This window comes from Lygodium microphyllum, chromosome 2 (genome assembly GCF_053477565.2).
Source record: "Lygodium microphyllum isolate KBCC chromosome 2, Lygodium_microphyllum_v1.1.10, whole genome shotgun sequence".
Taxonomy (NCBI): Eukaryota; Viridiplantae; Streptophyta; class Polypodiopsida; order Schizaeales; family Lygodiaceae; genus Lygodium; species Lygodium microphyllum.
Genome location: NC_141136.1, coordinates 169,294,278 through 169,366,366, shown reverse-complemented (window position 1 = coordinate 169,366,366; position 72,089 = coordinate 169,294,278). Strand labels below are relative to the sequence as shown.

General features: G+C 41.2%; 2 protein-coding genes across 2 annotated transcripts; one reads left to right on the top strand and one right to left on the bottom strand.

Moving 5' to 3' along the window:
* The first annotated feature begins 17,370 nt into the window (after positions 1 to 17,370).
* On the top strand, positions 17,371 to 57,847 carry LOC148040598 (E2F-associated phosphoprotein). The gene is made up of 3 exons (XM_087701224.1): positions 17,371 to 17,541; positions 17,627 to 17,798; positions 57,316 to 57,847. Exons 1-3 carry the CDS (start codon positions 17,484 to 17,486, stop codon positions 57,560 to 57,562), a joined length of 477 nt encoding a protein of 158 aa, XP_087557350.1. The 5' UTR covers positions 17,371 to 17,483; the 3' UTR covers positions 57,563 to 57,847.
* LOC148040599 (uncharacterized) lies at positions 22,047 to 22,628 on the bottom strand. Its single transcript, XM_087690095.1, has one exon. It carries the CDS (start codon positions 22,626 to 22,628, stop codon positions 22,047 to 22,049), a length of 582 nt encoding a protein of 193 aa, XP_087546221.1.
* Positions 57,848 to 72,089: the final 14,242 nt, after the last annotated feature.

The window sequence follows — 72,089 nt, the reverse complement described above, 5'->3', positions numbered from 1 at the left end:
TAGGGCCCCATTATCCCAAAACTAACTAAATGAGAAGGAAATTTCACATGGGGGGTGATCAACAAGTAGCCTTTGACTTTATGGAGTGTATGAGCTAGACCCTAGTACTCAAAGTGCTAGACTTCACCAAGCCCTTCAAGATCTCAACATATGCATTTGATTATGGCATCGAGGGAATGTTGATGTAGGATGGTCAACTTGCCTATGAATCCAAGAAATTCACATGCACAGAAACTAGGTGAAGTACTCATGAGAAAGAGATGCTAGTAGTGATGCATTGCCCTAGAAAATGGAAACACTATGTACAAGACAAGCACACAATCATCTTCATGGATAATATCTCTCTAAAATACTTCCAGTTCCAATCTAAGTTGTTTGCCAAACAAGCCGAATGGCTAGATTTCCTAGCAAAATTAGACGAGAAAATCAAACATAAGCCAAGATCTACAAACAAGATAGCATATACCCTAAGTCAAAAAGTAAATTTGAAGGCAATGAGTGTAGCCAATAGCAACTTTCTTGACTTAGTAAAAGGGGCCCTAGAACATGACAAAGAGATGCACAACCTAATAAAAGAAGTGAAAGCTGAGAAAACTCCATCTGGCATGTATACACTAGAAAAAGGGATCCTTTTTGCAGGAAGAAAAAGACTGTACATCTCCAATAGTATAGAGCTAAAGAAGGGAATCTTACATGAGGTGTATGATGGGAAACTAGGGAGACACAAAGGTCAAAGCAAGACCCTAAGGCCTTAAGGAAATAGTTATTTTGGCCAAACATGAAGGGGGAGGTTGTAGACTATGTCAAAACACACGATATTGCAAAAGCTTTTTGTACCAAGCTAGTTGGCTTACTTTAATCAATACTGATGCTAAGCCTCCCATAGGATGTCACTAGCATGGATTTCATTGTAGAACTCCTAGAATCCCATGGCTATACCATCATCTTTATAGTGGTGGACTATTTTTCCAAGCAAGCCACCATTGACTACTAAGGAGGTTACCTGCCTCTTCTTCACTCATGTCTTTAAGTTACATGGACTTCCCTTAGCCATTATATCAAATTGGGATGGTTGCGTCATGAGTGACATATGGAAGGAACTCTTCAAAACTCTGGAAATATGACCTAGATTCTCCTTATTCTTCCACCTAGAGATAGATGGGCAAATAGAACAAGTCAATCAATGAATTGAAGTCTACCTTAGAAGTTATGCTTGAATGGAACTAGAAAGATTGGGCCTCATACCTTAATGTGCTCAAGTTCCACTACAATAGCCCAATCTATTTAGCAACACATCATATCCCCTTGAGTTAGCCACATGAAAAGAAGTCATCACACCATTGGCCTTAACCTCAACCAAAGCAAAAGATCAAGATGCAGAAGACTTCTTATGGAAATGGAGAGAGAGAAATGTAACAACCAAGCACAGTTTAGGAAAGAGCAAAATCGCCATGATTGAACAAGCCAATAAGAAGTGCAAAGTAGTTATATTCAATGAGGGGGACATGGCCCTTATCAGCTCCAAGCACATGTCCTTACCAAAGAATATGAGCTCCAAGTCCAACCATCGGTACTATGGACCATACAGCATCATCCAAGTTCTAAATGAGGTCACATATAAGTTGGACTTGCTAGAGAGCATTTGTGTACACAATCCCTTTCATGCCTGCCTTCTTCTGCACAAGTTCTACCTAAATACCCAATGGGGGTGACACATCCCACTACTTCACTTCAATGGCCTCTTCGAAGTAGAAGCGATTCTTCAGCACACCAAAGTATCTCACCAAGTGGAAAGGGTGTCCTCTCAACAAAGCCACTTGGATTTCGAAAGCAAAGGCTCATGAACCTAACAAAGAGACCTTCACTACTTGGATCAAGGAGAACACCACCAATACTTTAAATGTACTTTGAGCCATTACTTAGATCATCATAGGACTTAGTAGCCTCCACTCCTCAAATGCAACCAAGTCAAGGGTGGAAGAGAACAAAACAATAAAAGCAAAGAGCCTAGTGGGCAGACATTGGCCTACTTGACAGGAAAAGTTGTTCTAATGCCCCCAAGTCATAGTGGGATAAACATTGACCAACTTGATAGAAAAGGTAGTGTTAAGACCCTTCTAATGAGTCTAGTCCTAGACAAATAGACATTGACCAACTTGCTAGAATGAGCTATGTTAAGACCTTCGAATGAGTCAATTAACATCACCCTTAGATTGTTGAGGATAGCAATCCATTGTATGGGGGTGAGTATAAGGGCTTTATAGGTATACCATGGCATTAGTGACTCTGAGCCCTGCTTGAATTCCACTCTACATGTGATTTCCTATACCCAATGGCGAACCCTCACATGTATGGCATTACAAGAGTGTAGATCTAGAATGTATCTACATTGTACTATTTCTTTCATTGAATAATATGAGAGTATACCTAGCTCTCACATATCATGTTACTTTACTATGTTGCATTGAGTGAGCAATTGAGTGCAAGTGCATTACACCCCTCCCCTCACCCTCTCCTATAAGGGCTTTGTATGTATACCATGGTGTTGATGCTAGAAATACCTATACAGGGAGTAGTAGGCACTTAAGCCATGCTTGTGTTGTGCTTCTACATGTGATTCCCTAGGCTCAGTGGGGTGAACCCTCACATGAGTAGTATCACGAGGGTGTAGTCATGAGATGTACCTCAATGTTGTATTTATCAATACCATGAATATAAAGATTCCTTATTGATATATCTTGTGTGACTTTTCACTATACCATTTTTTTGCCTCATGATAGGTTATGACTTGAAGTCTCATGAAGGTTTGTTACACTTAGTATCATAGTAGCTCTAGCATGGAGCAAACTAGCTTGAGAGGGGAGCAGGCTCACTAACGTGGAGGAGATCCTACCATAACATGTCATGCAATGCGACATGATGATCCCAACACAACCCAATAGAATGTGACATGATGCGACACAATACAACATGATACTCCCCCAATCGTGATACCTACTAAAAGTTGAAAAAAAACTTGCTATACTAAGAAAGTTGAGAAGGAGTAATGGCATGATGATAGGGAGGCATGGTATATAATTCAAAAGCGACTTGGAGAGAGCTAAAGCTATGGAATGGAACTTTCTTTGAAGAGGAGGATGAGCTATGTCACTAGCTTAAAATCACATAGAAGAAGGAGCTATGACTCAAATTGATCGAGTAGACAAAGAAGACCATCAAAGCACTAGAGAAGAGCCACAAAGAAACATATGTGCTATGCAATCTTGAAGAGAAGGGTGAAGAGCTTGATGAAGACTTAGAGGAGATCAACTACTAGTTGATCATGGTACGAGAGAGAGCTAGGTTGTGGCAAGTGAAGATGGCCCAAGACCTTGACCCAAAGCTACAATGAGAAATCATGCTGACCTGAGACTGGGAGACTACCTCTAGATTTGAAGAAGCCAAAGAGTGGGCTGAACCATACTTGAAGAAAATCAGAGCCAAAAGGGTCAAAGCTAAAGAATGTAGTGAAGCTAGCCATAGAAGAACAAAAGAGCCAAGAAAAGAAGAAATGGGTGATAGAAAAAGAAGAGTTTTGGTTAGATGAAACTGAAGAAGAAGAAAAGGGGGAGGATGAGCTCAATCCAATCTTGGTACACCTGATGCCAGGAGGCATATTTCACGGTGGATTCCGTAAACTTAAATGACCGGGGCTCATACACAAAGTGGTTCTTTGTGTGAGAAGTTGATGGGGACGCCTGTCCTTTTCGGGCGTTTCATTAATTTAGTGTGTACATGGGTGGTTCCATAGCGGGTGATTCCGCAAAATGCATATTAAATTAATAAACGTTTATGAGTTTAGAGTGCGCACTCGTAATAAATTAAGGTTAGGATTGATTTCTAACCAGTTGATTTATTTATGTAGCTAAAGACTGCTAGGTATTCACTTTTATCGGTTTAATTGTATTATTTTACTAACGATTGTGAATGCTTCAGTTGATGTGTAGAGATAGCAGCAGTGGCGGAGGAAAGCATTGGAGGATAGCGAGTATTCGATTTATTACTTATATTTTGATGGGCGCATACCTTAGGCATGGCGTCTATATTTTGTCACGCCTATTTATTAATGCGTTGTATTATTTTGTATGCGCATGGGCGCACGATTATATTATTTGTACTTGGGTATTGTATTGGGCATGCCAGACTCTTTGGGCACCACCCGTTAGCTTTATTCCTATTTTGTGCTAAAGCAAACTCAAAAGCTAAAAGCTTGCTATTTTGTAATTTGGGCTATTATTTGAGCTTGAAGAGGATTCATACATAAAATACATGCTTTTTGGAGCGCTCGCACAAGGCATGGGGGGAGATTGCACCCAATTGGTCTCTTGTTCATGTCGTTCATGCTTTTTACATTGAATTTTGTGCAAAAAGTAGAGTTCTATTGTTCTTGGGGACCTTCCGGCATTCACTACGTGAGCGTACAGCATCCGATCTGCGCATCAGTGGTATCAGAGTGAAGCTAAGATCAAGAGCTTACAATCGCTACCCATCTTGTGCGAAGGCGGAGCTCTTGGAACGATCGAGCTCTACGGTCAATCTTGTCGCGAACGATCGATACAGGTGGATTCCTAGCGATCAAGAACCTCTGTTTCCATCATCAGATCGCGAAGGACCAGCTTGTAGAGGCAGAGGACCACTCCTACATCCTCTTCTTCAAGTCGTGGAGTTGCAGAGATAAGTTTCAATCTTGATATCTTCAAAGCTTTAAAATTTAAAGCTTAGAAAGATTAAGAGAAGCTTTCAGCTTCAAAAATCTCATCGCGAGGTGTCTGAATATGTCCGAAAATTTTGCCGCCTGAAGAAAAACGCCCCCCCCCCCCCCCACGATTCGTCGTTTTTGACTGATTAAGCCTAAAGCTTAATCACCTAAGCTCCAATCACATTAGTCCTCTCAATTCTGCAAGTCACACACAACCAATCAAATTCTGAAAGTCTATCAAGTTGATGTTCTATAAGTTACATAAAGCAACCAAGTTCTGCAAGTCTACAAACTCTGTAAGTCACATAAATCTGCAACTCTGCAAGTCAGACAAGTCACCTGGAGTCAAAACTGACTTTTGTTCAAAACTCATAGAAGGACTGTTCCTGCGCAGAAACTCCGAACTACAAAGTTGTTCATTGGAAGGTACTCTACGCATACGCAGGTTTGCTGAAGCATTTTCAGCACACGCAGAAGAATAAAATGCAGATTTTTCAAAGATTACAAATCTCGCAATAGTCGAAGACGAAGATTGTGAAAGCCACACCCAAAAATATATAAGCCTTGTATTCCCGATCTTGAGCTACGCTCATCCTGCTAACTTGATTTTGAGAGTGAGAGGTCTTTTGAGTTTTGCAGGATGACGGAACCACATATGGATGATTTAATGGCTGAAGGCGACCTACCTGAACCTACGATGGAGCAAAAGATGGACTTAATTATGATGCAATTGGATGAAGAATGACGAGCTAGGCAAGCATTGCAAGTTCAATTGGCTAATTTACAAAGATCGACTACTGACAAAAAGGAACCTCAATCTGAAGATCTTATCCAATGTACCATCGACGTGACTCTCGAAGCTCAATCCATCCGCAAGGAATCAAAGATAAGTAAAAGAAATTTCAAATTCCATACTTTCAATGGCACTCGAGAGGGAAAAACTGTTCTTGCATTCATTAGTCAGTTTGATGACTACTTTCATGAGGAAACCTATGCAGAAAAAGATAAAATCAAGTGTGTCACTAATCATTTAGTGGATAGAGCATCTCTTTGGTGGACTGTGGTTCGCAAAAGTATAGATTATCCCACTACCTGGGAGAATTTCAAGAAGAAGTTTATGCAGAATTTCCTTCCTCCACAATTTCATGAAAAAGCCATAAAGCAATGGGACCTTCTTCAGCAACGAGATCGTGAGCCTATTCCTCAGTACACTGAACGCTTTTGGAATGCATTACTCCAGTTACGCATGCTTGAAGACGTACCTGAAGCGACACACAAGTGCAAGTATATGTCTGGACTACTTGGGCATTACTACGCTGAAGTTAATATGTTCAAAACCTGCAACTCTTGAAGACGCAATTTCATTAGCTCACGACACTGAAGACAAGCTGCGAGGAAGAGATAGACGTCCACAGCAATTCCAAGCCAATGGTAACTATGGATCTAAGCAATTCAACTCAAATTTTAGAAGATTTAATCAAGGTCATTTCTCTTCATCATCGTTCCGTAAAAATTGGGCAAAACCACCTGCTTTACCATCCAATGCCAATCAAAACCCTAAGCCTATTCCACAGCCAAATCCTAATGTCCCTAGACTTCCTGCCATTACAAACAATGTAACCAAAGCCAAACCTATAGTATGTTATAAATGCCACCAGCCTAGACATCTAGCAGCAAATTGCCATTCGAAGAAGCCATCTGTCCATATCAACTACCTTGGAGCAATGGAAGATGAAGAACATGAAGATATGCCTGATTTCACGAAAGATGAGGACGACATTACTACTCCTTCGGATACTTTACTAGGTATGCCAACTCCACATTCTTTATTGACTATGAAATGTTTAGTGCATGGAAAGGAAAAGATTATTTTGCATGATGATGGTAGTACTCATGATTTTATTTCTGCAAAGCTAGTAAAAGAATTGAAGTTACAGACTGTACCTACGCATTATCGCATTAAAGCAACATTCTTAGGCACTAGGTATAATGGTACACAGGAAGTGTATGACTTAGAAATTCAAATTGGTCAATACACTGAAAGAAGAAATTTTCTAGTTGTACCACTACAGTCCAGTGACATTATTTTAGGTATGCCTTGGCGTCATCAGCATAACCCTGATATAGATTATTCCACACATTCAATTAATATTCAATTTCAAGGAAAACATATTACATTGTATGGTATGCATGCATCTAATGCTTTTCCACTGCTTTCGCATACTCAAGCTAAATGTGCATTATGCAAAAGTAGTAAATCTTATCTCATTTGGGTGAATGAATTGCAATTTAAAGAAAATCATATGCACCCTAGGCATAAAGAATTTCTTGCACATTTTAAAGACTGTTTTGCCGAAAATCTACCACCTGGTTTACCTCCTTCACGTCCAGAAGACCATAAAATAGATTTGATTCCTGGTACCCAACCACCTTGTAAAGCACCATATAGGCATAACCAGATAGAGCAAAAAGAAATTCAAAGTCAAGTTGAGGAATTACTAAATAGAGGATTGATTAGACCTAGTAGTTCTCCATTTGGTGCACCTGTTCTGTTAGTAAAGAAAAAGAATAATACCTATCGTATGTGCATTGACTATTGAGCTTTAAATAAGATCACAGTAAAGAATAGGTATCCAATTCCTAGAGTCAATGACCTTATGGATAAACTGCAAGGATCTGCTATATTTAGTAAAATAGACCTTAAATCTGGTTATCATCAGGTGAGACTAGATACGTCAGACATATTCAAGACTGCATTTAGGACACAATTTGGTCATTATGAATTTTTAGTGATGCCTTTCGGATTGACTAATGCACCTGCTACATTTAGTAGAATGATGAACCGTATATTTTTGAAATATCAGTATTGTGTTATTGTCTTCTTTGATGATATTTTGGTGTTTAGTCAAAATGAGAAAGAATCCACTTTGTGTATGAGCCATGGTCATCAAAGTTTACGGAATCCACCGTAAAACCTCACGGAATCCACCGTGGCACGGAATCCACTGTGAAATATGCCTCATTTCCAACATGAAGGAGCCGGCTACTACTATCCCAACCACTGTCATGAAGACTATTACCATAAAGGCTACCTTGAAGATCAACGCCTCTACAATAAATATCCTCCTAAAGAAGGTGGATACTACTATCTCAAAGATTTTTGCATCAACTATCACCTGGAAGGAGATTACCTCTACACCAACTACCCCTATCCCGAAGAATGCCAACTTGAAGGTAGTCAAGAAGAAGTAGAAAAGATAGAGTATTATGTGAAGGGAGAAGGATGGAGAATAGATGTGAGTTCAAAGGTAGAAAATATTATGATGGAATTAGGATATAAGAAAGAAGATGAAGACATGTGGACATGTCAGAAAGATGAGTCCTTGTATCCATAGGTTACAACCCAGTTGGGAGAAGAACCAATTTTAGAAGAAATAAAGTTCGAGAAGGGGGAGGATGAGCTCGATCCTAGTCTTGGAACACCTCCACCGATTGAGATCGAGGGTTAGGCTAGGTTGTCACCCTTCGAAGATGATGATGAGGAAGTAGATGAGGAGCTAAACTTAGAAGATGAAAATGGAAGGGTGAATGCACCTTGGGTAAGGCATCTGCTGCATGGAACCAATACTCCAACATTAGAAGAGGAGTTAGGAAAAGAAATAGAGAAAAAGAAAGAGTTAGAGAAAAAAGAAGATGAAAAGGGAGAGGATGAGCTTAGCCTAGATCTTGGAATACCTCTATCCCAACAATTCGAAGAAGAAGAAGAAGAGAAGGGTGATCATCCTAAATCTTGGAAAACCTCGACCTTGAGAACCCCAGCAACCAACCAATCCCACAAAATTCAATGACGATAGGTTAGAAAGAGAGTTGAAGTAGAGAATCATAAAATTATGGGAAGAGATAGAATAAGATGATAGGAAAGAAGAAGAAAGACTTTTTAGATGGAGCCATAGAGAAGATCAAAGAAAAGATGAGACAAGAAAAGAGATAGAAGAACAAGTGGAGTTAGCTAGGAAGAAGCTAGAAGGGAAAGAAAAGATAGAGCAAAATAAGAAGAAGCATGTAAAAGAAAATCGGAAGAAGAAAGTTAGAAAGAAGAATGAGCAAGTAGAAAGAGAGAGAGGAGCTAAGCTAGAAGAATGAGTATGAAGAGCTAGAAAGCCAAAGGAAGAGGATAGGCTAAAACAAGAAGAGCAAGAAAAGATAGACCTAGGCATCAAGGCCAACAAAGAAAAGATAGAAGATGAGTTAGACTCGGGTAAGAAAGAGAAGGAATAAGAAGAACCAAAGATAGATCTAGGTGACAAAGGCCGAAAAGAAGATGGAAAGGTAGATAAAGAAGAGAATGAGCATGATAGAAGAAGTAAGGTGAAACAAAACACCAAGAAATGGAGGTAGGCTGCTAAAGCCAAGATGAGAGATAAGAATAAGGAAGCCTCCAAAACCCCCCAAGCTAAACTTGTAGCTAAGGATGAAGCAAACACAGCTTTCTATCCAAGGCTACATTCCATCCCAGCCAAATTAGATCAAAGTAGGAACCAGGTACACTTTAGCAATTGAGTCATTGGCTATGCCTTTGAGCCCGAAGAGGCAAACCCTTATGAGCCTAGATAGAATGAGTTAGAGGACGAAGCCTCAAGAGGGAGAGCATATGGGAGTGCTTGCAATATGGTTCTCGACCAAGGCAACTCAATGCCATGGAAGGGAACCTTGTTAATTGAACCTTAGAGAACTCTCCAACTCACTCTTAAGGTGAATGTCTTTGGACTATAGAACTCATTGGGACCATATTCAATGCTAGTAAAGATTGAGATCTTGGTATTCGATCTACACAAGCAATACAAGGAGTTATCATCTCGATCCTATGGATTCATGATATGCCGAGCACTCCAAACATGGGTGTCACCCAAAGAACTTCAATGATACCTCAACTTTTGCAACCCCGAAAGTGTGATGACTTAGTCCATACCCCCAAAGAGCTTCAACTCGAGATAAGGATAAAAAGAGCCAAAGAGGTATCATGCACCAAGACTATGCCTTCTGTGGGAAAAGACAAGCTAAACCAACTAGTTTGTTTATGTTCAAGGCAAACAAGAAAGATATGGCAAAGAGTCCCAAGGAGAACATTCCAAGTACTTGACTTAAAGATGAGGACTGAGTGACTTGGCAAACAAACTAAGAGATCCAAGTCCATAAGGCCCAAGGCAATGGTGAGACAAAGGGAGAAATTGTGTAAGGAGCAACCCAATGGATTGCCTCCCTTGAGGAGTTGCACAACATGGAAGCCTTAGCCCTAACAATGCGACAACTTGGGATCGCGCCTGCAAAGCTTGGCATGCAAAGCCATAAGCACCAAGCCAAATAAAGTTAGGACTATAAAATGCAAACCTAAAATTGGCTAAAGTGATACGTACCTAATGTGCCACTACATGCAATGTGATCACATGTATGGATTAAATGGGACATGCAGCATGAGTGCCAAGTCTTAAAACTATACATGCAATGTAAGTATAAGGACACATTAGATTACTTATTATGAACTAATTTGAGAAGGTGAGTTAAGTATGGGGTAAAGTGGTATCTCCTCTGGCACGAGCTAGTGGTCTGGTATTATGAGATAAAATTCATCCTAGAGAGTAGCGATTATGCCCAAGTTGCAATATGCCAGAGATGGGGACATCAATCAGCCACATTATGCTTCGCTATGAAACCTTCAAAGACCTCTTGGTCAAATTTATTGGCAACCTCATTCACTACTCTTGTGAGTTGCTAGGCCCCCATGGGACCAATGAGGAAGTAATGATATGATGCCAAGAGGCATATTCCATGGTGGATTCCATGAGGTTTTTCTATGGATTCGGTAAAACTATATTTATTTGTCGAGGCTTGTACACAAGGTGGATTCCTTGTGCGAGAAGTTGACGGGGACGCCTATCCTTTTTGGGTGTCAAATTAAATTAATGTGCACGTGGGTGATTCCACATCGGGTGATTCTGCAAAATACATATCAAATTAATGGACATTTATGAGTTTAGAGTGCACTTGAATTAAATTAAGGTTAGGAGTGAATACCTAGCAATCTTCAGCTACAAAATAATTAAATAGGTTGGAACTTTGTCATAACCTTAATTTAATTCGAGTGCACTCTAAACTCATAAACGTCCATTAATTTGATATGTATTTTGCGGAGTCACCTGCTGTGAAATCACCCATGTGCACATTAAATTAATCTGATGCCCGAAAAGGACAAGCATCCTCGTCAACTTCTCACATAAGGAATCCACCTTGTGTACGAGCCCTGGCAAATAAATATGGTTTTACGAAATCCACTGAAAAACCTCATGGAATCCATTAACCTCACAGAATCCACCGTGGAATATGCCTCCTGGCATCATGATAGCCCTCCTTGGTGGGAAGGTTCACGGGGAAAGATTGCCCAACTGGGAAGCCTCGAAACTACACTTGAGGGATGTAATGACTAGAGATGTTCGAGTGGTTGCATTCCTTGATGAAGCTATTTTGCGATATTCGTGAGACCTACATAGCTCATAATTTTTTATCCCCCAAACCACCCCTAAGACATGACCACCATGTTCCAATTAGCTAAGGCCTTGTGATATCACACATTTGTTAACTTCATCACCAAATGAGGTACCCTTAGCCACAGGTCTAGTAGGTAACTTGCGAGGATGACACCATCTATGAGCCGGAACCTAAGTTGGGTATGGCACTCCCTTTGTGGGAACCTATTCGGAGGGGATTTTTAGTGGGTTAAACTCCCACAGTACCTAGTTTCCCATCAGGGTGACCTAGTCCTCCTTGGTGTGCTCCTTTGTTCAGGACATGGGTTTTTCGAGGATCTACCCAAAGGGAGGTGATTCTCTCTCTTCCCTAAGGAAATTGCAAAAGGTGCACTAGGGTGGCCTATAGTGCACGTAATAAGCAAGTGCCAAAAGGTTTTGATCCCTTTGACCTCTACCTATGCGGTTAGATTATGAGCAATGGACATATACGAGTTCCTTCATTGTAATCTGCACCCGACCTGAATTTTTTTTAAAAAAATTCAATTCCTCAAATGTAATTGAGTCGAGGGTGGACTAGAATGAAAACTGAAAAAACACCGAGTCTAGATGGGCAATCTACATGATTTGATTATTTAATGAAATTCCAATGATTAGTTGATTTATTATGGGTAGTTGCATTTGTTTAGTTAATTATTTTTCTAACATGATTTTTTGAATTTTTGACAACTGATGTGTAGAGCCAGATAAATTGGATATACACTACAAGCACAATTTATTCCAAAGACTTCTTCATTAAATTATTTAAATAGATGTACCCCATTTATTCTAAGATGTGCGTACATCCTCTTTGTAAATATTTGTTGATACTTAAGATGTTTAAAAGATATTTTAAAAATATTTTATGGCTCTCAACAGTTGTGAGTTGTGCAACTGATTGTAACCATCTATTTAGTTAACTCAAACTCTTTTGCAAAAAGAGTGATTATAAAGGGCCTATCTTTGGGCAAAGCAAGATTCATTAAATTATTATAAATACGGCATGGAGAAAACATCTACTCCATGTTCGGGGAGAAATTACACCCAATAGTCACTCAATTTTTCTTTACTATACTTTAAGTCTATTCTGAGTTTTATGAGTCATGCTTTCAATTTTTATAAGAAAAGAAACTAAGGGAGAGCTTCTTCGATTCACTACGTGCAAGTCTCACATTTGATTTGTGCAATAGTGGTATCATAGCTCAACTTACATCTAGGGCTTCCAATTGCATTATCATCTTGCAGGAAGGCAAGCTCTCTGGAGAAATTGGGCTCTACCATCCACGTCTTAGCTCAAACCATCTTCATTGCTATATTCTAGGGCTTTAAAACCCTAAACCCCTCTACCTCTACTCAGAAATTTTGCAATTCAATCCAAGATTGAAAAATTCAATCCCCCTACCATGACACCATTATTCTAATAGTCTGTGATGAAAGAAAGGTTTATAAAGCTTAATTAGGCTTGATCGTTAATCTTTGATTTAAGCTTTAAGAAGCAAGCTTCTATTTGAATTTTGTGGGGGATATCATTTTTTGGCCAATGGCAACAAATCATTGCTATCTTATTGTCTTAAAAATCAAGTTTTTAAAAAAAGGCTATAAGCCTTGATTAATCTTGGTTTACTTATTTAACTTTAGCTTTCCTTACTTCATGTCACTTGTTGCTAACTTCTCGGATCATCCCAAATCACTATTGACTTCCAGTTTTTAAGAGAGGATTCCTGCATAGTCAGGGGTTGCGAAACTTCATTAAAATACCATAAAAATTTTTCTTTCTTGCCTATTCTATCTTATCATTTTGCCAAGAAGCCACTCTTTATTTTAGTGCTTATATGTCAAAGTCTTATTACCATGAATGAAGCATCTCTTCAAGGTGTCTTTATTATTCATATATCTTCATCAAGCCATCTGCAATCATCATGTCTCGTAAAGGACTGTCTAACAACACTATAATTTTTTATTCCTCATCATTGCTTCCTAAAATAACCATGGAGCAACGCATGGATTTATTAGCCATGCAGCTAGAAGAAGAGTGCCAACATCGAGCCCAATTTGAGCAAGAGTTGCGATCTCTCAAGCGTCCGTCATCCCAAATTTCCTCTACCATGACGATGCTATGGTCCACATCATCAATGCGACAAAAAAGGGAGTCAAAAAATTGCAACTTAAAATTGTTTCGCCCACTTATAAAATTAAGGCTGCATTTTTAGAGCAACGATATAATAGAACCAAAGAAGTACATGGATTAGAAATTTGCATAAGACCTTATAAATACAAATAAAATTTTCTAGTAGCACCATTACAATCTGCCAATATAATTTTAGGTATGCCTTGGTGGCATCAATGTAATCCTAATATTGATTATGACATGCATTTGATGCATATTCAACTGGAAGGTAAAATTCATTTTCTTGAAGGACTAACTGACACTGAGTTATACCCATTAATTAGTCGTACTCAAGCAAAGTATGCCATTAAAAAATAATCTAAGCTTTTCTCGTAGTACTTAATAAAGTTGAAGCTATTAAGCCTTAGAGTTAAATATAAGATAACACAATTTTATTAATAAATTTTTTGATTGTTTTTCTTCTGATTTGCCCCTTCAACTTCCTCCATTACAACATGAGGATTATCAAATTGACCTTCTACCTGGTAATAAGTCTCCTTATCAAGCCACCATAATAAAGAACAAAAATAAATCCAAGAACAAGTTGAAAAAATATTAAATAAAAAATTAATATGTCCTAGCAATTCACATTTTTGAGCTCCCATTCTTTTAGTAAATGAAAAAAAATCAAACATATTGTATATGCATAGACTACAGAGCTCTAAATAAAATTACTATTCAAAATCGATATCCAATTCCTCATGTAGATGATTTGTTAGACACATTGCAAGGTACTACCGTGTTCAACAAGATTGACCTTAAGTCTAGATATTATTAAGTACGCATGGCTACCCTTGACATTTATAAAATTGCTTTTAGGACCCAATTTGGCCATTACAAATTTCTAGTAATGCCCTTTGGTCTTACTAATACACCTGCTAGTTTCAGATTTCTAAATTTTTAGCATTGTGTTATTGTCTTTTTCGAGGATAACCTTGTATTTAGTAAAACTGAAAGAGAACATGAACATCATTTATCTTTAGTCTTTAGTTTACTGAAGCAATATCATCTTTTTGCTAGCCCAAAAAAGAGTACTTTCTTTCAATATTTAGGACATATTGTGTATAGTATATATGACAAAGAACTTTTGGTAGTAGTACATGCATTACGAATATGGAAACATTATTTTTTGGGCTTAGAATTTATGATTAAGATAGATCAACAAAGTATCAAATACCTTCTTTCTTAACCACAAATTTTTGATAGCCATATTCAATGGGCATCTTTCATTCAATCTTTACATCCTTTAATCTAGTATTAGCCTAGTAAAGAAAATGTTGTAGCCGATGCATTAAGTCATTGACCGTCTATAAATAACTACATCTTCATCAGATGTTATGAAGATAACTTATTTGTATGACTCTGATTTTCATGATGCTTCATTGAATTTGTCTCAAAACCAATGGATTCCTATTAATAAATTTTCTATCTTATATGGATTCTTATTAATAAAACATTTGTGTATTACTCAATCCTTCATCATTTTGTTCTCCAAGAAGTTCACAATCCACCTTATATAGGTCATTGTGGCATTATTTCTACTCTGCATAATTTACAAGAAGATTTTTATTGTCCTCGTATGAATCAAGATGTTTCTATCTTTGTTTTTCAATGTCTTATTTATCAACAAATTAAAAGATATCATGGTAAGCACTATGGTTTGTTAATGCCTTTACCTATTCATAATTCACTTTGTGAACAAATCTCAATGGATTTTATTACTCATTTGCCACTGACTTCTTCGCAAAATAATATGCTTTGGACTATTATTGATAGATTTACTAAGTAAGCATATTTATTCCATGCAAGAAGACTCTAATTGCTTTACAAGTTGCTAATATTTTTCTTTAGCATACAACAACAAAGCACATTTTGAAATTATCTATAGTTGCAAAATGCTAACACCAACATTTCATTTGAGTCGAAAATTGCCTTATTTGATGCTGACGATTGGATTCATATTCATTCCACTATTTTTGAATAAGTTAAACAATTGATTGCTAAGGCCCAACAATCCTATGTTAAGCAAGCTAATAAAAAACGTCAGGCTGTGTGTTTTAAAAAAAGTGATTATTTTTTGTTGTGAATTGAGAAACATAGATTGCATAGTGTTGAGAAGAATCCTAAGATTAAACTTGCACCTAGATTTTATTCTTCATTGTATCAATGCTAATGCTTTTAAATTATGATTGCTCTCTCATTGCAAATTTCATAATACCTTTCATATTAGCCTTCTTCGTCCCTTCAAAGATTTATTACTTGTCCATCCCATATATAATTCTCCACCATTGCTTGACGATGATCATGAACTTTTAATTTTCGAATCTATTATTAATACTGATTATATGACCACTCGCACTGGCAATATTTATCCTCGCTATCTTGTAAAATTTCAAAATCATTCTATTGAGAAAGCTCAATGAATGACTACACGTGCTTTGTGTGGTTCTCCACATTTATTGACTCCACATCCAGCCAATAGCAATTGAGGACAATTACTATCCCACCTTGGGGGTATGTTGTCATGTGGCACTTACATGAGGAGATAAGTACCTTCAATGGTTCTCCCTTGTGTACACATTGATGAGAGGAGTACCATGAATGGTTATCTATTAGCGCAGGGCACGCTCCTAAGAGCGAATTGTTTTTCATATTGGATGGAAGGTTGATAGGGATGCCTATCCTTTTCAGGCGTGAGACTTATAGGTGTGAACATGGGTGAAGCTATATGTGGGTGATGCCACAATATTCATATCTGAAGTGGTAATGTCTACATGATTTGATTATTTAATAAAATTCTAATGAGTAGTTGATTTATTATGGTTAGTTGCATTTATTCAGTTAATTATTTTTCTAGCATGATTTTTTGAATTTTTAACAGTTGATGTGTAGAGCAAGATGAATTGGATATACGCGGCAAGTGCAATTTATTCAAAACGCTTTTTCATTAAATTATTTAAATAGACGTACTATCATTTATTCTAAGGCATGTGTACATCCTCTTTGTAAATATTTATTGATACTTGAGATTTTTAGAAGATAATTGAAGATATTTTAGAAATATTTTATGGCTCTCAACAATTGCAAGTTGTGCAACTGATTGTAATCGTCTATTCAATTAACTCAAACTCTTTTGCAAAAAGAGTGATTGTAAAAGGCCTAGCAAAGCAATATTTATTTTTTAATTATAAGTATGGCATGGAAGAGATGTCCACTCCATGTTCGAGGAAAAATTGCACCCAATAGTGTCACTTAATTTTGCTTTACTATACTTTAAGTCTATTTTGAGTTTTATGAGTTGTGCTTTCAATTTTTATAAGAAAAAAGACAAAGGGAGAGCTTCTTCTATGTTCGCTACGCGCAAGTCTCACATAATCTAATCTGTGTAGTAATAACAGTAGCTTGATAGAAAAAGTTGTGTTAAGACCCCCAAGTCGTAGTGAGGCAGACATTGACTGACTTGATAGAAAAGGCTATCTTAAGACCTTGCCAATGAGTTAAGTTCAAGACCCAAAAACACTAACCAACTTGATAGAATGAGCTGTATTAAGCCCCTGGAATGAGTCAAGAAAACCACCCTTAGATTGTTGAGAATGGCAATCCATTATGTGGGGGTGAGTGTAAGGGCTTTGTAGGTATAGTATAATGATTGTTGGTTGCAAGAAACACCTATATATGGAGTAGTCGTCACTCAAACTCTGATTTCCTAGGCTCATTGGTGAACCCTTGCAAGTCGCATGTGTGGCATCACGAGGGTGTAGTTTTGAGATATGTCTCAATGTTATATCTTTCGATATTATAAATACAAAGATTTTTTATTGATATATTTTGTGTGACTTTTCATTATGCCATTTTTCGGCCTCATGACATGTTATGACTTGAAGTATCGTGAAGGTTCCTTATACCCTGTCCCCTGAGCCCTCCCCGCGCACACAAGTTAAAGAAATAAAAGACGCACGGGTGTTAAAAGAGAGAAACTCTGGCGGGGTCTTCCAAATCAGAACCCAGAAGTGAATGTATGAGAAGGATGGCCAAAGAGGTTCCTGGGTCATCGCGTGCTCTCATCGATGTGTTGGGTCTCTCTCTCTCTCTCTCTCTCTCATATACATTGAACTGTGCTGTGTGTCTTGGATTGACGAATGCGGGTAAGGATTTTTGCAGAGTCTTCTAGCGAGGATGAGGATCAGTTGGACGAGACACCGCCTGAGTTCTATGACCCCACCATGGACGAGCGAGACCAAGCCTGGGCGGACAAGAAGAGGAAAGGCAGGACTTCCGATGCTGTTCTCAGCTGCCCTGCCTGCTTCACTACTCTGTGCATCGATTGCCAAAGGTCATCCCCTCTAACCCTACTTCGAGTAATGTTCGAATTTGTTTTATAAAGACAATGTTGTGGATAATCGAAAGGTCAGCATCAAAGCCTGCATATATGCCAGGATTTCCAATTAAAATATTCCTATTCTAGCCATGAGATAATAGGCGATATGAGGCACTAATGGGGATTTCCTTATCTTAACATCTAGAAGTTACATTGCAAACTGGGTATGTGAGCACTGGCCAGCAGTACGTTTCATACTTATCCCAATCCAAATACTGTGAAGTGATCTAAGTGTCAAAAGTATACAGATTATGAGGTTGATACAAAAAAGTAAAGGCGCGAGCGAGTTGTGAAGGACGGGGAACAGATGATTTGTACAATCCGGCTAGGTTATCTTGTGTGGAGCTGGTCTTGGAATATACCTGTTTCATGCCAGCAATGAACATCCGATTCTGGATATTCGTGGATTTGAATCTGAATACTTGCATCATCCACAGCTACCTTGGAATGTGTTTGATTAATTGCACCTTGGAAGATGTGAGGATACACTAAAATTTGCAGAGAAATTACACAAAGTGTACGGATACAACTAACACACAATGAACTGAGATGAAAATGAAAATAAAGAAGAAGATGATAGAACAATCAATGCTGAAATGAATAACGAATGAATAAGGGAGAGATTCAAGGATAGAGTTGAGCGGAGGCACTGTTTCTCATGGGAGCATGTTAAGCGAGAGTGTTGTCGGCCGAGAACGGATAACAAATGTAGCAATCTACCAATGTCTATGTAGAAGGATGTTTTAGGGCTGAAGGAGAGTTACAGACAGAAAACTGCAGTAGTTCATTGGTTATGGAGGCTGTCTGGGTGGCCCTTGCAGCATGAGACACTCCACAACCAGCAGGATAGCAGCATAAACTACAGCATGCAGAAGCTGGGAGAGTTGGAAACAGGCTGGAGCAGTCTGGGCAGGAACACCAGTTGGTTGACCGTGAAATCGTAAACACAGCAGTATGCAGTGAACAGTAGCACCTCTAGGAGATGGGCAGCTGCCTCCAGCAGTTGGGTGGGAGCCTTGAAGGGAAGGTCACAGTGTAGATGATCGAGATGATGATAGAAGAGAGCTGGCATTGAAAGGAGTGTGGGATGAAGGGATGAAAGTGGCAATGCACCAAAGTCCCTTTTTATAGAACTTTCTGAACCAGTTGTCATATCACTGTTCTTGAGTCTCATATTAATTGGTTGAATTCTTTGTGGGATTGTCTTAAGAGCCAGTCTGAATAGAAGCTGGAGTAGAAAACACAGGTTGGTTGACAGTGGAACAGCAAACACAGCAGTATGCAGTGTATGGTAGCACCTCTAGGCGATGGGCAGCAGCCTTCAGCAGTAGGGCAGAAGTCTTGAGTAGCAGGGCAACAGCCTGGATGGGAAGGTGATGATGTAGATAATTAAGATGATGATGGAGGAGGGCTGGCATTCAATGTAGAAGTGTGGGATGAAGGGATGAAAGGACAGTGTGTACCAAGTCCCCTTTTATAGAAGTTTCTGGGCCAGTTGTTCTGTTGAATGTTCTTGAGTCTTGTACTAATTGATTTAGTTATTTTTGGGGTTGTTTTAAGAGCTAGTATGGACAGTAGCTAGAGAAGAAAACACAGGCTGGTTGACAGTGGACCAGCAAACACAGCTGTATGCTTTGTACAATAGCACCTCTAGGAGATGGGTTAGCTGCCTTAAGCAGCTGGGTGGCAGCCTGTAGCAGTAGGTGTAGGAGCTTGGAAGGGAGGTGATGGTGTAGATAATCAAGAAGATGACGGAGGAGAGTTGGCATTGAAAGTAGAATGTGGGATGAAGGGATGAAAGCGGCAATGCACATTGGGTCTCCTTTTATAGATTTTTAGAAAAAAGAAAGTCCTTTTATAGAAATTTCTAAGCCGATTGCCCCATTCAATATTCTTGAATCTCGTACTAATTGATTTAATTCTTTTTAGGATTGTTTAAGAGCCAAAAAATTGTGGTTAATCAAGTGGCAACTTCTTGTGCCTTAACACCGCTTCTTAGGCCCAAGAAGGGGGATCGAAGAGAGTGAAAAGAAGGCTCTAGTTTTGTCGAAGTGGTTCCACCCAAGAGAGACCAAGGCATTGGGCTAACATTGTCATGCAAAGCCATTCTAGACCTACTAGGTGTAACCGGCCTGTTCACTGGGAAGAGCGGTAGTGTACAACCAAAATATATAAATACTTTCACCCAATTCAAAGTCGCCCACTTTACCTGAACTTAAAGACACAGAATCAAGAAGACATACAGGAAGCTAGAATGCTCCTGTTGCAACACATACACCCTGTTGGCTCCTAAGTTAGGCGTCCCTTGCGGTATTTCTTTATTTTTTAAAAGAAAAAGTACAATGGGCTGTTTTTCACCTATTCTGGGTGAAATTTGACAGAATAACAGTACAATTACTGACCCAAATCAAGTTGACCAGGAGGGGAAACTCTGCCCAAGTCTGAATCTTCTGGTTGGAGTGCAGAATTGACCATTTCAACCTGCTGTATTTACTGGTTCAGACCTGTTCTGAGACCTATTCCCTGTGCTGTTCAGCCCACTGTAATTACTGGTTCAGACCTGTTCTGACACCTGTTCTCAGCTCATATTGTTCCCTGCATTGTCCTACATCATCTGGGCCAAGTGCCCCTTGATTCTGACATCAATTGGGCTCTGAATTAACCTCTGAACAGTCCAAAAACAGTACTGATTCAGTGCTGTTTCAGACACTTACTTGGTGAGGTTATCAGCCTCACCTGTCCCTGCTAGGACAGCATACAACTGCTCCTGTTCCTGGAGAAAGGAGGCTCTTGCCTCATGCAAAAATAGCATATTCCACACAGCTGTACCTAAATCAGAAGAAAGGCCCTTGATTCTGCAGCATAACCATACTGTCAGGGAGAGAGAGAGAGAGTAAGAAGCAAGTTCAAGCCTCTGTGTATCATAGACAAGGTAGACCAGCTCTCAAGAGCTCTCCATCTGCAGCAATCCATCTCCCTTTCACAAAAATGAGTCCCCCCATGCATTGAAACTCGTTTTTTGGTGCTGTCCTCTCTCTCTCTTTTGGGAATTTATGCCCAAATTGTGACACATGGCATACATGTAACAATTTTCCTGTTTAAACCTTTCGGTCTAAAATTCTCCATCCTCAGTTCAAAATTTGACCTCGGCATAGACCAGAGGATTAATCCTCGTACAAAAACGAAGATAATGACGTGAACAGATTCTGGGGTCCAAAAATAGTAACTGCCTAAATTTTAGGAGTTGCTTCCATTGCATCCCCACTAGTCTTCTGACCATCTTTGCAGACTATGGCTACATCCAAATCTGTAATGTAGCTCAACTGAAAGTGAATTTCCACTGATGACCCCACATGGACTAATCTCTTGAAGATTTGTTCTTCTTCACTTTGAACTAGTCTCTTCCAGGCTAGTTCTTCAACACACTTGTCCATATACACTTTGACAAGTCTCTTCCAGGCTTGTCAATCTACAGTGCCATCAGTCTCTTCCAGACTTATACTAGACCTTAACTGTCCAGTCTTGACTCACTAGACATTCCTATCCGTTTCACAAATTGGCCATGCAACTCAGACATTTAGATTTCAAGAGGGATCCTTCCAAAAAGAAAAACCAAATAAAATATGTAATAAAGAAATCAACAAAAAGGTAATAGTTGTCATAGTCTTGTGACATACATTCCTCTTGAAATTGCAAACGTCCTCGTCTGCATGAATGTCATACATGCTTCCAGCTAACCTAGTGATCTTATACTTGTCAGCACATGTATAACACATACATGCTATCAGTCAACATTGTGAACTGAACACACTGTTAACACATGTATGTTCTAACTATGAAACATGGCAGACTATCATCATGTGACTCCACATCACTGTTTCTAGATATAGTGGCCGGTATACCACAATGATATCCCCATAGTGGCAGATTCTCATTTGATGACTCCACATCACCCTGACTAGAGATCTAGTGGCCGGTACATCAAAATGATATCCCCACTGAGCCAGTTCACAAAATACATGCCCGATCGAGTAACTATTGTTACAACATATATTGAATCCAATAGAAGTAAAAACTGTATTCTTGCAAGCAATACTTACTTCTTTAGCACTGAGAAAACCATATGGACACAATAAGTGTTTACCTGTACAAAATCTGTTTCTGTACATAATTTCTTTCTTAAGCAATTGTCACTTTGACAATCTATTTCAGCTTAGAGGTACAAGGGGTCAAGGTAGGTTGCAAGCGAAACGCTTCAAGGTAAAGTTCCAACACATTAGGTGACTCTGCAAGTTTACCTTCATCCATCCACTTAGCATCTATAGCTGGATAGTTCTTGAACTTAACCAAATACCTTCTAGCAACCTTGCCTTTCACTTTCCTTTCTTTGTGTTCCAATACCTGTTCTGGAACAAGAATTTCATCAAGTTCCTCAACTTCGGGCTGTTTCTCAGCTGGCATATCTTCTGGCACAGCACCCACATAAGGTCTAAGAAGACTTACATGGAAAGCATTATGAATCTTCCAATTGTCAGGCAATTTCAGCCTATAGCTGACATCACTAATCTTCTCTGTTACTTGAAAAGGCCCATAGTATCGCATACTAAGCTTAGTGAAAAGACTTTCCTTGCCTTTCTGCTTCTTTAAGCGTGTCTTTTCAAACCGTAACAGTACCCAATCACCAAGTGAAAATATCAATTCACGACGGTGATGGTCAGCAGCTTTCTTTTGCTTTGCCCGAGTCCTTTCAAGGGCATGCTTAACTTTTTGATACATTTCACCCATACTCTGCACATACTGATCTGCTTGAAAGATCTTCTCCTTTGTATGGAAAATGGGAGGAACCTTTTTACCACCTTCAACAATTTCAAAAGGGGCTTTGCCTGTTGATGAATGCACAGTATTATTGTATGCATACTCGACCAAAGGCAAATACTGCTCCCACTTTGACTTGTGTTCTGACACACAACACTTAAGCAGATCCAAGACAGTAGAATTTGCCTCTTCTGACTGTCCATCAGTCTGTGGATGAAATGACGATGAGAACTTAAGCGTTGTGCCCATGTTCTCAAATATGCCTTTCCAGAATAGACTAGTTATCCGTGGATAACGGTCACTGACAATAGACTGTGGCATACCATGATACTTGAAGACATTGCACATAAACAAACGTGCCATCTAATCTGGTTTTATCTTCTTCCTAACAGTAATGAAATGAGCCTGTTTGCTAAACTTGCAAATAATAGTCTATATCCCATCATTTCCTGTCTGTGTCCTTGGAAGATCAAAGATAAAATCCATAGCTATACTTTCCCATGGTTTATCCGGAATAGGCAATGGTTGTAAAAGCCCTGGTGCTTTTTGCCTGTCAAACTTGACCTTCTAACAAATCAAACAGTGCCGCACAAAAGCATCCACGTCTCTTCTCAAAGTAGGCCAATAAAAGAATGTCTGTACTGCTTTGACTATTGCATCAATACCACGATGCCCTGCATACGGTGGAGAATGACTCTCTGTCATAACTTTCCGTCTCAATGGCATAGTCACACATAGTCTACCATGCATCAACATGAAACCATCCTTGAGAAGATAATGCTCATGTTGTCCATTGACAAGCTGATCAAAGATCCTTGCAAAATCTGCATCATCAGCATACTGTTCCTTCATATCATCAAGCTCATGATGATAAGGAATTGACACAGCTGAAATTTGTGGCTTCCTTGACAAAGCATCAGCCACAACATTCTTTTTGCCTTCCACATGCACAATCTGAAAATGGAACATTGACCAAAAGTTTGCCCAACGCATATGCTTTTCTGACAGCTTAGTCTGAGTTAAGAAATAACGCAACGTCTGATGATCTGTCTGGACAACAGAATCTGCCCCAAGTAGGTAGTGTTTCCAATAAGAAAGCGCATGAATCACTGCCAACAATTCTTTCTCATAGACTTGCATTGTCTTCTCTGGCCCTCGCAAGATTCTGCTTTCACAAGCCACTACCCGGCCATCTTGCATTAGCACTGCACCAATGCTATTGCCACAGGCATCACACTGGACAACAAATGACATTCTAAGATCTGGCAGAATGATCACTGGACTAGAAGTTATCTTTTCTTTAAGAAGATTAAAAGCTGAAATCTCTTTCTGTGTCCACTGGAAAGGGATTCCTTTCTTTTGTAAAGCATGTAAAGGTGAAGCAATCTCTGCAAAATTGCGAATGAACCTCCTGTAGTAAGAACACAAACCCAAGAAGCTTCTAACATCATGGACAGTCTTCAGATCTGGCCATGTTCTAATTGCTTCAACCTTAGTAGGATCCATTCGGACACCATCCTTTGACACTACGTGCCCCAGGAACTGGATTTCTTCCAAGAAGAACTCACTCTTCTTGCCATTGATAAGCAACCTATTACTGCAAAGCTCATCAAAGACTGCTTTCAAGTGTTCTCTATGCTCCTGTTCATTCTTTGAAAAGACAATCATGTCATCAAAGAATGTACCAACAAACTGCCTGTATGGACGAAAAATCCTGTCCATCATTCGATTAAACGTAGCAAGAGCATTAGTAAGTCCAAATGGCATTACCAAGAACTCATAGAGACCAAACGTCGTCCTAAATGCAGTCTTATGCATCTTCTCTTGCTTAATCCTGATCTGGTGGTATCCACTCTTCAAATCTATCCTGCTGAAAATTGACGCTCCTTCCAAACGGTCAAGGATGTCGTCAATTCTTGGAATGGGGAACCTGTTCTTGATGGTACTCTTGTTCAACGCTCGGTAATCTATGCACATGCGCCAAGAGCCATCCTTCTTCTGCACTAGGAGCACTGGTGAGCAAAAGGGAGATGAACTTGGTTGAATCAGCCCTTTTTCCAATAGCTCATTCACCTGGCTCAATATCTCTTTCTGTTGGGCTGCACTAACCCTATACGGAGGTCTATTTGGTGGGCTACTGCTTGGCACCAAATCTATTGCATGATCCTCAGACCTCTCTGGTGGCAACTGTGATGGTAATGAGTCAGAAAAACAATCACTGAACTGAGACAAGAAAGCAGACCTGTCTCTATCTAACATAGAAAAATTTGACTCATCATTATCCTTGACATCACGTGCAAAAATCAAGTATGCAGAAAGATGATTCTTTATTACAGATGTAATGGCAGAAGCTGATACAATAGGTACAAACTCTCCTTTAAGCTTTTCATCAAGCACATGAGTCTTTTCCCTATGTTCCAAAGTTAGTGTCTTGTTAAAGGCATCCATCACACCATGCTTTCTGAACAACCATGGCATGCCCAACAAGACATCGCAGCCTTCAAGTGACATGATATAAAATTCTTCTGCATCAACATAAGACTGTATATGAAGAGTCAAGACGCAGCTTCCCAAGAATGGGTGTCACAGACTCTGAGTGACCAAGACATGCCAACCCTGCCTCTGCTGTGTAGCCCATCTCATCTGCTCTATGCCCAAAGTAGAAGCCAAATCTGGTGAGATAAAGTTTGCCTTAGCTCCAGGATCAAAGAAAATAAGTACATGTTGATCCCTAACTTTACCCCAAGCTCTGCAGAGCTCATTAGCATCCGAGTGTGGCTTGTCTCCCAGCATATTTGGCACTAAACCTGCTGAAGGTTTGGGCTTCTTTCCTTTCCTGTCCTCTTTATCATCATCAGCTGATCTCTTATTCTTGTCCGGACAGTTAGACGCAATATGACCAGTCTTCTCACAGATAAAGCACATCCTCTCAGCCATTAAAGCCTCTCTCTCTTCAAGAGACTTGCGCACAAAAGGTTTCTTCTGGTCCTTTGGCTGCTGTCCAAAGGACTTGGCTGGCTTCTTCTTGAACTGCCAAGATTTACCTGTGCTTTGAGAAATCTGAGAAACCTGTTTACCAAATGGCTTCTTTGCTGAAAATTTTGCAGATTTGTCCTGTTTAATGCTGCCCCCAAAACCACTTGACTGTCCCAACAATAATGCATTTCTTGTGGTAGCATTCTCAATTAACTGAGTCAAAGTGGTGACCTTTGTCTTTGTACAATAATTCTGGAGTTCCTTGGGCAGCCCACAACAATATTTCTCTATCTGCTCGGTCAATGGCACAACCCTGTAAGAAGTGACTGGAAGCAAAGCCTCCCAAAACTTCTTGTTATAGTCTTTCAGATCCTTGCATTTAGATGCATCCAAATTGTGCCAAGCTGACATAACATCGATCTCAAATTCATTGGTCAACCAAGCATAAGCAAATACTTGCTTAAAGTAAGTCCAAGTGGCAGGAGCCTGTCCTTGCATCAACAGTGTACTCCACCACTGACTAGCATTGTCCTTAAGAAAAGTGGCAGCTTTCCGGACCTTAGAAGGCTCTGTAAAGTTCCCTCCTGCAAATGCGGCATCAAACTGCTGTAAGAAAGAGAGTGCCTTAGTCCTATCTTCAAACCCTCGAAAGATATCAAACTGTACGGCTGCATCCCCTTCCTTGTATGGCTTTGGCTTCTCATGAGCCATGAAGGGATCCATAGGATATGCCTGTAACATAGGAACACTAACAGATGGCATAGAAGTTGCTGGACCACTGACTACAGGGCTTGTAGACACAATACTTGCTTGTTGATTTTGATAACCAGCCATACCAAAAGTGCCCTGTGGCATGCCAAAACTGCCCTGAACTCCCTGAAATCCAGGTTGTATGCCTATATTGCCATACATGGGGTTTGGCATAAAACCCGGTGTACCCCCAAACACTGTTCCTGGTACATAAATCTGGTTTCTAGGCGCGTAACCAGCCATACTCTGAAATATAGATCCACCTCCAAAGTATCCAGGATGTACAGAGGTCGGTGGGAAAACCTGTGGTAAAGCTTGAAAACTGTTTTCCTGTCCATTTAAACCAACATTTGGCTGCTGTAAAGTGGCAGGCTGAACTGGCAATGCCTGTGTAACTAGCGTTTCCACCACCTGTTCCTGGACAGTCGGAACCAATCTTGGAGTCTCCATTGACTTCGCAAGCTGCCTTGGTGTTTCCACTGAATCTGCAGCATGCTTACCCTTATCCTGGACCTCTACTGGATCCAAAATCTTTTGCAGATGGCTGCAAAAATGCCAAAAACCTTGGATTCTGCATCACTTGAGTAAACATACTCACAGCAGCAATTAACTGAGTCTTGAAAGTGTCTTCATCCATAGAAGAAGCTGTAAGAACTTGTGGCTCAACCATAACAGGAGTAACAAACTGTGGAGGTCTAGAAGACTCTCCCACCTCATGAACAACAGGGATCTCCTGTGATGAAGACGCTTCCTCTCTGGTGTCTTCCTTTCTATCAGCCATAATGCACAATTCTGTGTCTTACACCCAAACAGACCCTGGCTCACTCTTTAGGGAAAAAGTGATTCGATCCCGACAATGGAACCATGTAACCGGCCTGTTCACTAGGAAGGGCGGTAGTGTACAACCAAAATATATAAATGCTTTCACCCAATTCAAAGTCGCCCACTTTACCTGAACTTAAAGACACAGAACCAAGAAGACATACAGGAAGCTAGAATGCTCCTGTTGCAACACATACACCCCGTTGGCCCCTAAGTTAGGCGCCCCTTGCGGTATTTCTTTATTTTTTAAAAGAGAAAGTACAATGGGCTGTCTTTCACCTATTCTGGGTGAAATTTGACAGCATAACAGTACAATTACTGACCCAAATCAAGTTGACCAGGAGGGGAAACTCTGCCCAAGTCTGAATCTTCTGGTTGGAGTGCAGAATTGACCATTTCAACCTGCTGTATTTACTGGTTCAGACCTGTTCTGAAACCTGTCTACAACTCATACTGTTCCTTGTACTGTTCAGCCCACTGTAATTACTGGTTCAGACCTGTTCTGACACTTGTTCTCAGCTCATATTGTTCCCTGCATTGTCCTGCATCATCTGGGCCAAGTGCCCCTTGATTCTGACATCAATTGGGCTCTGAATTAACCCCTGAACAGTCCAAAAACAGTACTGATTCAGTGCTGTTTCAGACACTTACTTGGTGAGGTTATCATCCTCACCTGTCCCTGCTGGGACAGCATACAACTGCTCCTGTTCCTGGAGAAAGGAGGCTCTTGCCTCATGCAAAAATAGCATATTCCACATAGCTGTACTTGAATCAGAAGAAAGGCCCTTCTGCAGCATAACCATACTGTCAGGGAGAGAAAGAGAGAGTAAGAAGCAAGCTCAAGCCTCTGTGTATCATAGACAAGGTAGACCAGCTCTCAAGAGCTCTCCATCTGCAGCAATCCATCCCCCTTTCACAAAAATGAGTCCCCCCATGCATTGAAACTCGTTTTTTTGTGCTCCTCTCTCTCTCTCTTTTGGGAATTTATGCCCAAATTGTGACACATGGCATACATGTAACAATTTTCCTGTTTAAACCTTTCGGTCTAAATTTCTCCATCCTCAGTTCAAAGTTTGACCTCGGCAGAGACCACAGGATTAATCCTCGTACAAAAACGAAGATAATGACGCGAACAGATTCTGGAGTCCAAAAATAGTAACTCCCTAAATTTTAGGAGTTACTTCCATTGCATCCCCACTAGTCTTCTGACCATCTTTGCAGACTATGGCTACATCCAAATCTGTAATGTAGCTCAATTGAAAGTGAATTTCCACTGATGACCCCACATGGACTAATCTCTTGAAGATTTGTCCATCTTCACTTTGAACTAGTCTCTTCCAGGCTAGTTCTTCAACACACTTGTCCATATACACTTTCACAAGTCTCTTCCAGGCTTGTCAATCTACAGTGCCATCAGTCTCTTCCAGACTTATACTGGATCTTAACTGTCCAGTCTTGACTCACTAGACATTCCTGTTTGTTTCACAAACTGGCCATGCAACTCAGGTGTTTAGATTTCAAGAGGGATCCTTCCAAAAAGAAAAACCAAATAAAATATGTAATAAAAAAATCAACAAAAATGTAATAGTTGTCACAGTCTTGTGACACTAGGATAGCACTATCGATGAATATCTTCTCTTCTGTCACCCTAGACATCACCTTAATCAAGACATTGAACCAAGGGTGCAATGAAGGATTGTCTAGGGGCTTGCAATGATTACAAAGGTGATAAGAACTACTATGGGAATTACATTTTTTTCTTTTTTAGTTAGTGTTTTTGATGTTTGAATGAGTTCAAAAAGAGAGACCAAAGTACAATACTACAATCAAGGTGTAAAGAAATGCCCTAATATAGAAAACACAAATACAATTGTATGACAAAACATAAAGCGATAACAGAACATAGGTAGGGTTAGGGTAACTCAGAGACAATAAACACCGTGAATAATCTTGAATGAATGAATCTTAATAATACAATGCTCATGTAGCAGATACATTGTGGTGAATGAATAGTTTATCTCAAACACTCGTGTCTTGAGGACCTAGACAGAGGTAATGAATTGGAGAGTGTCGTACTCCAATGGATCCCTAAATGCAGCAAGGCAACCTATGAAGATGTTTGGCAGCAGCAAATGCAGCAATATAGATGTTGGATCAATGTTAGATAGACAGAGGAGAGAAAATCTGCAAATGCAACCACTAGAGTGTAGGGGTTAGGAGGAAGACACTGGGAAAGACAACACAAAGGATGATGGCGGCAACAATTGGTGTAGATGGTGTGTAGTCTCTAGAGTGAAAACGCAGCTTGTATGTGGTCGCCAATAGCAGGGCAATGGAGTAGATGCAGTAAATGCAGTCTTTGATCAAGTCGCCAGCTGCAAACATAGGCTTTTGGAGGTAGGCGACATTTGGCAGTAGCAGTATAGGGTGTGGACAGCGAGGCAAAGGCTAGAAATAGATAGAAGGTGCAAACACAGCCATCAGAGTGTAGGCAATAGGCAGTAAGACATTGGGAAGGACAAAACACAAAGGATGATGATGGCAAGAGCTGGTGTAGATTGTGCACAGTCTCCAAAGTGAAACACAGCTTGTATGTGGTTGCCAACAATAGGGTGATGGAGTAGATGTAGCAAATGCAACCCTTGATTAGGTTGTAATTGGAAACGCAGCCTTTTGGAGGCAAGTGACAATTGGCGGCAGTAGTACAGGGTGTGGAAAGTGAAGTAAAGGCTGAAAATAGACGCTAGAAGGATGTAGCGAGTGTAGGGTCTCATGCTCGCATGGCACCCATTCCTCACGAGGGTGCCTGACGGATAGTGTGTTGAGACATAGAGAAAAGATATGTAGAGATCCAATAGAGAGAGGAGATATACCATATACACTCCCAAAGACTATATCATATTGATCACAATCTACATATATATAGGTGAGACCTAGTCTAGATAGGGTGAGCTATATATAGCCCCAACACTCCTACTCAAACAAAGGTCTCTAGTTGCATTGGGGAGTACAAGGGAAAAATCCGAGCTCCTATATACAAATGTAGAAACATGATCAAGAAGGATTATTATGTACATGTGAAGTGAATCTGTGCATGTGAAGTGAAACTGAATATGTATGTACAAAGATGACTAAGAGGTCTGAGGTGTATGTGCACATGTGAAGTATATGGTGCCTACAAGGAGTATGTACAATGGCGCTACAATGTCGTAGTAGATTAATTTCCAAAGATTGAAGTTGAGACAACTCCAAGTTCCGAGCGCAGCAGAGTGAAGCATGCTCCATTGAGTCCTTTGGTGAATATATCTACAGTCATCTGATTACTTGGACAATGTTCAATCATCATCGTGCCTTTCTTTACTTCATATCGAACATAATGACAATGCACTGCAATATGTTTAGACTTGTTATGTTGAACATAGCCTTTAGCAAGACTAATAGCACTTTGGTTATCACATTGAAGTGGTGTGCTGGAGAGAGGAGGATGGCCAATATTTGATAGAACTTATTGAAGCCATACTAGCTTTCGAATCGCTAAAGATGCAGCTATATATTCAGCCTTTGTAGTGGAAACAACAACACAACGTTGTTTCTTGCTAGTCCAAGAAATAAGACAACGACTGATAAAGAAACAATTTCCACTTGTAGAACACATAGATAAGTGAAAGCTTGCCCAATTTGCATCTGTATAACCTAAAAGTTGAAGTGAATGTAGAGAATTAGAGTTTTGTTGGCGTTGATAAACTAACCCAATATCTTTAGTGTCTTTTAAATACTTCAAAACTCGTTTAGTTCAATGTTTAAGGCATGGAGAACTAAGATGTTGTCTAAGAAAATTTGGAGCAAAAAGAATGTTAGGACGAGAATTTAAGCCAACAAATTGAAGACATCCAACGAGATTAGCATAAGGTTGATGTAATGCTAATTGTCCATTATTTTGCAGAAAGCGAGTTTTTGGTAGAGCTTACAAGACAAGGAGAGTGGGTGTGTTGAAGCTATATATAGCTCACCCTATCTAGACTAGGTCTCACCTATATATATGTAGATTGTAATCAATATGATATTGTCATGAGGACATGTATTTTTGAAACCTCACTTAACATGTGGATTAACTTTTAATAACATAATTAAGTAAATGTTGCACATGTGAGGTGCAATTGGGATTAGAGTAAATTTACGAGCTCGGGACTCAAGAAAATCATGGGATGTCAAAGGTAAAAGTTGTTATAAGTTATGCTGCACAGGTACTTGGTGGTATCTGGTGCCAATTGTTGGCCTAGGTTATTCATTTGGCCATAAAGTGTTAGTTGGTGACATTAGAAAAGTGGCGTTTAATGGTACCTAACGCCAATCTGATGGTCAAAGATGGCACAAAGACACTTGGGAATGGAAGTTGCCTAGCCAATTTAATTATTGGCCAGTCAGATTATTTTGCAGGGCACTGAAATAATTATTAGATTAATTTTCAGTATTTAAAGACTGAAAATTAGTATTTAATTATGGGTAATGTTGGAAAAACCATTTGGAAAGGCTGCCACTTGTCAAAAATGCCTATGAAGACTGAAAAACGTCTTTAGAGACTGAAGAGAGGTATTTTTAGTGTATTTAGCCTGCAAGAGAGAGGGAGGAGATGCTATTGGTTTGATTTGCAGCCATTGGAGGATCTTCAAAGGGAGCCAGGGGCAGGAGAAGACCAATGAACAGCAGGCGACATCATCTGTAGATTGTTGAGACAGGGTAGCAACAGTAAATGACAAATTTTCTTCAGTTCTTTGCATCTACCAGCTGTTGTGGCAGGGCAGTAGTTGCATTTGACTAATTTTTAGTCATTCTTCGCGACAAAACTCTGAATTTTCTCTCTCTACAGCTAGCTTTCTCTCTCATCTCCCAGCCATTTCATAGCCTTGCTCCAAAGATCTCAACATTTGGATCCTTGGAGGTTGAGAAATTGCTAATTTCTTTGTTGTAAACCCTAATTTACAGTAGAAATTGGGATTTACTAGCAGCCTCGGGAAGTGTGCCGGAAATTGGAAGCTCCAAGACTTTGATTTTTTAGGGCTGAAGGTGAATTTCAGCTAAATTCAGGTGGAGGACTAGCCAACCATTGAATTTGGGGCATCTCCATCGTCTATGAAGTGGGTGAAGGCCAATCAAGTGCCCAAATCAAGGGGCAAAATAGATTGAAGACTTGCTGGTCACTTTGGACAGCAAGGGAAGTTTGGATTGCAAAGGGGACGGGAGAATTCCATTGTAAATCAACTTTTTCTTCAATAAAGAAATACCAAAAGGGGCACTAATTTTGGGGGCAATTGGGTTTGCCTTGTCCAAGATTAGAAGGTAAATTTTGTATTTTCAGATTTGCATTTACTGTTTGCTGCTGTAATTAAGTTGTAATTAGGGATTTACCACTCATTCACGGAAGGAAGGCTAGTTACATGATATAGTCTTTGGGAGTGTATATGGTGTGTCTCTTCTCTCTCTATTGTGTCTCTACATATCTTCTCTCTCTACGTCTCAACATGGTATCTGAGCTATATATAGCTCCAACATAGTGACACTCTTCCACTGGACGTGGGCCTCAACCGGCATGCCATGCACCATAGCAAGAAGGGTTCGAATGATGACTGCTACTTCACCCTTGGCACATCCCGAAGGGAATACAATAGCATTCAATGATATACATGATGCCTTTATACACTTGTTTTTTTATCACAAGACATGCCCGGTGAGCTGTGGGGTGCTCTTCACCTGAATATCGAGAGCATACCCCTCCGATGGGGTGGTTTGAACACATCATATGCCTACAAGGTTCGGTTTATGGCTTAGGACGCAAACCTCGTGCCCTAAACCCCAACCCAAGGGCACGCTTGTATTGTGGGGATTGACTTTAGTGGTTAGTCTCTACACGAGGCATTGCTACTGAGTCAGGTTACGACGGGATATAGCTCTAAGGGGATGGCGGCTGCCATCCAAGGATAGAGGCTTGACTTGAAATTGCCCTATGCCAAAAGAGCGAATTGTAGTCTAAAGAGTTGCACTCCGTGATGGACCGGACCAAAGCTTAAATAATCCTGGACCCCACCACTACACAAGGCACTCTATAGGAGTCGGGTTGCATTCGAGGGCAACCCAAAGGGATAGCGAGTCCAAAGCTAATACCACTAGCAAGACCCCTCGGACTTGTCCTTTAGACCCTTGGGTGCAAGGTAAGTAAGTATCAAGTGGAGACTTGACTCTGATCTGAGATGTCGGTGATAGCTACCAAAAAGAACTCCCAACTCAGATGTGCATAGGGGGAAGCGAGCCGAGAGCTCAAGCTAATGGTAACTCTACCCAGACCTCTGGACTCTAACCCTTGCAAGTTTGTTTGCACAAATTTGGACCTATAGGCGGGGAGGGTGATGGTTCTTGTAATGAGTTCAAGGTCGTGAGCCAGGCTTTGTTGAAACTTGTGTGTCAATGGTTGGATTTGGGACCAGGGTCCAGGGACAAGGGGAGTATGCATTCAACAATTTGGGGATACGGGAGTCTCGATTCCAGCCATAGGGTAGCGTCAATGCCACAATGCAGTGACAATGCTCTAGGACTAACAGATTGGGCTTGCCTTCTCACTAGTCTAAAAACTAACTCAACTTGATACTGGGTGAGGAAATGGCCTAGGGAGGTAGATGCTCAAATTGGCACCTCTCTCTCGAAAGTGATGATTTACTGAAATCATGAGTCTTACCTTGGGGAATCTTGAACTGTGGGGGAGGCAAGGGTGGAAACCCTGAACCATAGATGTGTGAGAGTGCGCAACGGAAGAAGAACACGAACACAGAGGAGAGGAGAGAGAAAGCAGAGAATGAAGGAAGAAAGTCTGCACTGACTGAGATGAATGCTGAATACACTGAAATGGACAGAACAGTCCCTGCACGCAGCCCGGAGCGTCAGTGAGGGAACCAGGACAGACTGGAAGCAGTGGCAGCACCAATGCCGGAGACGGAGGCGACGGGAGCAGTGCTGTACCTGCAGAGCATAATGCTGGACTGACTGGGGGGGCTGATATAAATAGCCCCCAGGCCAGCAAACTGGCCGACCAGCCAAACTGGCCGACTTGGCCAGATTTGGCCGACCAGCCAGATCTGGCCGACTTTGGCCAGATCTGGCCGACTGCCCAGAAAATGGGCAGTCTGGACAAAAAACAGCCCAGTTTGGGCTGTAACACACCCAGGGCTGCTGGCTAACTAGAGCAGCCACCAAAATGACTTGACAGAGCTCCTCTGTCTCTTGTCAGACTCTGACAGGAGCTCACAACCAGGAGATGACAGACTGAGACTGAAAAAAGAGCAGGCTAACACCCCCTCTCAACTCCTGGGAGAGTCTGAAGACCCAAGAACCGCATGTGATGAAGCAAAGAAGCCTGAGGCAACGGCTTCGTAAAGAGATCAGCGGCATTGGCCGCCGTAGGACAATAGACCACCACCAGCTCCGAATCCACGATCCGCTCTCGAACATAGTGATACTGAACCTCAATGTGCTTTGTGCGAGCATGAAACACTGGGTTCTTGGCTAGAGCAAGAGCACTCTGGTTATCCACGCGCAGCTCCGTAGGTCCGGTCGGGGAAAAGCCAATCTCCGCGAGTAAGCGACGGAGCCAAATTGCCTCCATAGCGGTCGAACATAGGGCCCGATACTCAGCCTCTGTAGAGGAAAGTGCCACAGTAGGCTGCTTCTTGCTGCTCCAAGAGACAGCACCAGATCCAAGGGTGAAAGCATAACCTGTAGTGGATCGTCTCGAATCCACATCACCTGCCCAATCAGAATCACTCCATCCAGAAAGGGTAATTCCTTCTCCATACATGATCCCGAAGGATCGAGTCCCTTGCAAATAGCGAAGAACCCGCAAGGCCGCCTACCAGTGAGCCTGGGTAGGAGTCTGCATAAAAGAAGACAATAAAGCCACCACAAAAGAGATATCCGGCCGAGTGTGAAGCAGCCAGATAAGAGAGCCAACAAGGCACCTGTAACGGGTGGGATCGGTAAGAGGAACTCCAGCTGTCAAAAGCTTGGACTCAAGGTCCATGGGGCATGAGATAGGCCGACACTCAGCCATATCAAACTCCGAAAGAAGTTCGGAGATGTACCTGTGCTGCGAGATAAAAATGCCCTGTGCCATCTGATAGATCTCCAGACCTAGAAAGAAGTGAAGGATCCCTAGATCCGTCATGTCAAACTCCTGCTGAAGAATGGACCGTGTATGCTCCACCTGCTGAGTGTCGCTCCCTGTAATGATAAGATCATCCACATACAAGATAAGGAACACCGAAAGAGAATCCACAACCCGTAAGTAGAGGTTGGGATCATAAGCGGAGCGCGCAAAGCCACTCTGTAGAAATAAGCGGTCAATCCGCTGGTACCAAGCACGAGGAGCCTGCTTTAGGCCATAAAGAGCCTTCCGCAGCCTGTAGACATGATCCTCCTTCCCCTGCACAAGAAAACCAGGAGGCTGTGAAACATAAATCTCCTCCTCAAGAATGCCATTCAGAAAAGCAGACTTGACGTCCATCTGGTAGACAGGCCAACGGGGGTGAGCAGCAAGAGCCAAAAGAACTCGGATGGTAGACATCCTGGCTGTAGGAGCAAAAGTCTCAAAGTAATCCAACCCTGCACGCTGTGCAAAACCCTTGGCAACAAGCCTAGCCTTATGCTTGTCCAAGGAGCCATCTGCAAGATACTTGGTCTTTAAAGACCCATTTCACACCAATCACCTTCCATTTCACGGGACGCGGAACAAGCTCCCACGTATGGTTTCGCTCGATGGAATCAAGCTCGGCCTGCATAGCCTGTCTCCAAATATCTTGTGCAAGAGCCTCCTCCACAGTGGAAGGCTCGGAATCCTGAAGAATCTGTGACATAAGAGTATAGTTCACACATAGTGAACTGTCCCGCTGGGCCTGTAAACGGGGTGATCGACGTGGACCTGAAGAAGAAGCAGGAAAGTGAGTAACACATGAATCCTGCATGAGCCGGCGATACCATAAAGGAATCCTGAGAGACTCCTGCGGCTGTGAGGGAGACCGGGGGGTCTCCGGAACCTGTAAAGCACCCAAATCGGAGAGGGACTCCCCCTCACCGAGTGAAGGTAGATCCTCCTCATCTGAAGAAGGCTGTATATCCCGTGAAGATCCCGAAGTGGCGGTAGAAGAGCTCGTAGTAGACGAAGGCACATCCACCAAAGGGGAAAGGGAAGCCGAAGGAGGAGGAATAGGGGGGGTGCTAAGGGGCATCCTGGAAGGAAGGAAAGGGAGAGAAGGTGGGGGGGGGGGGGGGTCCGTCGATGATGAAGAAACATCTGTAATAGAACCATCAATCGGATCCTCAGAGGCCAAAGCCTCATCAAAGATCACATCCCTGCTCACCTCAATCGTCCGCGTCGTCGGGTCATAGAGCTGATATCCCTTCGTGGTCGTACTATAACCAACGAAGATAAGCTTTCGCGACTTAGAGTCGAACTTCGTCTTCCTCTTCTTCTTGTCCACATGGACAAAAGCATCGCACCCAAAGATGCGAAAATGGGACACGGAAGGGTTCTTCCCAAAGAAAGCCTCATACGGAGTCATGTCCAGTAACGCCGAAGTCGGAGAGCGGTTGCGAATATGCACCGCTGTAGCCACCGCCTCACCCCAAAGGAAATGAGGAAGACTCCTATGCTCCAGCATAGATCGGGCCATCTCAATCATGGTCCGATTCGCACGCTCCACCACACCATTCTCTGATGGTGTGTTCGGATGGGAATACTCCACCCGAATACCATGATCCCTGCAAAACTGAGAGAAAAGGTGAGAAGTGAACTCGCCACCGTGATCAGCTCGAACACCACGAACCTTGGAAGTTGTTTGGGTCTCCACAAACACCTGCCACTCACAGAAACGGGAGTATGCCTCGCTCTTGTACTCCAAGAAATAAGGCCACATATAACGACTAAGGTCGTCCACAATCAGCATCAAATACTTGGCCTTCCCAAGGGAGGCCGTGCCCATAGGTCCGCAAAGGTCGGTATGAACCAACTCAAGCGGAGAAATAGCCCGCCTAGAAGCAACCTGCGGGTGAGGCTGCCGGTGCTGCTTGCCCCTCAAGCAGTTAGGGCACAAAGTGTGAAGAGGAGGGAAATCAGGAAGTCCCTCCACCATCTTCCTCCGAGAAGCCCGACGAAGAGAATCGAGGTTCAAATGACCATACCGAGCATGCCAAAGCAGTCCAAGCTCATGGGAAGTCCGCGCAGCCAAGGCTGTGAGCGTATAAAGCCCACCCTCCTGTGTACCTGTCCAAAGAGCATCACCTGTAGAAGCATCCTCCACTGTGACTGCATCCTGAGTAAAAATGACTTGGTACCTAACTGAGTAAGGCCATGCACAGATAATAGGTTAAAACCCAAATCAGGGACATAGAGAACTTTGGCAGAGGAAGACCGCCTGTTAGAAAACATAGGTAAAGTCCCCACGCCTCGAACAGGAACTGTAGAATTGTCACCAATGGTGACTGTATCCCCTCTGGAACGAAGATCTTGAAGCCAATCCTGTCGGAAGGTCATATGTGAAGATGCTCCACTGTTGACGAGCCAAGGCTTCTCCTGTGTGGTAGAAGCTAGGGCAGTGTCTTCCTCAACAAAGACATGCACAAACGCAGATTCTGTTGTGGCTGGGGCCGCCTTCGAGTCCTTCTCCTTAGGCTTCAAATGGGGATACTTCTGCCAACACTTCTTCTCGGGATGAGTGCCCTTCCCACAATGGGGACACTTGGGCTTCTTCTCCTTCGCATCCTTCTTGTCCTCCTCCTTCTTGTCCTTGGCCTTCTCCTTCTTTTGTTTCTTCTTCTTGCCGCCACCTGTGCCGGCCATAAATGCCTTGGTGGAGCCACTGGCTCCCACCTCTTTGAGTCGCTCGTTATGCTCCAAGACAAGCGGGGAAAGCTCCTCCCATAGGAGTGTCTCACGGGTCCTCGAAGTGATGAGGCTGGTGTAGAAGACATCATAACGGGGTGATGGCAGCTGAGTCAACAGAATCATCGCCATATCCTCAGATGATATCAGACGACCAAGAGAGGCTAGCTCGCCTCGCATATCCTCCATCTTCGTGATGTGCTCCTTCATGGAAGAAGAACCATCAAGACTGAGCATCCGCAACTTCTTCTCCAGGGAAATCTTGTGAGCAAATGTCTTGTGCTGATACAAAGATATAAGCTTTGTCCACACTTCCGCCGCGGTTTGTAACCTGTGAACATGTACAAGAATAGAATCATGGAGACTCATAAAAAGAAAGGAACGGGCTCGAGAGTTGAGCCTATCCCATAAGGCTGCACGGTCCGTAGAGGTGCCATCAGACGAATCCACAGGGGGTCGGTCGATGGGCGAAGAAACAAGCTCCCAAAGGTCAAAGGTATCAAGGATGCAAGCCACCTTGCATGACCATAGGGAGTAGTTGGAACCATCCAACTTATCTTCCTTCGGAAAGGAAGGGAGAATCGGCACCTGTATAGAGGGAATCAAGGAAGGTATCCGCACATCTGAAGCAGTCTTCACTGAAGAAACCTTCGCAGTAGATGGAACCCTCTGAGATGCATGGACTGAAGAGGGACGAGTGCGAGGAGGTTCTTCCCGATGTCGAACTTCACGATAATCCCGCCTCCGCTCAGAGGAATGATGAGAGAGAAGCTCATCCTCTGAGTCTTCAAAACCTGAAAACTGGTAAGACATCTTCCAATCTGCAAAATACCAAAGAAAGTTGTGCCGTTGTCGAAATAGGACCGGCAATGTGGTCACCAACCACCAAGATGCAGGCAGAGAGTGCCTACAAACACCTGGATCTGCAAAACGCAAAAGATAACTGATGTCGAGCACCAGAGAAGAGACCACCAGCACCAGGAAACAGCCCGGACAGAGGTCGCCAGTAGGAAAAGTGCCGCCTGGGGTGGAAACGACCTGCAGAGCAGCAAAATGCAGCCTGTAGGGAGGTCACCCAGCAGCAGGAGGGAGAACCTAGTGGAAAACACAGGGTTGCTGCGTCGCTGGATGACGTGGCAGCCTCTGCAGTCAGCGTGGGCAGCAAAACGCAGGATGTAGAGCCTCCTGTAGCAGTCACCTGGCTGTTGTGGATCTGTTGGCAGCAGCAGTAGGGTATCTCACTCCGAGGGTATGTCCTCCGTGCTCTCAATTAGGCGATGATACCATGTGAGAGTGCGCAACGGAAGAAGAACACGAACACAGGAGAGAGGAGAGAGAGAGCAGAGAATGAAGGAAGAAAGTCTGCACTGACTGAGATGAATGCTGAATACACTGAAATGGACAGAACAGTCCCTGCACGCAGCCCGGAGCGTCAGTGAGGGAACCAGGACAGACTGGAAGCAGTGGCAGCACCAATGCCGGAGACGGAGGCGACGGGAGCAGTGCTGTACCTGCAGAGCATAATGCTGGACTGACTGGGGGGGCTGATATAAATAGCCCCCAGGCCAGCAAACTGGCCGACCAGCCAAACTGGCCGACCTGGCCAGATTTGGCCGACCAGCCAGATCTGGCCGACTTTGGCCAGATCTGGCCTACTGCCCAGAAAATGGGCAGTCTGGACAAAAAACAGCCCAGTTTGGGCTGTAACACACCCAGGGCTGCTGGCTAACTAGGGCAGCCACCAAAATGACCTGATAGAGCTCCTCTGTCTCCTGTCAGACTCTGACAGGAGCTCACAACCAGGAGATGACAGACTGAGACTGAAAAAAGAGCAGGCTAACAAGATGCACTAGGATCGTGGGAGTCCTATGTCCCCACCCTAAGTCAGCACCCGTCCTACTTTAAACAATTGGGATGGAATGAACGAGGACCTTTGGGCCCACTTACATTCTAGTGCCTAGTGAGATAGGTGTATTGCCCTGCAATCAAGGATACTATTCTGTGACTTATGCCTTGGTTGTCACTCGAGTGGAGAACCATGTCGGAAACTCTTGAGTGACTCGACATGAAGGGAGCCAAAGAAACGAGGAGGGACCTCGTGATAGAACGGCTGATGACGTCTTGGCCGCGATCCACAATGTTGTTGCCCAAGCGACTATAGACAATGGGAATGGAGAGGGTGGGAACCTGAATCCTGTGAGGTACGGGGACCAACAAGGTCCCGTGTACACATCAATTATCATTGCTCAAAGTAGTGGGTTGAGCCTGAGCCGACAAACTACACATGGACTGAATTTGAATCAAGAACGAGTAGCGATAACAAGCATCTCACTCAGACAAGATATCGCGAATGGGATTTTAGAGAAAATTTGTTTATGGGTTGCAGAGAGCCTCTCGGAACGACCCTTTAGGCGAGTTCTTAGACAGGTTGTTGGTGACTCATGGACCCACATTGTGAAATGGAACAAAGTCAGGGATCCTTGCTCCGAAACAAGCCGCTTTGACATACTAGTAAAGCAATAAGGCATAACTCTGCTACTAGATAAGCTAAAATGTGAGAGTAGGCTCAACTGATGGCACATTAAGGTATCCGCACCCTTCCACTCGTGACGAACTGTGCAAGGTCCACCTCAAAGGCAAAAACGTAATACAAGACCAAGAATCATTACCTTTAAATATCAATAGTCTACGGAATATGCATGGGGAGGTGGACTACTTAGCTAGAACACGGTAGTGGGGAGTACTACACCTACAAGAGACCTGCATATTCTTGGCCGATGCGGCTCCCGGTATGCACTACTTTCCAAGCCCTTGGCTTTGGGGAACTAGGATAACAAGGCTTGGTAACCCTATCAACATCGGACTATCAAGCATTTGAAGTAGGCTGTACCTCCCCCAGTATGCTATTTATCTAGTTCCTCCCCACGGGGAAGGACCCCTGGATCCATGGAAATGTTTATGTACCTCAGAAGCAATTAAAGGATGAGAGAAAGGCAATCTTGGCAAAGCTAGCAAATATCTTGAAGATACTGAATCCTAGGTTGTCCTCTTGTCGTTGGTGGCAACAGGAATTGCAAAAGAAGAGCTTGTAAAAAATGGCTAAGTAAGGAATGCCCCAACCTCTTAATCGTACCAATACGTGGATCTACATTGACATATCACTTACCTAGGGGGGAGAGGAAAGTCTGATATTGACTACTTCATCATGAATCAACAAGATGTCTCTTTGCTCTCACACGCTTCCATGAGTTGAAATGTGGATGTGTCAGACCATTGGCCCATCTCATGTTTAATAAACGGAGCGAACGATACAGTTGTGACAAGTTGCCCCGACCACCTCACATTGATGCATCCAGGGTTGGCCTAGCAGTTGTGATTTCTTGACAAATAATAAGTGGGATGCATTGATAAACTTGCCTAAAGATGGGGGTGACAATGTATGGGCTCTATGCGAGAACTTTGACTGTGCGGTTGAGTTAATTGCATAGGAGGCTGGGGTGATGGTCGTCAGACCACCACCTAGACCAAGATGTGGCTTTCGCCTAGCCCCAAGAGCAAGAAGGACAATTAATCACCGACGAAAGGCATTGAACCAAGCTAGATGACTGCAGCTGCCGGCTCAAGGGAGGGTAGAAAAGCATGGGCACGCTATCGTGTTCTCAAGGTAGCAGCCCTCAAGGAATACAAAGCCAACTCCAAGAAATCTTTTGATAACTTTATAACAAAGGGAGTTGAACTCTTGTGCGAGAGACAATTGAAATTTTTTTGGACACATCACAAAAAACTTACCAGTGAAAGTAGAGGAGCAGACATTGAGTCACAACCAATTCTACGTCCGTCTGGTAACTTGTAAATGGACCTAGAGACCCTAAGGAATTTGTGGTTCATGTACTAGTAAAAGATCTTTGGAGCGAGAGACTGACACAGTAAAGATGCAGACTTCTGGAAAGGACGTGGCGACAACCTTAGACTATGGCCACGCATTTGTGAAGCAGATGCACCCATCGAATGGTTTGAAGTTTGACTCATCTGTCGCAAGTTGAAACGCCATAAGGCTCCCGGCATAGAGGGGATCCCATTTGAGATCTTCAAATTGCTGATCCGGGACATTGGAAGAAAGATGAATTGTGAGATACCTAAGAGTAGAATGGGATGTGTTGTATTGAAACTTTTGAGGGCAGTCTTCTAGTTAGGTGAAATATTAGAACAAATGGACCCCTTAGCAGTTGTGTCCATCCCTAAAAAGGGTAAACCCAATAGTGATGGGCAATTGCCGTGGGATCTCCCTGATATCCATGGTACTCAAAGTGCTTTCAGTCATTGTGGCACAACGCCTATCTGACACATTAGAGAAGCGAAAGTTTTTTTGGCGAGGGCAAGCTGGATTCAATCCAATGGAGAAATGTATCGCACACGTTGTGACACTGGACGAAAGCATCATGCATTGTCATAATGCGGGGAAACCCACATATGCAGCCTACATCGACTTCCAGAAGGCATGACTCTGTGTCCCATGAAGCTCTTTGCTTTGTAAAAGCACTATATTGACAGTTGACTGTGCGCATTAGGATTGGGGACTCACTGTTAGACCCCATCCTTGTGGAAAGGGGTGTCCGACAAGGATGCCCCTTGTCACCCACCTTATTCAACAAGGATGCCCCTTGTGGAAAGGGGTGTCTGAAAAGGATGTCCCCTGTCACCCACCCTACTCAACATCCTCATTAATGTCAATATTAACGAAGTGGAGAATCTAGGGTGCAATGTACTGGCCCTAAGAGAGATGCTTCAAGCACTACACTTAGCGGATGATGTCATTCAAACGGCGGACAGCCTTGGATGAGCTCCAACAAAGTCTCAATAGACTATCCGATTGGGCGACCCAATGGAAGATGAAATTCGGAATCAACAAGTGTGAGCTTACCATATTCTTTGGTAGTGATGCAAAAAGAGCATCTTTCAAGGCGAGACAATTCTTCCCAGGTGAATATAAATACCTTGGTATCACAGTGGACGAGAACCTTTCTATTGATAAGATCATGAAGGAGAGGATTGGAGTTGGACGAAAGGTGCTATATGCGCACCGACACTTCCTCACCTCACGAGTTATGCCCACTTGGACTCGATTGACTTTCTTCAAAGCTTGTGTGGTATTGGTGCTCACTTATGGTGCAGAACTCATGGGAGCCTGAAATCAGGGCAAGTTGCGCTCATTGTAAAGACTTTTGGCAACTGGAATGTGATTGATTGTAGGGAAAAGCGGCAACTCCACCACAGTGGGAGGGGCCACCCTACACGAATTGCCCATCCCTCCAATTGCAGCGTGTTGTAGTGGGCAAAGGGCGTGTGCCTTTGCCAAATATCCACACCTCAAGGCATGGGTGCGAGACTTGACAAGAGACCCAGCCCCAAAGGGAGCAAGAAGAAAGTGGACATGGGAGATGCGAACCCAAAATTGGTTGAATCGGTATGTACCCAATGCACCACTACATGCAGTCATGCACATGTATGGGCTAAATGGGACAAACAGCATGAATGCCTAGCCTTGAAACCATACTTGCAATGTAAGTATGAGGATTCATCGGGCTACTTGTTTTGAATGAATTTGAAAAGGCAAGTGAATCTCCTAGCACAAACCGGTGGCCTAGTATTACGAGACAATATCCTTCCTAGAGGACGATGACTTTGCCCGTGTTGCGGTGAACCAGAAAGGGGAACATCAATTTGTCACATCATACTACACTGTGAAACCTTCAAAGACCTTCAGGTTAAATTTATTGGAAATCTCATTCGCAACTCTTGCAAGTTGCTAGGCCCCCACGGGAGCGATGAGGAAGCGACGATAACCCTCCTTGGTGGTTTGGTTCGTGGGGAAAGGTTATCCAACTAGGTAGACTTAAAACCGCACTCGAGGGGTGTAATGATTGGACATTTTCTAGTGGTTGCATTTCTTGGTGAAGCCATGCGGTGATATTTGCGAGATCTGCGTAGCTCATAATTTCCGATCCCTTGGGAAATGATGAAATCACCCCTAAGGCATGATCACCATGTGCCAACTAAGCTAAGATTTTGTGATATCACCAACCAGCCAGCTTCAGCATAATGAGTTACCCGTAGTGGAGGGTCTAATGGGTAACTTGTGGGGGACGGACACCACCTTCGAGCTGATGCCGAAGATGGGTATGGCATTTCCTTTGCGGGAATCCATCAGGAGGGGATTTTTAGTGGGTGAAACTCCCATAGTACTTGGTTTCCCATTAGGGTGGCCTGGTCCCTGGTGCACCCCTCTATCTAGGACATGGGTCTTTCGAGGATCTACCCAGAGGGAGGTGATTCTCCCTTTTCCCTAAGGAAGTTGCAAAAGGTGTACTAGGGTGGCCTATAGTGCATGTAATAAGTAAGTACCAAAAGGTTTTGATTCCTTCGAGCTCTGCCTAAGCAGGTTACAGTGATTGAATGATGAGCCACACACATAGGTGAGTTCCTCCACTGTAACCCGCTTCTGACTCGAAATTTTTTTTAAAAAAAGTGTGGGGTAGCTTTGGCTAAGATGTTCTTTGTGAATAGGGTGTGGACATCGAAATCCTGGCACTTGAAACCTACCAAAACGATATTGACCGAGGAGAGGGCAAGCTGTCTATTTATAGAAATGTTTGGGGCTTTCAAATTACAGTTGACATGTGGAACATTGTAACTCTTTCGAACCATGTTCATTTAAAAGAAATGGTTAAAATTTATTAATTAACTTGAGTTTTGTCCATTGGGGCTATTTAATGAAGACTAATGATAATTTAGCTCAACACCCCCTCTTAGCCCCAAAATTGGAACTAGAAAGGAATTGCAAACAAGCCAAGTCTCTTCTTTTTTCCCCTTTTTCGAGAGCGTCTCAACCCAAAGTAGCCAGGGCATCGGGCAAAGAGTATACGTCGGCTGTTCAGTTACCTACCAACACTAGAGAGACGATGGTTATCTTACCAAGGGAGCCGAGGTGTTCATTCCAGAGAGGACAAAGTATTAAACAAAGGATACTCATCAGTTGTCTAGTGGCCTACTAAGTTCTACAAAGGTAGATGGAACCACAATACACTTTTTTTTTTGGGTGGAGGACTTTTGTTTTGTTTTTCAAAATATTTAGTATTAAGTGAGGGTTTTTAAGAAGTTTTCAGTTGATTGAGTAACAATGTTCTAAAGGGTGATAGGGATGGTCAGTCTTAAGACCTTCACAAAACAAACAACACTATTTCTATCACTACTTAGATGTCAAAGTCGAAGGAAATAGGCTAGGTGGGTGAAGCAACTATGGTGGGTATGTGGAAATGTATAAAAGAAGTGTGGAGAGCGAGCTAGACAAGCTAAGTAAGCAAGATAGACTACCTCAGAGACTGCCCTGTGTAATACTACGAACATGGTGGATCTAGAGTCGACCACTTCAAAGACCAAAAAGGGATAAATGCGTTTAGATGCATGTTTATAAGAACAAAATGTCAATGCACTGGAGACATGCAAGAGGCAATGCAAGTATGATCATGTTCATGCAAAATGTGATGCAATGGAGGAGAATTATTCACTTGCCCAAGTGCCTTTTTCAATCATGGTTATCATGATGATGTGAATGAAGATACGAAGTACAATATATACAATGTTTGAATTAAAAGAAGTGTGAAGATTAAGCTAGACAAGCTAAGCAAGCAATGCAGACTGCCTTGGAGACTGCCACGTGCAATGCCACGAATATGGTAGATCCAAAGGCAACTTCTTCAAAGAGCAAAAAAGAATAAATGCACATAGGCATATGTTTACAAGAACAGAATGTCAATTCATTGGAGTTATGCAAGAGACAATTTAAATGTGATCATACTCATGCAAAGTGTGATGCAATGAAGGAGAATTGTTCACTTGTGCAAGTACGCTTTTATAATCATGGTTATCATAATGATGTGGATGAAGATACAAAGTATAATATACATAACACTTGAATTAAAATCTATAAATAACACCCTCTCACCATCAATAGAGAATAGCGGTTTCCTCTTAAACTGGAAGAGAAAGTTGGAGGAAAGCAACCTCTTTTTGTCAATCTGAAGTAGGAGATGGTATATCCAAACCGATCCTAGGTAGTAAATACTAAAGCACTAGCTGATTTACCCCTTGGTCAGTACGTTTGCAAAGCTATCTAAGATTTGTTGAAGGCATAAACTCTAGGCGAATAGTGCCTAGTGCAACTTGCTCTCTAGTGAAGTAAAAATATATGCCAATATGTTGCGTCTTAGGTGTGATGATCGTGTTACCAGCTAGTGCAGTCGCACTCTAGTTATTGCAAAAGATGATAGTCAGTACAACACATGGAAACTAATTGCGTGTCAAAAGGCTCCTCAAGTAGATGGCTTCAGTGATGCCATAAAAGAGAACCCTATTCTCAACGTTAGCCACGGAATCCACTATTATCTTCTGCTTATGGCTAGCCCAAGAAATGGAAGTTGTACCCAAGGTAAAGATGTAGCCACCATGGGAATGCAAGGTGTCAGGATTTCCCACCCAATTAGAATAAGTATACCCTTGCAAACATAAACTAGAACCATAAATTAGTCCATAAGAATAGGTACTTTCAAATATCTCAAAACACGAAGGTATATAATCCAATGTGACATCCTAGGTGCAATGAAACACCGACTGAGCAAATTGATTGAGTTTGCTAAATTTGGACTAGTATATATTAAAGGAGTTTTCCTACTACAGATCTATAGATGTTCTCATCAAAGGGCTGACCTAGGGTATCCTTAGATAAGTGGATAGTTGGATCAAAAGGCATGGGTATAGATCGTGTCTAACCCTAGCAATGGTGAATAATTGATCCACCAATTGAAGAGTGTACTTCTTCTGCGACACAAAAATACATCCCCAATCAAAGTATCTCCATCCCCAAAAAATAAGATAACAAACTGAGGTCAGTCATCTCAAAAGTATCACAAAGCTTGGTCTTAATTTTCACTACAACACAATAGAATCTGAGCAAGTGATGAGTAAGTCATTTAGGTATAGTAGGATAAGCGGCTACCACAACCAAAATATGAAATGATGGCAATCACATAGTAGAAGCAAAGGTCTTTTCATAATCAATGCCATGCTTGGTCGAAACCCTTGCACAACAAGGCGAGCCTTGTATTTGTCTAAAGTTTCATTAGCATTTAGCCCGGTCCTAAATATCCACTTTGTTTTGATGACTTTATTGTGGCTTGGATGATTCGCCAAAGTCCAAGTCTCATTTCAATCAATACTCTCACCTTCTCCATGGTGCTGAGCTAAAACATGCATTACATGTTGATTATCTCTTAAACAATCCCAAAACATGCTTATTTAATAAAAAACACAAAAATGGTGTGTGGTTTGAGAGTGTTTCAATGAAACCCTATTTTGGGATTGTTCATCTACATCTTTAAATAGATAGGCTGTCCCCATTCAGTCTTTATCCTTTTGTGCAGGTTTCTCACTCTACCATGCAAATTTCAGCCATCAGCCACCCACCATCTATTGTCCAGCCATCGTCAATTGTAGCCTATCATTGACTAGCCCTAGGTGGGTTATTTTCAGCCATCGCTCTATTGTTTGGAGGTTTGCATTTGCTACATCATCATAGCAGCCGATCTGCTTGTGTTTTCAGCATCTGGTGAGGTTGTTGCCATCTTTCCCACTAGGCGATTGCTGTAGTACCTGTGTTTTTATTGTCTAGCAAGTCGCTTACAATAGCAAACACCTCTCCTGTTGTTGCCTGACAATTCTCTGCCTTGAGTGACCAATTTTTAGCCTTTTGTGGTGGTACATTGATACATTAATGAGATTTTAGCCTTCAATTGCTGTGTTTTGGTGATCAACTTAGTGCCTTTCAATATTCGACTCTCTGTCATCTTTAATTGGTGGTTAGAGTACTCCGGATCTGTCTTTGGTGGACATTACACTTCGACACTCTACTGCTATGCCCTTGAGCATTCTGTACACTCTTATATTCATTTAGTGCATTGATTCATTCACTTCAAAGTCCTCCTCTCTTTGTTTGTGTTTGTATTTTTGCATTTTGAGTTTCGAGTTTTGCATTTTGCGTTTTACGTTTAGGGATCGAGTTTTGCATGACTGTGTCTATATTGTTGTGTTTCTGTCATGGTCGTATGATTTGTGTTTTCTCAGCTCTACAAACCCTAGTAGCTAGTTTTCTTCACTCATGGCGTCTTGCCATTGAGGGTGCTAAAGAGCCTCTTGTTAACTATTCGGCACAGAATGCACTACATAACTAGTTGTAAATAGTAACGCAAATGAAGCCTAAGGTGCAAGTTGGGTAGATCTTCTAGGGTCCTTTGGAGTGAAATTCGGTGGAAGAATTTCCGAATTCCATCCACTATTTTAAAAAAAGTATAGTGTACTGTTCAAGGTGGTAGTAAGTTTCAGCCCGCAAAGTTTAACATGAATCTATCTAAGAGGCAACTTAGCTCTATATGTGGATTGTTGAGGGAATGGATTATGGTGCTACTTTTTGAGTTGACAAGCTTTACAAACATCTCAAGATAGCTTCAGTTGTGGAAGGCTCTCAACCATCTATCAATGTGACAACTCATGAAGAGAGTTGAAGAGTATCCCTAGTTGTCCCAGGTGTGAAGAAAACTGCTAGGGTTTGCACTGAGGACACATAGAGTGTACGACCAGGACAGAAACACAGAGACAAACATAGACGCAGAGGGCAAAAGTCAAATCTTAAATGCAAAACTCAAAAACTCAAACCCTAAACGCAAAACTCAAAACTCAAACACAAACAGAAGAAGGGAGAGAGAGAACACAATGAATGTTGTAAATGAATGTAAGAGTGTACGGTGTGCTCAAGGGAAGAGCAATGTCGGAGTGTGACGTCCAGCAGAGACGGATCCCAAGTCTGTGACCACCAGTCGGAGGAGTGCTGAATAGTGAATGGCAGCGGGCTGGTCACCAAAACGCAGCAGTCTGGAGGCTGGAAAGCGGAACTCAGCAGTGTACCGCCGATTGGAGGCTGGAAACTGTGCACAGTCTGCTGTAAACAGCAGGCTGAAATAGTGTCTGATGTGGCTGGCGATGATTGGATGATCAGATCGCAGCAGATGATGATGTCACCAGCAGCTGACGTCAGCATGGATGAAGACTTCAGCAGTAGGAGCAAACATGGATGGAGTGGCAGTAGTCTCGAGGGTTGGATAGCCACGTGGGAGGAGGCTGATGGCTGAAATTTGCACATGGAGTGAGAAACTTGCACAGATGGAATAAGGCTGAATGGGGGCAGCCTGTCTATTTATAGATATGGAAGAGCGTCCCAAAAATTAGGGTTTCCACTGAACTCTTTCGAATCACTCCCCGTTTTAGGGTTTTACTCTATAAGAGCATTTTTTAGTGTGTTTTGGGGCTGTTTAAGAGGCTAATCAGCAAGTAATGCATATTTTAGCTCAACACCCCCTCTTAGGTGCAAAACTGAGCCAAAAGGTTAGGCCAATTTTTTGTGATGTTTATTGATCCCAAGGCGTCCCACCCCAAAGCAGCTAGTGCATCAGACAAAGGGTGCACGTCGACTACCCAGTGGCCTACCGAGACTATAGAGGTGATGGTTATCTTACCAAGGGAATCCAAATAGTCACCCTAGAGAGGACAGGGCATCGGACAAAGGGTGCACGTCGGTTGCCCAGTGGACTACCAAGCCCCATAAAGGCGGATGGAACTACATGGAACTTTTTTTTTAATTGGTTTTTTTTTTTCCCGAATAAGGGAGGTAAATTTTATGGGATGCGGCCGATTGAGTAAGAGTGACCTAGAAGACGGGAGTAGGGAGGGTGCACCCAACACATCACAAAACAATACAAGCTAACCCATCCACTTAGGGTGTTGATGACGAGGAAAAGTAGGTAATGAGGTATTCATGCGATGAAGAAGGATGGTGGTGTGGTGACAACTGCCGCCGGTGGAAACAGCCTAGAACGTGCTCAAGTGGTGCTCTGCACAATGAGATACGAAGTATGCTATATGTTAAAGAATGCTCATGCAATAGGTGCTAGTTGGACCGTGTCCCACATGGGGAAATTGTTCACTTTCCCAAGCACCCTAGTACAAAGATGATGAAATCATGCAATGCAAGGGTAAGTTACAACATGGGGGAAAAGCCGATGTCGAAGACAATGTGTTGAAGCCTGTAGAATACCAAGAAGGGTAGGAATCTCCTCTCAACCTGGATGTAGACGCCGAAGAAGAAAGAGGAGCTTGATGTCGATCTTCATATGGTGCCGAGAACCATAAGGAATGAAAGAAGATGAAGTAGATGAAGCACCCCTCTAAAAGAGCAAGGTAAAAGTCACTGCCATAATAGCATCGATAGAGATATTGCACGATCCGCCTCGGGAGGGAAAACCGCCATGCCGGAAGAAGAGCAAGGGCTTCAAGGATGATGAAGCAATGAAAGGAACGGTGCACATTCCCACGTCTCTAGCCCAGATAGGACCAAAGCAATCTGCAAGTTAGCCCTACACTGAAAGACAAAACCTTGCAAAAGAGATGAGAATTCGCAAACACAGAGATTAGTGGTGAGATGCTCCAAAGCAAAACAGAATAGAAAGAAAATCTAACTCAAAATAAATCCAATGAATGTGTATGTGTGTGAGTAAATGCAGCGGAAGTCAAAAGAATGGAAAAGCTAAGGACAATGAATCCTATGGGCTCGACTCTAAGAGTGCAAAAAATGAATGCTAGATTGACCTAGCATATCTGAAAGGACCTAGAGACATGCTAGTCTCATCGCGTACGTCTAGTAGCAAGGCTCTGCCAAGGGAACGCTTGATGAGGTGGGAAGGAAGGTGAAATAGATACATGAAGTGCAATGGGATCGGATCCTCTAAACCAATCAGCCAATCTCTCAAGGGTAGTGAAAGAGATGGGCTGCTAAGGCTGTACTCGAGCCACATGTACAATAGCAACGGCGGGTGCTGAAGGAGTAGATGAAGTAGGAGTAGAAGGCGTAGCCCCACTGGACTGTGCAGTTGCAGCGGTCTGCTGAGGCTTTTTAGGTGGAAGACCTTGGGCCTTGGAGCAACATTCCTCGTCCATATGGCCTGCTCTTTGGCAGTGTGTGCAAAGACAGTTTTTCTTAGGGAGTTGCTGCCAGATAGGTCGAGGTTCTTTGGTTCCATTTGAGGAAGAGGAGTCACCCTTTAATTGGCTTGCCTTCGCATCTTACAAGTTTTTGCCACTGGTGGTTTTCCCTCCCAAAGAAGAGGCAACCAACCCCCTCTGCCCTGAATAAGGGTGTGATGAGGATTTTTTGTGAACTTGATTATGCAGCCTTGCGTAATGCAAGAATTGGCACTCAAACTCATAGAAGATTGGCAATCGAGGTTGGGAGATGATGTGTTGAATGAAATTGAAGTACTTTTCAGGCAACTTATTCAAGAAGAATGTAACCTGACCATCATGTAACTTTGGAGAGCCAGTAGTGGCGAACTCGGCAAGTAACTGTCTATACTCCCAGCTTGACTTTCAGATCATCCCCTCCCTTAATAGAGAATTTTTAAAACTCAAAGTCGAGATTGATGCGCCGAGTACAATCATGAGCCGCATAGCGGTCGAGAAGGTGACTCCACGCTCTGACGTGATCGGGAAGTGCTGCAACTGAGAGTGAAACTCAGGAAGCAATCCCTGCATCAGCTCAACATTGGCTGTGGCATTGCGAGCTCTCCATTGACGGATGTAATCAGGGTGAGCTAGTCGAGGGTCCAACATAGGCTAGACCAATGACGAGATCCCAAAGACCCTGAGACTCAAGCACTTGTTGCATGAAATTAGACCAAGTGGTGAAATTTGACCCGTTAAAATGTGTCCTATCCGTGAAGGCATTCTTGGCCGTTGCAACAGGAGTGGTAGTTCTCGGAGATGGATAGTGTGAAAAAGTGTAGCGGGGATAGGATGGGGGAGTGAAGTACACTTGGGAATGGGCCCCAGAGTGCCCACCAGGCATGCGGCTAGTGTGCAAGGTGGATCCATAAGTAGGGATGGGCTAACTAGGCATGGGCATGGTAGCCACATGAGAAACCCAAGGAGATGGAATGGGAACATGGGGAGCAGAAGATGGGAATCCCTGCGTAGGTATAATCCAAGGAGAGAGTGAAGACGCACCATAAGCGGAGGATGGCTGTGCTCATTTACTGAAAGGTGAGAGGCATTGCGTTAAAGGGTGGCATTTCCCCTAACGAAGTACCATGGTGCAAAGAGGTAGAGAATGGGGTGGAGAAGGAAAAGGTGTTAGGAGCGGAGATGGAAGATTCAACCCATAGGGTGTGTGATGCAGATGTGGTGTAATCCAAGGTTTTGGAAATATGAGAGGTGATCAAGGTGTGATATAGAAGAGGGTGGGATGGGAGGGAAGTGAGAAGTGTGTGATATGCTCAAATGAAATAGAAACTGTAGATGTATCTGAATTCCGTTTGCTTTGTGAGCCCCCTCTATTGAAGTTCACATACGCTTGGAGAAGACGGGGTCTGGGACATTGTGATTCGGTTACGAGTCGTACTGTGTGTCTCGCACAAAGACTAGCTCTCCATAATATCCGCAGGATACTCTTTACAAGAGCACCGGTTCTGATACCATGTGAAGAAAACTGCTAGAGTTTGCACTAAGGACACACAGAGTGTACGACCACGATAGAAACACAAAGAGACAGACATAGACACAGAGGGCAAAACTCAAACCCTAAACGCAAAACTGAAAAACTCAAACCCTAAACGCAAAACTCAAAACTCAAACACAAACAGAAGAAGGGAGAGAAAGAATACAAATTTGAAGTGAATGAATGGTGTAAATGAATGTAAGAGTGTATAATGTGCTCAAGGGCATGTCCACCGGAGACAGATCCCAAGTCTGTGACCACCCGTCGGAGTGCAGGAGTGCTGAATAGTGAATGGTAGCAAGTTGCTGGTCACCAAAACGCAACAGTCTGGAGGTTGGAAACTAGTAAACGCAGCAATGTACCGCCGATCGGAGACTGGAAACTGGGCACAATCTGTTGTAAACAGCAGGCTGAAACAGTGTCTGATGTAGCTAGTGACTACTGAATGATTAGATCGCAGCAGATAATGATGCCGCCAGCAGTTGACGTTAGCATGGATGAAGGTGCCAGCAACAGGAGCAAACACAGATGGAGTGGCAGCAGTCTCGAGGGCTAGACAGCCATGTGGAAGGAGATTGATGGCTGAAATCTGCACGTGGAGTGAGAAACTTGCATAGACCAAATAAGGCTGAATGGGGGCAGCCTATCTATTTATAGATGTGGAAGGGCACCCCAAAAATTAGGTTTTCCACTGAACTCTCTCGAATTGCTCCCCGTTTTAGGGTTTTACTCTAAAATGGCATTTTTTAGTGTGTTTTGGGGCTGTTTAAGAGGGTAATCAGTAAGTAATACATATTTTAGCTCAACACTAGGCCAGCATACAAGACACGTTTCGTTGTGTAAGGCTCTTAACCATCTATCAATGTGACAACTCATGAAGAGAGTTGAAGAGTATCCCTAGTTATCCTAGGCCAGCATACAAGACACGTTTGGTTGCTAAGGGTTTTAAATGGGAAAAGGGAGTTGATTTCGATGAGATATTCTTCCTTGTGGTAAAGATGATTACCTTTTGCTTGATTTTGGCCTTGGTTGTGTAGATGGATTTGGACTTGTACTGGATGGATGTTAAGATAACTTTCTTATATAGGAACCTACACGAGAACATCTATATGTTGTAGCCTAAGGACTTTGTGAAAAAGGGTAGGGAACACCTAGTGTCCAAGTTGAGGAAGAGTCCTTATGGACTTAAGCAGTCATCTAGGGAGTTGTATCATAAGTTTGATGCCTTCATGTATTCACATGGTTATTCTTGTAATAATATGGATGCGTATCTTTACATGAATAAGGCTTGTGATTATGGTAGGCTTATTATTTTGGTACTATATATTTATGACATGCTAATTGTTGGGAGTGCTCATGATGAGTTGGAGTTTGTGAAGAATCGACTTAAGAAGTGCTTTGAAATGAACATGGAAAATGCCTCTAACATACTTAGTATGCGTATTACACGCAATCGGTCTAAGGTGCTCCTTTACTTCTCACAAAAGGAGTACATTCATAAAGTTCTCGAGCAATTCCATATGAAGTGTGGTAAGTTGATTGGCACCCCTTTATTTTTTCATGTGAAGGTGAGTTAAGTCAATTGTCTTGGTCAGATGATAAGAGGGTTGAGATGGCGAAACTCCTATATGCATTTGTAGTGGATAGCTTGATATATGCCATAATAGTTACTAGATTTGACATAGCATTTGTAGTGGGAGTTGTATGTCGTTTTATGGTGATACTTGGTAGGCGACATTGGACTCTATGAAGGGTATCATGAGATACTTTAAGAGCACTATTGACTTGTGCCTTTGCTATGGTAGCGAGGACACTGGAGTCATGTGTTACACAGACTCAGATTATGTAGGACATGCAGATAGTAGGAAGTCCATCTTTGGCTATGTCTTCATCTTTGTTGGAGGTATTTTTTCTTGGATGTCTAGGGTGTAGAAATGTACTGTCTTGTCTGCAACCAAGATTGAGTACATTGCAACCTATCAAGATCTCTATAGATGAGAATCTTGCATATTTGCTAACTAAAAGTCTCCCAATGGGACATTATGCCTTTCTTAGAAAGATGATGGCCTTAGGATGAGATAGCGTCTACTTCTCATCTAGTTGTATTTTTTTCTTGTTTTCTCCTCACTCAAGCACATTCGCCTTTAAGTGAATAGTTGTTGGAGATTGAAGGCCGCATGTGCCTAGCTACCTATATTTATCTTGTACTTATTGCCCACACACCTATACATTGCAGGTGGCGGTTGGCCATCATTGTCACTTTATTATTTATTCTTACTATGACAATAGAATAATGGAAGATAGGTCACGTATTGTGACTCTTGGAGTTTCCATATATCGTTTTGCTCTCTCTTGCTCCAACGTCCATAGCTCTTGCTTCTGCTTGTGCTCTTTTCTTTCTCTCACTCCTACTCTATCTTTTTTACTTTTTTCTTGTTTTCTCCTCACTCAAGCACATTTGCCTTTAAGTGAATAGTTGTTGGAGATTGAAGGCCGCATGTGCTTAGTCACCTATGTTTATCTTGTACTTATTGCCCACACACCTATACATTGTAGGTTGCGGTTGGCTATCATTGTCACTTTATTCTTTATTCTTACTATGATAACAAAATAATGGAAGATAGGTCACATATTGAGACTCTTGGAGTTTCTATATATCATTTTGCTCTCTGCTGCTCCAACCTCCCTAGCTCTTGCTTCCCGCTTGTGCTCTTTTTTTTCTCCCACTCCTACTCTACCTTTCACTAAGGTGTAAACTTTCAATTAATAAAAGTTTTGCATTGCATCTACTTCCTTTTACTATATCCTTGTACTATATAGTGTGTACACTCATCCACTGCATGCCTAGGTATCAAATCCTTCACTATTGGTGCTATAGTCACTGTGCCAAGAGCCAAGGTTACCAAAATTAAAGTTCATTTAAATTATATCATTAACTCTATTTCTCATTCTGATGATATACCCTTTGCTTGAAACATCACAAGTGATCTTGGTTGCATGCAATTAAGATCTAACATCGCATTCAAAATAACTAATGTAATGGCCAAGTCATTAATTAGCCCTTTACAAAAAATGAGATTGGTTTGAGTAGTAGTTGGCTATTTATCTAGAAAGTTGATCTTGGCTATTTGGAGTCTCTTTCTTTCTCATTTGAAAAAACCAAGTTTAGAGACAACCATTCTTCTCTTTGTTGGTGTAAAGGTTGCAAGTTCCAGCCATGAAACATGAGTTGATAGTATGAATGGAGTGTGGGATGGTAAATAATCTTCTCTTCTCGGCATGGGGAATCCATTGAGTAACTTTACAACACGATTTACAACAAGACATGCTGTTGTTTTTTATTTAATTCTTATCAAAATCAGTTATTAGAGCCTATAGGTTGAGTCCTCTCTTCTCCTCAGAGATCTCAAGTCTTGTGCACTTTTTGGATAACTTTAGTGTGGATAAAGTGATTTTCTCACACTTTCATCGCAGCTATTTTATCTCGGGAAATGCATGGGAACTTTAGAGAATGCAAGGTAGTATCTAATGGAATGTATTTTCCAGGGATTAGACAATTGTTCTTTGTTTTCGGGCATGAATTAAATGCTAATTTACTGTGGTAGCAATATTGATTTGAAGTGCAGGTCTGAATTTACTCAGTTTGATGGTAAATTGGGTGTGCAAAGGTAAGCGCAAAGCTCTGGAATTGAGGCTTTGTACAATGATTGGATCGATTTGTAATTGGCATATGCATGTTTTATACATTGTTTGCAATGTGTAACAATGTGGACCAGCTTTTGTACCTTGAATGTCACTTTTGCAAGTCATTGGACTACAGACAATATGTACTCTTATGCATTACACTTGTTAGAGTGGGAATTGATAGATTTGATGCCCATTTGGTAAGAGTAACTGAAAACACCACATTGGAGACAAATCTGGGTTGAGTCAAGAGCAAAGGACATGGGAATTGCTGGCATTAAGGGGGTGCTGGTCTTTGACAACAGGTCACTTTTCATTTGTGCAAGATTTGAATAATGATAAAGAAATACTGAAAGGGGCACCAACTTTGGGTCCTATGATCTATGGTGTGTTATCTACTATGCAAGAGCGTTCTAGCTTTCCTCTTTAGTGAGTCTTTTGTTTATTTACTGATTTATTTCATGTGTACAAGCTAGTTTATTATCATGGCCCTTTAGATGATTTTTGAAGGCTGGTTTTAAATTCCCTCATTCATCGAGCCACACTTTCAGCCCTCTCATCACTCTCTGCTGCTAACCGTAGGTGACTAGCTTTGTTCACACTCCAGAAAATCTGTTGAACAGTTTCTTTTGATATTTTAGACCTTGCTTTGTGTACCAAAACTGTATTAGCAAGGACTATTTGGGAGTCTTTGCACACTGTTAGGAGACATTGTGAGCTTCATTGTTTGTCTGCATATGCAATATTTCCAGTAGTGGCATTTCAACTATCTTTCTCATACTTAGGGTTGTTTGGACATTTGCAAAATATATGTTGGGAAATTTGATGAAGATTGTTTTTTGTCCTTTCAGGCACGAGAAATTTGTGACTCAGTACAGAGCCATGTTTGTTATTAATTGCAAGGTCTCTGAAAGACAACAGATTGAATTTTCTGAACCAAGGGGAAGAGGGTCATTGAAGAAAAGGAAAACCCAGCATGGCCTTGCTGATGGTCAAATGTACAAATCAGTATCATGTTCTGTCTGTGGAACAGAAGTAGCTGCCATGGACAAGGATGAAGTCTATCACTTCTATAATGTTTTGCCAAGCTATGTTTGAAGAGCGCAAGAGACAGACAGTAAACAAAGTCTGTAATGGTGACAGCATTCAGTGAAATGTTCAGGCATTGCTTATGCAGAAGCGGATGTCTGCAGAGCTTTATCTTCACCATTGGCCCTTTATGTACATGTAGCTTGGCCCACTTAGATAGTTCTAGGATGGTACTGTATTATCTCCTGTATATATGATAAGTCTCAAGAATTCTAGTCAGCCCATTGAATTGGGTCCTGAATTTGTCTACAGCACATCTTTTTGGAATACTACCTAAGACATGATTCATATTCCTGTCCCTTGTACATTCTGAAGTTGCCAAAATGGATCAAAATCAAAGGTGACTGTTTTAAATTAGTACAATAGTGGAGTGTGTTATATTTGAGGCTTTGATGTACTTGTATGGCAATATGCTCTCTATGACATCACATATTGAGAAGTTGAGCCACAAGACTTGCTCGTGTATTTAGAACAGGACAGATGTGAGAATTCTTACATGGGGTGGCATTCCTGCTTAGATGAACTCTTGAATCTCAGTTGAACTTCATGAATTTCTGGTTCAGATATGTGTGGTTTTTCTCTTGAGATGGTTGGATTGTTATGATGGAATGTCTTTCTATCATGGCAAATGGTTGAGCATCCAACCGAGGTATGCAATACTTGGTAGAAACATGGAAGCTTGTGTTATTGGTAGTTTGCCTGGGTAAACACGTATCTAGGGGCTGATCTACTTTATGAAAGATGCAAGTTTTATCAACATGGGTGCTCTTAGCCTACTTTGAAGCTGAGCTGAAGTGCAGTTTGGGAAGGTTTGGCAATGATAACCTTATCATCAGCCCAAGTTGTGTTGGGTTTCAAGTGTGGTTTGTGCAAATAAAAATGGCACAACACATTGACGAATTTGTTGGCACACAATTTTAAGTGTCGTTTGCCAGGGAACAGTCTGTGTTAGGTGGTGGCCTTTTTATTTGTGCCTTTACTTTATGGAGAAGACATTTACATGGAGGTTTGGAATAAAATTTGGCTGCCATGCTGTTTTGATAAATTTAGAATCGCTTCGTATTCCTAATCAATCTGATGGGCCTAATGGTTTACTATCCTATCAGCTTTAAAAGAATTACTGGAAACAAGTGAGATACTACACGGAACAAGAACAAAGCGTATACTTGGCATTCATAGGTTATTACTATGCTGTTAATTTAAACTGGAGAGCAAGGAAATATGTGATCCTCTGGTCTACATCTAGATTTTCTGTGTCTTTTGATGTCTCTTAAGCCTTGTAACTATCATGTTTTAGAGCCATCCTGTTTTAGGGCATACTCTATGATAAGTTTTTCAATGGTGGAGTGTAGTAGTGTCTTTTGAGTAGATGCTCCGATGAAAGGCACTTTTACGAGTGCCTTGAAAAACCATTGGCACTTGCAAGGATCATTGCATGAATTGGCATGGCATGGAGTCTCACAAAGAGAACTAAAGGTGTTTGTTAGCAATGCTCAAAGCTGTATGTTGATACATGTAACTCTGGGGGCCATTGCTTTTTAGTCATTGGATTGAGGAAAAGTATTAAGAGCATGCCCTTTGTGGTTGTGGCCCACACGAAGCAATGCATGTTTCCACGTCATCTTCATTTATAGATCATGAAAAGGGAGCCGAGATTGATCTTCATACTTGCAGTTGCTGATTGCAAAATCTTTCTCAAGCCACTTCAGAATGACTAGTGCCTCTGAAGCCCAAATTCAAATGGAGAGTTCTATCAGAAGCCATCTCACCTGAGTACAAATCAAAAAGGAATAGGTGTTTGACTTCAAACATGAAAAAATTTGCAGGGTAATGGAGACTTTTTCTCTTGGCTTAGCAGACTTGAAGTTTGATAAGAATAATGTAATAGTTACTACATTTTTTCAATCTAGAGAGGCTATGATATCCTTATTTTGACATGCATTTCGAAATTTGTATGGTATGCTGCCTTGGACCAGGTATCTTCCACCTATACATCATAGTTTTGTAATGATATCCTTCTCAATTATTGGATATTATCATCATTTCATGCAGATTGTCCTGTTCATTGCAGCCACGAATTTCAATCAACTATGTCAATAAGTAATGATCATTGTGTACAAGGTGCTTTCTTTGGATACATTATCTTTAGGAGACACACCAGATTTTAGGTAATATATAGATGCTTTTGTATGTGCAAATCTTCCATTTGCATAATTGTTGAAGTAGTCAATTGAATAAAATGATAATAGTGTACATCTCTTTATTTTAGTTTTGCACGCTCCTTTTACTATTATATATGAGCTCTTTTGTGAGATAAAATGATGTATTTTTAAATATACATTTAATCATGCTATGAAATATCTCATTCTTAAAAACTCTTAACATTTCATCTCATGACTGAAAACTCTTAATAACTCTTGTATTATATAATACACTACATATTACATGAGCATGTAAATAACGTTTTCTAGGATTTGCTGTTTGAAGTGAAGAAAGAAAGCTAAAGAATGTCACAATTTGTAAGTAGCTGAGTTTGTAGGGTTAATGTTGTATAGTTAGTATTGCTTTAGAGTTTAATTCGAGTTGAATGATGTTTATGAGATTCTTTGGTTTTAGTTTTATCGTAGTTGCATAATGTTTGAGTTAGTGTAAACATTATTTGTGATTTTATTTTTTTGCATCATTGTAATGGATAGTTAGTATAATTTTTTTCGAGTTAATATCTTATATAATTAACAATAAAATTTAAAAATGTTATTTTTGGAATTAATTTTACCTTAAATAAAAAATATTTGTGAGATGATTTAATTTAAAAAACAATTAATTGGACATCATGAAGTTAAAAAATGTATATTTAATATTTAATGATGTCAAATATGTTAAAATATAGAGCAGTAAGAAAATAAATTTGAAAAGTGATGTTAAAAATTATGTTACTTCAAAATAATTTTCTATCATGGCATTTTTGGAATATGAACATCTATGCAAGTTATCATATCTAGATTCCTATTTGTGTTAACTAAGTTCAAATTTGTTCTTTTTTTGGAAAAAAAAGAAATATCTAGTGTTAGCATGGATAGCAACACACTTTTAGAAATATAGATAACCAATAAAACTTGAAAATAAGTGTAGACAATCTATGAATTTGTGGAATATTTTTCCTATATATGCATATATATTTAGTGTTGTTATGGAAAACAATGGGGATACTTAAAATAAGAATGAATCCAGTAACTAAAACTTGAGAATTGATGATAAAAATATGATAACTTGAGATAATTTTTGCTCTATAATAAGCTGTACAAGCTATCATCATGTTTGACACAATGCTTATAGATTGATATTCAACTTGCTATTAATGTTAACAAATAGCAATTGCATTTTTAAGAAAAATATATTTAAGTACCGTTAACATGATTAATCTTAAATGGATAAAGAATGATATTTCTTTGGTTTGCTAAAAGCAGATAAGTATTGCATGTTGCAATGTTTTCCAACATAGTAGGACTTGGACTTCAAACCATTAGATTTTAAAGTCCAATTTTATACCAATTGAGTTGGATACCTAAGTAATATCTATTGTTATTATTATTAATTAGAAATGATTTTCTATATTGCAATTGAACTAATGTAGATGTGAAATACTGTAAAAATGGTAGTTTATTTGAGGTGGATGCATCTTAAATAGTTACAAATGTGTGCAAAGGTAAACTCAACGAGTGTTTTAGATGGCTTGTTAATGTAATGCTATAACTTTGCTATCATAAAATCGTTCATTATTTTAAGAAGACATTTAATATTAATTAAATGGTGTTTATTAGATACTTTGGCTTTAGAAACAGATATGGTCTCTTAGACTCCATGAATGTTAGAGCTTTTTTACACTTTAAGATTTGTAGTGATGATGGATGTTAATAGAGATATTTAAGAATCTAGGGAATCAAGTACTTAAAACTTGAAAATCAAGATACTTATAGAGAATCTCTATTTTGTGTATGCTATTGGAATATAAAAATGTATGCAAGCTATCATTGGAAATTTTATAATACTTATAAATTGATATCCTACTTGCTATTATTAACAAACTCCAATGGTGTTTTTCTTAAACGAAAATGTTTCACCATCTAACATGATTAGCCTCCTCGAATTGCTATAAAATGATATTGTTATTTGTTATTGAAGGTAAGAGGAGTATTAGGTGTTGCTATATCTTCTCATTTCATAGGTTGCAACACTTTATCCTTGCTAGAAGGATTCTTTGAACCAGTAACATCATTTCATGAAATTGTATCTAAAAATAAAAGAAATTCATATTAAGATAGAATGGAACACTATGGAAATCTTTAATATTGTGAATCGTTTATATTGCTTTATATCTATTTGGATTAAAAGTACTTATAAAATATACACATCATTGTCTTCCATCTTTCCCTTAACATACAAAAGTTCGATATCTCTATTTCATTATATTTTATTTGTCATGCATATGCTTATATGAATAGGAAGGTCTTGGTCTCTTGACATATGCAAATTCAACTCTTAACATTGAATATGCATATATTTTTCAAATTTATAATTGATTTTGGAAGTTATTTTTTGAAATATTGCAAAATGGAACTCGTAAGGTTCAAACTAGTGTGAGTATGTATATACATCTGTATGTGCATACACGCATATGTGTATGCATATGCATGCATACACATTTTTGTAAGTGCATATTTTTGCAAGTATATATATGTAAGTGTATTTATATTATATACATATATAAATTTGATTTCAAAAATGTAAGGGACAAATTTTGGTAGCATGATTATAAAATTTATGAAACAACAATTGAAAAAGTCAAAAATTTAAAGAACCCAACAGTCACATTTTATGAAATATTAAGTGTACATTGGATTTCTTGTAAGAAGAACTTTAATATAATTATACTTGACTTTAATATAATTAGTTATCAAGTCCCATTGAATATCTTATTTAGATATATTTCATGCTACTTTGAGAAAATAAAGAAAATCTATAGGTGGTTAAGATTTATCACCAACAAGTATTTAGATTTTATGACATGATTGTAATTAGTAATCAAGCCAAACCTCTTAGCTTTAATGTTGCATAATTCATATTGGAAAATTTTTATTTATTCAATTAGTTTGTGCAATTTGAATGTATTTTTAGAATAGATTGTCCCTAATTTGAATGGTGTTCATGAGATACTTTGCTTTAATTAGAGAATCAATTAAAAAACCTTTTAAATTTTGAGATTTATTGTTTGTATGGATGCAAATAGAGGTATTTATGGCACTACAAATCAGCATGTAATGTTGTAGTCTGTTATTTTTTAAAGATATTAGAACACTATAATAAGCTCTCTCTTTCAATGATATTTTTTATTTTAGTTAGTTAATAGAAAGTATTAGATAAAAATCTTCTGAATCATGCATTAATAGTTAGGTTCAAAATTAACTTGATACATAAGCAATTTTCTATTATATATTTTATTTTGATTTATGCATTTATTTAAAAAACTTTATAAAATATGCTATATGTTATTTGTATTTACTTACATTGACTGTAGAGAAACAAATATCATTTATTGATTTATAAATTTGTATCAAAGTTATTTATGGAGCATTGGTCCTCTCTTCATTTTGATTTTCAATGGCTTGCCTTTTGAATGATATTTAAAAAAATTGTATCTAGAAATTTTGGTATTTTTAAAATTTAATTGTATGATTATATAATTTGTTTATGTATTTTTTGTATATATTTATAAATCTATTTTTAAAGTTATCATACAAAGGCTTGAATTCATTTAAAAGTTAGAATGTTTTTTTGAATAATTAATAATATTGTACCTTATACAAGGTACATTAAGAATATAATTTGAAAAAATACAAACTTACTTACAAAATTACATTATTTTTAAAAATAGAATTTAAGATTCATATCATCTATTAATAATAACTTAATATTTTCATTTTTATCATTCAACAGATAACTATAATTGCACATTTTTACAATATCCATAGTCTGTAATAGATTTATGAATTTTTATGTTCTATTAAGATTATGTATAACATATAATGTTTTTCTAGATAATATAATATAAATCGATGTAAATGTTTGATATTGAGGTTATGCAAATATTTTTAGAGTGTTACTTTTATTTGCAAATTTTTATGATAATATTTTTTGTAGTTTAATTATTTTGATTTAGATTATTTAAGAAATGTGTTATAAGGAATTTTTGCAAACTAAATGATATTTTATGATTTTCTCATATTTATCATATGTAATCAAATGCATTATCAAACGTCATATTAGAATAAGAAAATACTTATTTATAGATCTAATAAATAAATTATAAAATGTTATTATATGTGTTTTTACTTGTAGTAATTGTTAGAAAAGAAAATCACAAAGTGCATTATGTGTATTTATGATGAGTTTTCTTTTGTCATATTTATATGAGTATGAAATTCTTTGTACTCATATGTTCATGTTTTATTTATATACAAGGATCTAGATATATTGCATTTTGATAACTTGTCATGTTCACCACAAGGTATAGAGAATCACATGTAGAGTGGAAACCAAGCAGGGCTCACAATCACTACTACTACCACTTATATAGGTGTTTTTGGCAGCAATGCCATGGTAAGCTCTTACACTCACCCTTGCACAATGGATTGTTATCCTTAGCAATCTAAGGGTGGTGTTTATTGACTCATTCCGAGTTGTTAACATAGATCATATTAGCAAGTTGGCTAGTTTCTACCGACTCATTAGTAAGGTTTTAGCACAACCTTTTCTATCAAGCTAATCAATGTCTACCACACTACAACTTGGGGGTCTTGGTATAGCTTTTTCTAGCAAGTTGGCCAGTGTCTACCCACTAAACTCTTTGTCTTTATTGGTTTTTTCGTTCCATCCACCCCCAAATCAATTGCATTTGATGGAGTAGAGGCTTCAAAGTCTTATGATAAGCTAAGGAATGACTTAAGGTACATTGGAAGTATTGTTGGTGTTCTCCTTAAGCAAGGTAGTGAAGGCCTCTTTGTCACATTCATGAACCTCCCTTTGAAAATTCAAGTGGCTTCTTTGAGAGGGCACCCTTTCCATGTGACGAGATACTTAGGATAACCCTTGTGCTCCTGGTGTTAAAGGATAGATGTTGGGGGTAAAGGCGCCTCCGCCTAGCCGCCCGTGTATTACTACACTGACAGTCACCGCCACTGCACACTACAGGTGGTAGGCGCCCGTCACCGTCACTTTATTCTTTATTCTTTTAGTGACAGTTTGAATAAAGGAAGGCCCGGTCGCACATTGTGACTGTTGGAGTTCCCAATTCTTGTCTCTCTCTTCCTTGCTCTTGCTCTCCCGCCATAGCTTTCGAGTGCAAGCTTTGATCCTTCTCACCTTTCAATTGGTATCAGAGTACGGCTTCCGACTCTTGAGCTTGGCTCGTGGCATTCTCAGCTTCCCATCGACTCCCCACTCGCATTGGGTCTCCTTCCTGGAAGCCATAACTCATTCTCTTGAGCTCCCGTCACTCCCCACTTCTCAAGCTTCTTCCTGGCCTATTGAGGCACCATCAGGGCATTGACATTGAGGTATTGCTTCATTATTTCAGAGATTTATCTCAGTCCACAGGTCAAGGTAAATAGGGTTTTCACAGGTTGTGGGCAGCCATAGCTCACACCTCTTGGAGCTTCCTTCACCTGGATCTTGCTTCCAACCTATCAAGGCTTGTAAAGGCTTGGTGTAGGCCTTCTTTGGCCTCCATTTGTGCCCCCTTTGGGCCCCATTGTTGACACGTGGGGGAAACTTCAGGGCTCAAGCTATTTATGCTACAGTTGGGTTATGCATATTGGTCACACAGGGTGCTCCTAGCTCCTCGGTATGATGTCATGATGTATTTGGACTATGCCACATGTCTTGTTTATGCTCCGGAATGCTTTTGAGCTGAGATTAGAGCTTAATTTGGGTTTGACTTTCACTTCTTTTGCTGGCATTTCATCTATGACATGGTTTATGCCTAGGCTACCCAGTACGGGTTATGATGTATTGGTGAATGCTTTATGTTTTGGCTGTGGATGGCAGTTGTTTGAGCTCGTCTCAACATTCATTTGAGTATTCCCTTGAGCAGTTGGACATTGACTTGGATTTTTCCGTTACGACTTGGCTTTTTCCATTAGACCTTGGATGCTATTGAGGCATTGTCTTAGTTACCTGTCTTTGGTACTTTGACTTGGTTTGCTTGAGCTGTTGAGCTCATTTATCCGCCTTTTGAGCTAGTGGGAGCATCTTGTATGCTTGACCGACATTGAGCAGGAGGTTTATGCTATTTGAGCATTTTGCAGATACTGGAGACTTTGGGATGTCTTACATTTACATGTTGCATGGTTCATGCACTGATATCTTGGAGTTGCTTTTGACCTGAGCTTGGGCTTTGCACTCTTGTGGGCATACACCTACTGGTGTCAGGTCTTGCCAGTGTTATGTATACTTTGCCATACTATCCAAGGGATATGCCTACTCACACTGACGGATGCTTTGGTGACATGTTTGGGTGTTTGCTTAGGGTCTTGATGACTGTTTGGTGCTGATTTATGCCCGTTTATGGTTGGTCATGTCTTGGCTGTCATTTCTTGACTTGGTGCAATGATTTGGTTAGCAATTGCCTCTCATAGTACCCTGTTGTCATTTATTACAGCAAGCATATAACTCTAGACTGACATGGATTTTTCATGCTAAAATATTTTGAAATGATATACTTTCACTAGTACTTGGTGGGCAGCATGTTTGGTTACACTTTTCTTGCCATTTTCTCTCGATTTTGGTGATTTTTTTGTCATTTTCTATAGTAAATAGCAAGCAGTTTTGAACTGTCTACAATCTTCTGGCCTGCATTATGGCGAGTTCGTCCACTGATCATGCTATTTTCCACATCACTAAGCTTGATGGTACAAATTACTCTTATTGGAAGAGCCAGATTTGGAAGGTGGTGGTGCAGAAATCGCAGATCAAACCTTTGAGATTCAAGCGGGCATTCGCCTGTAACTATGCCAGATGAGGAATGGCTTGAGCTTGATGAGTTATGCAAGTCCACTATTGTATTCTCTCTCACAGAACAGGTTCACTATAATGTCTTTGAGGAAGAACAGAGTGCATGGCAGCTGTGGGAAAAGATTAAAAAATCTCTATGACAAGAAAAGTCCAGTGAGTCAGATGTATTGGCTGAAGCAGCTTATGGATCTGCGCATGAAGGAGAATGTGACTATGTCTGCTCACTTGAGCCAGTTCCATGCTATACTCAAGAACTTGACTTTGTAGGACATCACTTTTGCAAAGGATGTCACTCCTCTTTTCTTGCTTGGTACTCTTAATGAGTCATGGGATGTATTCCGCACTACATTATGTGCCTCTACTGCTACCTTGAAATTATCTGCTGTTGAGAGTGCTCTTCTACAGGAAGAGGTTAACCATAAGAATTTGGATGCCTCTCGTGTGTCGCATGCTACGAAAGTTAGAGGCAAGAATGATGGATATGGAAAGCATGGCAGTGGTAGTGGCCGTGGATGGGATTCTCAGAAATCTCGGTCTAAGTCTCGTGGGAAGTCACGTGGCAAATCCCGTGGCAGGAATGAAAATGTTACTTGTCACCATTGTGGGAAAAAGGGCCATATTAGGCCACAATGCCATAAACTGCGCAATGAAAGGCACAAAGATAAGGGGAAAGACAAAGTGCAGGATAAGTCTTCTGATCGCAGCATAGTGCCTGCAAAGTCCAGTGTTAAAATTGAATAGATCAATGTTATGCAGCCTGAGGATGTTGATGATGATGATTATATCCTTGCAGCTTCTTCTAGTGCTTCGCAGATGACAAAGATACACTATGCATGCACAGTGTTGGCTCTTGGACTTAGGTGCGTCCTTTCATCATGTGACACCTTGCCGAGAGTGGTTTCATTCATATCGTACTGTTTCGGGTTCTGTGCGCTTGGGTAATGACAGCTCTCTTGATATTGTGGGCATTGGTGGTGTTAGGCTGCAGTTTCCTTCTGGCAGCAATTTTGTTATGTAGGATATACATCATGTACCTAGTTTGACACGTAGTCTCCTGTCAGCTGGACAGCTTGATGACGCAGGTTATCATGTATCTTTTGGAGACTCTGCATGGAAGATCACTCGTGGCAGACTTGTGATTGCGAGAGGTGCCAAGGTTGGCAGCCTCTATTCCTTGATTGTATCCGCTTCTTCCCTTGATCATGTTTTATCTATGGGTTCTATCCCACATGTATCTCTTTGGCATGCCCATTTGGGCCATATGTCTTTGAAGGGAATGAAAATGCTTTCTAGTTTGTAGTACTTACCCCCCCTTGATTATGCATGTTTTGATTCATGTGAGCATTGTCTTTATGGCAGGTAGATTAGGTCTACGCATAAGAAGTCTGGTAGGCCACACATGAGTGAGCCCTTGGCATTGGCACATTCGGATGTCTGTGTGGGCCCATGCCTTGTCAGTCTATGGGTGGTGCAAAGTATTTTGTTACTTTCATAGATGATTTTTCACAGAAAGTTTGGGCTTATCCCATTAAGCTGAAATCCGATGTCTTGGCTATGTTTCAGAGATGGCTTGCATTGGTTGAGAACCAGTAGTCTGGGTATTGGCTAAAATGCCTAAGGACAGATAATGGGGGTGAGTATGTCTCACGTGCTTTTGAGCAGTTATGTGATGAGAGGGGTATTAAGCGTCAGCTGACCGCCCCCTACAACCCCCCCCTCCCCCCCAAGAATGGTTTGGATGAGTGGATGAATAGAACCATCCAGGAGCACGTACGCAGTTGCTTAGCCATGCAAGCCTACCACAGAGCTTTTGGGCTGAGGCAGTTAGTATAGCTATGCATATCATAAACAAATCACCTTCTAGTGGTTTGGATTTCTAGGTTGTCAAGGAGGTATGGACTGGAAAACCTCCCTCTTATGCACATCTCTGTGTCTTTGGATGTGAGGCATTTTGCCATGTGCCCAAGGACAAGAGAAGTAAGCTGGATCCTAAGAGTGTCAAATGCATTTTCCTTGGTTATGGGGATGCAGGTGAGATGGGTTACCGTCTCTGGGATCCGCAGGTACGGAAAGTCATCTGCAGTCATGATGTAGTCTTCCATGAAGACAAGATGCATAGGTAGCCTGAGAGAGTTGTTGAGATCCGTAGGGTCATATTTCAAGAGGAGCCGAGAGCTCCCACACAGCCAGTTGGACAGCCTACAACTCCAGCAGATGCTCATGGTCAGGGTGTTGGACAGGCAACTGGGCAAGCAGCAGAGCCTGCCGTGATACGGTCTACTAGAGATAGACATTCACCTGATAGATTTTAGCCCTTGATGCATTATGTCTTGGTTACAGATGTAGGAGAGCCTTTCACTTATGATGAGGCTATGCGTAGGGGTGATAGTCACTCTTGGGAGAGGGCTATGCAGTCTGAGATAGAATCCTTGCATAAGAATGAGACTTGTGATTTGGTTTCCTTGCCTGAGGGCAAGAAGGATTTGCCATGCAAGTGGGTGTACAAGCTGAAAAGTACCCATGGACACCTCAAGCCGGCATACAATGCTAGATTGGTAGCAAAGGGTTTTAAGCAGGAGCATGGTGTGGACTTTGATGAGGTCTTTTCTCCTCTGGTTAAGATGACCACCCTGCACTTAGTCTTGGCTTTAGTTGCTCAGCTTGACTTGGATTTATGCCAGATGGATGTCAAGACAACTTTCTTACATGGGGACTTGCATGATGAGATTTATATGGAGCAGCCTAAGGGCTTTGCAGAACCTGGCAGGGAGCACCTAGTGTGAAAATTGAAGAAAAGTCTTTATGGCTTGAAGCAGGCACCTAGGGAGTGGTATCATAAGTTTGATGCCTTTATGCAGTCACAGGGCTACAGCAGGAGTGCTATGGATCCGTGTCTTTACATGAAGAAAGCCTGTGATGGTTCTTTATTGATTAGTACTCTGTGTGGATGATATGTTGATAGCAGGGAAAGCTCATGATGAGCTAGATGCTCTTAAGGCTCAGCTCAAGAAGAGCTTTGAGATGAAAGATCTGGGATAGGCCACTCATGTAATTGGTATGCGCATTAGACCCGACAGGCATCAGCGACTCCTCTACTTGTCATAGAGGGAGTACATTCATAAAGTCCTTGAACGCTTCCGCATGTAGGACATAAAGCCTATTGGCTGTCCATTGCCTTCTTATGTGAAGGTATCACAGGCTGATTGTCCGTAGGACAGATGAGCAAAGGGGACCGAGATGGCCAAGATTTCCTATTTATCCGTAGTGGGTAGTCTTATGTATGCCATGATAGCCACTCATCTAGATATTGCCTTTGCAGTTGGTGTTGTAGCACGTTATATGGCTACACCTAGCAAGAAGCATTGGGATGCCGTGAAGGGTATCATGAGGTACCTGAAGGGCACTGTAGATATGTGCATATGCTATGGCAACCAGGATACAGGAGTCGTGGGGTACACTGACTCTGATTATGCAGGACATGAAGATAGTAGGAAATCCACTTCTGGCTATGTATTCACCTATGCTGGAGGTGTTGTTTCTTGGATGTCCAGGGTGCAGAAATGCACGGTCCTTTCTACTACAGAGGTAGAGTATGTTACAGCCACCACTGAGGCTTGCAAGGAGGCCATTTGGTTGGGTCATTTGGTTGCCGACCTTGGTATTGATGCTATCCCTATATTGCATTCGGATTCTATGAGTGCTATTCAGTTAGCCAAGAATCCGGTCTTCCATGCGAAGACGAAACACATTGAGGTGAGGTATCACTTCATACGTGGGGTCGTTGAGGACAAGTCTGTTGATCTTGTCAAGATCTCGACTGACCAGAATCCTACAGATTTACTCACGAAAAGCCTCTCTACAGAGCGCTTTGCCTTCCTCAGGAGGTTGATGGGCGTGGAATGAGATGACGTCTTTCCTTATCCTATTGCACATGTGTACATGTTATACTGTCTTTTTCTTTTTCTTTTCACTTCTCACTAGGGAAGATTCACCTTTAAGTGGGAGGTTGTTGGGGGTAAAGGTGCCTCCGCCTAGCCGCCCGTGTATTACTACACTGATAGTCATTGCCACTGCACACTGCAGGTGGCGAGTGCCCGGCACCGTCACTTTATTATTTATTCTTTTAGTGATAGTTTGAATAAAGGAAGGCCCGTCACACATTGTGATTGTTGGAGTTCCCATTTCTTGTCTCTCTCTTCCTTGCTCTTGCTCTCCCGCCATAGCTCTCGAGTGCAAGCTTCGATCCTTCTCACCTTTCAATAGCTTCTACTTTGAAGGTGCTATTGGAATGAAGTAGTGGAACGTGCCGTCCCAATTGAGTATCGGGGTAGAACTTGTGTAGAAGGTGTGCATGGCATGCATTGTGGATACAGATGCTCTTTGGCAGGTCCAACTTGTAGGTGACCCCATTCAAAACTTGTGTGATTCGGTATGGTCCATAGCACCGATGGTTGAGCTTGGGGCTCATATTCTTTGGCAAGGATATATGCTTGGAACCTTAGTGAATAGGATTGCTTTGTACTTCTTGTTGGCTTGTTCAGTCATGATGATTTTGCTCTTTTTCAAATTCTTCTTGGTTGCTGCATTTTCTCTCTCTCTCTCTCTCCATTTCTTCAAGAAATATTCTACATCCTAATCTTCCCATTTGGCAGCTCCTGAGGCTAAGGCCAATGGTGTGATGACTTCTTCATTTCTTCAAGAAATCTTCTACATCTTGATCTTCCCATTTGGCAACTCTTGAGGCTAAGGCCAATGGTGTGATGACTTCCTTCCTTGTGGCTAACTCAAAGGGAGTGCAACTTGTTGTTGAATGGATTGAGCTATTGTAGTGGAACTCAAGCATATCAAGGTACAAGGCCTAATCTTTTTGGTTCATTCGAGCACAACTTTTGAGATAGTCTTCAATGCCTTGATTCACTTGTTCTATTTGCCCATTTGTCTCTAGGTGGAAGGATGAGGAAAATTTGAATTGTGTTTTCACAGTCTTAAAGTTCCTTCCGCATGTCACTCATGAAAAAGATACCATCTTGATTTGAAACAATGGCTAAGAGTAGCCCATGTAACTTAAAGATGCGAATAAAGAAAAGGTGGGCTACCTGCTTACTAGTCAATGGTGGTTTGGCAAGTATGAAGTATACTTGCTTGGAAAAATAGTCCACCACTACAAAGATGATGGTATAGCCATGGGATTCTGGGATTTTGATAATAAAATCCATGCTAATGACCTCCCATGGGCGGCTTGGCACTAGCATTGGCTGAAGTAAGCCAACTAGTTTGGTGCATAGAGCTTTCACTAGCTTGCAAGTGGGGCAAGTCTTGACATAGTGTATGACCTTTTCCTTTATGTTTGGCCAAGAGAATTGTTACCTTAAGGCCTCTAGCACTTTGCTTTGACCTTTGTGTCCCCCTAGTTTCCCATCATGCACTTTATGTAGGATGATATTCTTTAACTCCACACTATTGGGGA

Coding starts and splice junctions, on each gene's coding strand:
- LOC148040598 (XM_087701224.1), top strand. CDS start 17,484: ATGAGAAGGATGGCCAAAGAGGTTCCTGGGTCATCGCGTGCTCTCATC. Junction 17,542..17,626: donor TGCTCTCATCGATGTGTTGG/GTCTCTCTCTCT, acceptor GGATTTTTGCAG/AGTCTTCTAGCGAGGATGAG. Junction 17,799..57,315: donor CTGTGCATCGATTGCCAAAG/GTCATCCCCTCT, acceptor TTGTCCTTTCAG/GCACGAGAAATTTGTGACTC.
- LOC148040599 (XM_087690095.1), bottom strand. CDS start 22,628: ATGGGTGAAATGTATCAAAAAGTTAAGCATGCCCTTGAAAGGACTCGG.